The sequence below is a fragment of the Amphiura filiformis genome, chromosome 12, assembly GCF_039555335.1.
Source record: "Amphiura filiformis chromosome 12, Afil_fr2py, whole genome shotgun sequence".
NCBI classification, from domain to species: domain Eukaryota; kingdom Metazoa; phylum Echinodermata; class Ophiuroidea; order Amphilepidida; family Amphiuridae; genus Amphiura; species Amphiura filiformis.
In genome coordinates this window covers 11,342,977-11,415,065 of record NC_092639.1, presented here as the reverse complement: position 1 = coordinate 11,415,065, position 72,089 = coordinate 11,342,977, and the positions used below count along the sequence as shown (strand labels likewise).

Sequence of the window (72,089 nt, the reverse complement as noted above, 5' to 3'; positions counted from 1 at the left end):
ACTATTTATTTAGCAGCATACCGTATGCTAGAAGCATAGTTTTAGTTTTATAGGAAGGTGGCGTTTTTCACTGCCGGCCCCCACCTCGAGGGAGTCTTGAGGGCCGAAACTCCCCAAGACAGGTGGCAATCAACTGATGATCCCGCTGGTGAAAGCACAAGACAATTTCCATCTGTGGTGTTTGTGTATATTTTTAACTTGGAAACTTATTTCTTGATCTAGTGATAAAGTTACTTATTAATTTGTCTGATCTTATGTGAACTTGATAACTCTCTTCTTTATTCATATGATCTGATGCCAAGTTGTCTCAGCTTCCCGTACGCATGCTTTTAAATATTTTAATTTTTTGGAGAAATGTGTGTAGGGGGGAGGTGTTTGTGTGTCTGTGGGGATGTGTGGGGGTGTGTGTTGTGGAGGGGATGGAGGGGGTGGATGGGGATGAGGGGGTGAGTGTTTACAAGTATGGGGTGGGTGTGTGTGTGTGTGGGGGGGGGGTATGGGTTGGGTTGTTTAATTAAAAAACGTCGTCCATAAATGAAATCCCGCATCTGCATAGCCAATTTTGACTAAAAACAAACAAAAGAAAACGCATATTGCTTTGGTACTTTGCCAAAGGAAGCTGAGCTGAGATATTTGCTTTATAAACATTTTCAACATTGTCGCTGTCTTCATCTTCTTTCGACGATGAACAGGATGTGACTCGCAAATTAAACGTTATTATCGTTATGAAACAAGCTGCCCTTTAACGTTTAACATTATCATTTTAAAAAGCGTTTTGATATAATGTTGCGCCCCCCCCAATTACCCGTCCAATCCAAGTGGAGCAGATAATATATAATGTGTGACATGATGAGATTTATACCATTTTAATATTGAAATAGACCAAGGCTTACGATCAATACTGTAAGCATGGTAAGGGGTTGTAAGCCGTAAGCCTGGTCTAACCGGTTTTCGTATTGTATATATGAAGAGCTTATTTCCAAACCGTGTTAAGTCCACAAGATTCACTTTGAATAAAATCAGGAATTTTCTTTATGGCAATGAAAAAAGCTAGATTTCTACAAAATTACAGTGAAGTGAAGGTGACATATATAGGACCATAAAAACATGGTAAGTTAAAATCTGATTTTTTTAAATTAATTAATTTGTTTTAAAAATAGCACAGACTTAACACGTTTTGACACAAACGCAATTTCTGGCATGGACATTTTGACACAAAACACAGTATCTGTAACACAGAACTAACCACATTTTTTCTCAAACTAGTCTTAAATAAATAAATAAATGATAACAAATTTATCAAAAACATACAAAATGTAATTCTCTCTACTATAAAACATAATCTTGCCACAAAACACCTTTGCTTCTCGAACCCCCTCCTCCCGCCCATTTTTTACCAAAATTTGACGTTTAAAATAGTTCAAAATTCAAAACTTAGCGATTGTATTGCATTTCTCAGAATTGAATAAACATCATTTCACTGACAATAAGTGATGACCTGAAACATCCACTTGTTTTATCCCATTATCACAATTTCCCCCTCCCCCTGTGCTGCCACCCTAATCTCATATTGGCGCGGCAGTCGTAAGTTTTGAAGTCTTGAAGTCCTAAGTTTTAATCCTTTAAGTTATAAATAATACCTTGAATTTAGTAGCACATTTTGATAATAATCATACAAAATAATAATATCAAAAACTAACTGTACCACCATCCTCTAACATTAATTCTACCATCACAACCCCTCCCTCTCCCTCTTCCCACCCTGCTCATGTCTTTCTGGAGGTGCCTATCAAATATTTCAGAAATCCCATACAAACTACTAATAAAAAGCAAAGCAAGGCAGTGTTATCAATCACGATTAACTATTGGAAGCCCTACGCCGTGCTACTTGCCTACAAGCTATCGCATTCCTCCTGCTCTGATTGGACTATTGACCACGAGGGCAGTGTTCGTGAACTTTGCTACCAAACTGGGTTGGACTTAACACGTTTTGGAAAAAAATCTATACTTTGTGTGTCAATATTTCGGGACTTATTTTTGAAAAAAAAATACACACATTGCTGGATAACCCTAGCTCACTACCCATTTTCATCAAAATCTCAATTTTGAAGGTGGGTGGACTTAACACGGTTTGGAAATAAGCTCTTCATATACTAGGCTACAGAAGACGTGATTCCGAGAAATGCAAATTTTAGCTAATCCTGGTGCTAATCCTACAAGCCTGGTCATCATGCAGTTATTGTTGCCTACATGTATGCACACAAAACAGGGGCACTCACAATAAGCAATTGACCCCTACTGGTAGTGCTGTGTTGTAGGTATAGGAGATGAACTAGTTAGCGTCATATATCAAAAAGTATAAAAGCTATGATTTTAGTACTTGCTCTATGTTTCAATTACTTATTCTTTTCAAAATATCTGAATTTTCAATAACGGGGGACCATACATTTGTATGAGAAAGAAATGTACCATCTATATCCAAACTCCCGTGTTATTCCAACGCACATTTTGCTTCACCGGGCCGCCCTGGCTTGGTCGCATTTGGATGAGGGGTGTCACGAAACCGTATTCTCTACATGTCAATCTTTAAATCATTAGCATAGTCCGTATAATAACGGGGGACCGCCTTGATGAGTAAATGACAGCAAACCAGTGAAAAATACCCCAAAACTCAGTCAGTGGAGCTCCGCCGTACATGTCAATAGCGTCATTATCGATTGGATTAGTCGACCGCAGCGGACAATTCGATCGCTCATTGGATTAATATTATCACGTGGTAATAAATTTGCATTGGACAATCGATTACTATAATGGTTTAGTACTGCATATCTTGGTTTAATCTTCACTAAGCGGGTTTATGGCTGGAAAAGTCACGGTGAATTTGCCGTGGACATAACTGCACTATAATGTCTTACGACATCTTTAACCTTGAGGCTAGACTAGCCAAATGCTAATCCACCGGGAAAACAAGTATATCTATTGTTACATGCGTTTCATGTAACAATAATGTTTTATACGCTTCATCTGAAATACAAGTCACTTTTATTGAAACACTAATACTGATTATTGCTATGGTCCTATTGTATTTTCTTGTAATTTCAGGTTACGCCATTCGAAAAGTATTTTCTTATCAATTGAATGCTCTTTCATTTCTTTTTTTAATGATAATTTTCTTTAAACATTCTAAAAGAGACGTTTCTTTATTCATATAATGACATAAAAAGTACGCTTCATCTTACATGTAAGTCATTTTTAATGGAATACTGATGCTGATTATTGTTATGGTCCTATTGTATTTTCTTGTAATTTCCGGTTACGCGTTTCGAAAAGTGTTTTACTTATAAATTAAAGTTGTACATTAAATGTCCAATGCTCTCTCATTTCGTTTTTTAATGATAATTTCCTAAAAGCATTCTAAAACAGAAAGAGACGTTTCTTTATTCATATATTGACGTATTAAAGGTAAAGATTTCACTGCCTCTAAATGCATTAGGAAAAAATTCAGTTATTGTGCTTATACAGTAAGCCAAAGAATTAAGGTACCAGTTGTGTTTACCCCTGTATATCCTAAATAAAGACAAATATGTCAAAATTAATACAAGCAGCCGATGCCTGTACCCTTTAGACATTGTTTGTTGAAATTGGTTGAGTATCAAAGAGAGAGTATGATAAAACCTAATGAAGAAACGAAATCAAAAGTTGCACTTTTATGTCCTAATCAATGAACGCTTTGTGTACAAATCAATAGGGCATGCAATGGATCGATGTGTCTTTATTTCTTCAACAATTTCAACGAATGAGGTCTTAAATTCAAGCTAAAAGATGTAGCTATAAGCTGCTGGTTCCAATTATGACACATTTGTCTTTGTTTAGGATATACAGGGGATGAACTGGTACCTTAATTTTTTGGCTAACTGTAGTTTTTATTAAGGGGAAGCTGCACCAAGAGCAAGTGATTTTCTAAAATATTTCACCTGTGCACTTGCAACTTGGTGGCAATGTGTGTTAGATTAAACTTAGCGTAATAAAAATGACCCTTAGTATAACAGTTGCATTGGTAACGGTGGAAATGTAGGATATTTTCCCAGCAAACAAGTAACGTTTTCGACATTATTCACAAAAGCATAGAAAAGGTTGACAGAAAACGTCGGGTTATATAATGGGTACAATTATGAAGGTTATTTACTGCAAAATATTCTAAAATAACGTTATTTAAGCATTGACGAAATATTTGGCAAAATTATTTGCGACAAAATATTTTACAATAACATTTTGACAGCAATTTAAAAATAACGTTGTACTGTATTTTTATACAAAACATTTTAAAACGTTTTCATGACCTTTATATAACTGATGTCTTACCAAAACCAAAACCCACAATAGATTAACCGTTCAACAAGTTTTAAAAACGTTTTGTTTTTTGCTGGGATATCGCTCCATGACAGGTTTCTCGGTCATTTTATGTATTTTTTTTCCAGAAATTTCTTTTATTTGTTAAATCAAGCTCTATTTAAACAAATTATGGAGGGGATTTCACAAAAAAGGTTTTGCATGGGTACACTATGATGGGTCGGAAACCTTTTAGGGAAAAATACAAAAATTCGTCGTTTCCATGAATAAAAAACCAGGTTTATATTAATTATTAGAACTCTTTATGTGCAATAAACATATACTTGTTTCAGAAATCAATTTTTATCATGAAATTAAATTGTATTATAACATGCTGTATAGTATTTAGCATATTAGGCTCCTTGTAACTAGAAAAGGTCCTTCAGGGAGAACAGTACTAAGTGCTGATGAGGCTACCCTGAATAACAAAATGTAAATAAATTAAAACAAATAAAACATATTCCTTTAATATCGCCCCATGGAAACAATAAAAATACATAAGAATTATTGCATGTATAAGTATATGACAAAATTCAATTTGAATCACTTTGTTCCCTTTGATTTCTCGCATATGGAAAGGTTTGGCTACAAAACGATTCTCTTATAAACGCATCTATGAACAGTTTCCACCTCGATACACAGTCTGTGTTTACACTACACAGTTGAGTGCATAGTATCATAAGAGCTGTGTGATCTTCTAGCTGGTGACTAGTAGAAAATACGGCATCTGTGATTGGGTTTTGTCAAAACCCCGAATGTTCCCTTCCTCCAATCAGATTTTTTTTTCAATTTGGAACGAAAGCTAACACTTCCCGCTAAAAACTTTTTTTTTTTCATTACGTCAACAGATGACGCAATTCAATGTTTATAGCAAGGCGAATGTGGTAAATATGTTGAAAACGACTATTTTTTGACCAAAACGTAGGTTTTAAAAGTCAAAACCCCGAGTGATACTTACAATATTTTTCAAATTGTATGTCATTAAATGAAAGAGCACACTTATATTGTCCATATGCGACCGTACGCCACGAATGAGCCGTAAATTCCGCTCCGGTCAATTTTGTTTTATTTCGTGGATAGAAAATATATATCATAAGCTTAAATATGGTATATCATTTGACTTCAAACGATATCCAGAAGCTAAATAGAGTCAAAATCCAATTTACAGCCTTTACAGAAGCAGATTATGCACTAAAAATCTCAATCCCATAGAGTATGTCTGTACCACATCCCCCACCTCCGCATCCCCACCTCTGCCTCCCTGCTATGAAGCACAGTGTCAGTATTAAAAGGCTAATGACTTTCTTTTTACAGGGTTGAAAGTGCATTATATTTAGCAATAAAATGAGACCACAAGCATGACAATAACTTCTTGCTTGGCAGAGATATCATCATTTAATTTGAGTCGACTTTGGAAAAATGTAACATCGCCACCTTTTTTGGGTGGCGAGTTCAAGACACATGACCATTATTATAATCAATGATACGACATTAATAATTTAATACTCATTTTCAGTAATTAATTTAAATAAGACTATGGAAATTAATCATCCAAATCACTACCCTTTAGTAAATTAAATCAGGTTAATGGCATTAAACTTAAAAAGGATCATTAAAAATACCTCTCATGACATATAAATAGCGTAAATCCGCAATTACATTTTATCGTTTTATTCAATATTAACATTGTCCAAAGTAACTCAGATTGATATGAATACAATAAATGTCATGCAATATAATTTGTTTTCAAAAACAGCGAAGTGCTAATTTAGAGAAATCTGTAAGTGGGCATATTAGCTTTATGAACCTGATACAAAACCCACATAGCTCATTTGTTTTAAATGTAATAATTAATATTGTAAAATTAATTCCAAGCCAATTGGTACCTTACCCTCAGAACTACTGAGCCATATTTTGTAACACGAACTACGAAGGGGGACAACCCCCTAAAGTACAAACATTCACCGACTCTAAATCCATTATAAAAGTGGACATATTAGCTTTATGAACCTGATACAAAACCAATTGGCGTGATATGGCAATATTTTCTGGTGAAAGTAAGAATTCGAGCGGCAGTGTTTTGAATTTTCTGAAGGCGATAGAGTTGGTTTGCTGGTAATCCATAAAGAAGTCAGTAGCGTAGCCAGCGGGGGGGGGGCAGCCCCGGAAACCTAAAATGGGGACGGAGAAGCGGGAAAAAAGGGACGAGAAGAAGGGGAGAAGAGAGAAAAAGAAGGGGAAGGAGGGAAGAAAGAGAAGAGAAAGGGGGAGGAGAGGGAGAAAGAGAAGGGAAAGGGGAAGGAGAGGGGAAAGAAAAAGGGAAAGGGGAGGGAAAAGGGAAAGGGAGGAACAGGGCCATCGCCATGGGGTGAGGTGCAGCTGCGACCCCCCCCCCTCCGACGACCCCTAATAACGCGGGAAAAGAGAGAGAAAGGAAGAGAGAAAGGGTATAGAAAAGGGGAACAGAGAGTGAGAGAGGGGGAAAATGGAGGGAGGGGAGAGGTGGAAGAGGGGTGAGAGTATCAGATGTGTCTCTCACATCACATGAAGGAGAGGGGATAAAAACTACAGTAATTTCGTAATATAGGCCCTATTGGGCCGGTATATTGGGCCTACAATGATGTTGCAAGATCGACAAAATGCATGTACACCGCGCCCTTCATCAGCACCAATGGAGATTATAGCTATGGGGCAAAGTGGCAAGTCAGTCCCTCTCTTACTCAGTTGACAGAAATGGTGTGAAAAAATTTACAATTTTCACCATCATTTTGGTCTATTTTAGACCCAAATCAACCCCATTTTGACCCATTTAGTATAAAATTGCCAAATTGCCGCGCGTTTATCTCGGTAAAGTAGGCCCAATTCTGTGAGAAGATCTGCGAGACATCCCCTTGGAAAGTTGTAAAAGGTCTAGCCTATGCGTCTTCCTTTGGTACGATTTTAGGACATTAGTAGTTGTCCTCAATTTGGTTAATTTTAGCATTGAAATTGCAATTTTACCGTGCTCTTCGCGCGTATTTGTCCCGATAATGTTCTTTTAGTAGGGAATGAGTGGGACGATTTGGAAAATTTTGCCCCCTAGCTCGGTGACTCCGGTACACCCCCCCTTGAATTTTAGCATTGAAATAGCAAATCTTCGCCCGCTACTCGCGCACTTGATCAAATTTAAATTTCCTGCGCTTTTCCCGGTAAAGAAATTATTGGGACAGCTTGGCAAATACTTGGATGTTTACCAGCAAAATCTTTTTCTCGACACCACCCCGGCAACCCCCCCCCCCCTCGAGAAAATGGTCTAGCGACGGCCCTGGCGAGGAGAGGGAGAGAGAGAAGAAAATGGTGAAGGAGTGAGAGAAATAGGGACGATACTGACGTTTGCCACCCCGGACTGACAATGCTGGCTACGCGCCTGAAAGAAGTGCATTGTTGTTATCCAAACGAGAAGAGATGAATGAGTGAATAATTTGTTCAGTAGCATCGCAATTGCAGAATTAGCACTATGTTGAGAAGAATCAAATGATAAATAAAGTTGTGTGTCGTCCGCATAAACATGATAATTCAATTGATAGCGAAGAATGATATCCCTCATATTGCTAATAGTATCATATAATAATGATCATTTTAAATCGAATTGAAATTGCGTGATTTAAAAAAATTCATACTGGTGACATTAATTGACCATTCATTAACATAATTCATATTGCTAATAGTATCATAATAGATTTGAATTTTATTTTTTGTAAATAGCACGGTCTGTTAGAGAATTTATACTTATTTTCCCGTTTTAACTGACTCGCCACTGAATGATCTGACAGGAACATGCGTGAAATTAACATTTTAATTAAATAACTAAGGTCGTGAGGTATTTATTTCATACAATATGACAGCCCTCGTATTACCTTTTAAGCATATTGTTTCGGAGTGAACAAATATGATGACCACAAAGTAGAAACAACCCTGTAAAACATCTCGCAAGCAGTGAACGAAATTATACATTGAGTCTAATTCGCGTTGTCAGCTTTTTTGATTCTCATGGCAATATCGCCAAAATGCAAATATATAATATTTCAACAAAATTAGCTGATCAAGTATTTCTGATATACCATTGTAATTGTGTGTAATTGTTTAATTTGTGGAAATTATATTTCGTAAGAACTGTAGAAGTAAATCTTAAGGGGGTACTACACCCCTGCCCAATTTTGAGCCTAATTTTGCATTTTTCTCAAACATTATAGCACATTGGTGACAAGTAAGATATGTATATTATAGGGCCAAGGACTACAACTACTGCACTGGAAATTTTATTTCAGCACAGATAACAGTTGTGGAGTTACAGTCAAAAATGAGGGAAAACCAGTATTTGATTGAGTTGCTGAATTTTCGGTGTAGTAGTTGTAGTCTTTGCCCCCATAATATACATATCTTACTTGTATCAAATGCGCTATCATGTTTGAGAAAAATGCAAAAATAGGCACCAAATTGACCAGGGGTGTAATACCCCCTTAATCTAGTGCAAATGCGAATAGTAGTTGTTTCAGTGTCCAGGGACAGATTTGATCCCTTTTTTTAAGCGTGCGATTGCCCAAATAATGTTGATAAGCTAGTCAGAATGAAAGTGTCGTATGTCGCCACCGTCTTCTCAATATGCCAGTCAGAGGGGCACTTTTGTCTTTCATTTGTTGTCAGGGGGGCACTCTGCCCCCCCCTGCCCCCTCAATATGCCAGTATATGCCAGTATTTGTTACCCAACGTTTTAACAAACTATTGAAACGAATTTTTTTAGGGCTCTTAACATAATTTTTATGCCCAAATTTTTTATGGGGCCTAATCATAATTGCATAATATGTCCTAAAATCAAAATCTCACAGAGCTCCTAAAATAGGATCTTAATTTATTCGGTTATGCCACAGGTTGACGTCGTTATTACATATTGGATAAAAATGTTTAACTTCATTCCATTCTGTTGAAATCCTATCAGAATCGATTCAGCGGTATTAGTGTGTTGAAGGAAACCAATATTCACCATCAACTGTTTGTAACTCAGATTGGTATGAAAAATTCTCCAATAAATGAAGTGAAGTGAATCATACCAATACACTACCAATTTTAGGGAAACGTATCAGCTGACCTGATTCAAAACCCAAATATTTCATTTGTTGACATAAATTGACATAAAAATCAATGTGGAAAACATTAATATTGATGCTATGAAATTTGGTAGCGCAAGGCTCTGTGGTTCTGCTATTTTTGTACCCCTCGAATTTGTGTCTTATTAATTATGAAACTAAATTAAACAAATTCAATTATTCATGGAAGAAGCTAGCAGCACTTAATAGAACTCGTATTATAGAACATGAAACAAATGGCATAAAATGCTTCTCATTTTAAGGAAATTATATAGTACGAGCTACGATTATAACGCATTGGACTTACCTTCATTTTGAGCGGAAACAATCGTAGTCCAAACAACAATACCAATATACCACGTCAGCCGTTTCATTATCCTGACTCACTGAGTCATACCTTTACTCGGGAATTAATAGTGAACTTATTCGAAGAAGCAGATTTACATGTAAAATAAGTCAGTGTCCTTAATAGTTGAAGTGCAGATATCAATATACGAACCGCCTTGAAAGCAAATGATCCACGAGTGAATACAAGATGGAATCATACAAAAGTCAGTGATAGTGAACTTCACTTCTGAATTTTGGAGAGAGGATGTTCTCAAGTAATCAGAGAACGCCTTTTATAACTACAAGGGCAAACGTGTATCAAGCTTTTTGAAAAGCGGAAATTAGATTGAGCTGAAACTACAATGCATTGGAGTTTAAATCCACCATCACAACGGAGTAGACTACAAAGTAGTAAAAAGGGCAAATCTGATTAAATTTGAACAGCGCCCTCGTACAGTGTGTCCCAGAATGATCTATACCATGTTTGAAAGCGATATTAAGGGTAGACTAGGTATTGTTGGTCGAAGCTGTAAAAAAAAAAAATCGATTTTCATTATCTAAATCAATATATTATGGAAAAATAACACTTTGATGTTTTACAAAAGTTATATGCTTTGAAAACTTGCTTGATTTATTGTTGTTAATGAATTATGCACGTTTTACAAAAGTGTTGTTGTTTCAGCCCTCTTTACAACATAACTCAAGAACCACAGGACCTACAAAAGTATATCTGCGATATTTGCATTCTTCTACGCACTCGCTATGAATTGATCAATGCAATTTGTGCCAAAGCTCACTACCATTTACAAGATTTGGTGAACTACCAAATCGCAACAGTTTAAAATAATTGCTAACCTTAAAAAGATCAAATCAAACAGTGCATAGAAAATTAATACTGGCAATACATTGGTGTTTTTGCGTGACATTATGAGTAAGATGTGAAGAATGAATAATTCTGGATATGGGACCAAGTGAACATTCTCAATATGAGTTCAGATATTTCGGTTGAAAAGTGCAGTTTGTATGTGATATTTGCCTCTAAAATTAAGATATTATGACTATAACTTGGTCAAGGAATCTTTGCTGCAAATTCGTCTTCACTTTCACGTTACTGCTGGTTTGCGTAATCCATTGGACATAATAAGACGAGCCCGCTTCAAATGATGAACCTCATACGTTATTAAAAACTGCCACCAAATCATAGTATAAGGTCACTCAAGCGGAACATGTCCTTTACTTCATTGATTCCTAAACATCACAAATAATCGACTTTTGAGGGGAAGTAAGGTCATGACATACTTGCACAACTTTTCAAAATAACTTTGTGCTGAACATGGTCACTAATTTTACAGATTTTCAAATCTAAAATTCTTACATTAAGAAAATTAAATGTATGTAGAAGTTAGAACTACAATCAGCGGCGGCGCTAAGGGGGTGGCAACATAGGGTACTTTCGCCCAAAGTAGTGTTTTTTTCTGTAATTTTTTTGTCCTGACTTGGGGATGCAAACAGGGCATAAACAAATTGAGGAGATTCCCCTTTATCCCGCCCTCACCCCGTGTAAACAATATGACCAATAGCAACGATATTCATAGCTATTAAAAATTTCAGCTTGCCCAGTGCAGATCATTCTGGGACACCTTGTATCTGCTCTTCAATAAATTGCCAAATGAATATAAATTCTTGTTCTCTGTTGATTTACCGAGTATTGATTTAACGAGCATTGATTGAGCGTAACATGGTTTAATACAACAACACACCGAATTGAAAACTTATTTTCTACATCTACAATACGTTAATTTGGAAGCCCTCCATTAATTTGTTAACCCTATCAAAAGTTGATTGCATAAATCTAAAAAATGCGTATCAGCATTGTCTTCTTTTTATTTTCGTTGCTTTTGATCAATAAATTAAAATTTGACCATATAGGACTCTTTGTACTCACCGACGTTTTTACAGTATTAGTTAATCAATAATTGCCGTCGATGCATTTTGTTCTGTTCTCAACCATTAATCTATATTTTCTTTTACTCTATGAATTGCAAATACAACCGGGTCAAATGAATGCACAATGCAATTTTAATCAAAATTATCTGAACAAAAATTGACATAAAAGTTATTTTACTTAGTTCTCTGGGTTGATGAACAAATTGTAATCTTTCCCCAGAGCAGCCAGGCACTCTGGAGAAGAGCGGAGATATAAATCTATAGGTATTAGGTTCGAATGATGTTCGTCGCATTCCTAGCGGAAGGCATTAGATCTGCATTATTCATAACAAATGCACAAACCCAGATAGATGTGAAAGTTATAATACTTTAGTTGGCTGGGTTAATACGATGAACAAATCTCAATCTTTCCCCAGAGTAATCAGCGCACAAAAATGTTGAAAAAACCCCAGTATATCTGGCCGGATTCGAACTAGCGACCTTCGTAATACTAGCACGACGCTCTAACCAACTGAGCCACAGAGGCACGATGGAGAAGAGCGGAATGATGTTTGTCGAAGTCCTAGCGGAAGGCATCAGAACTGCATATTCATAACAAAATATACAACGTCATAGAGGTATCGAAGTTATTATACTTAGTTCTCTGGGTTGATAGGATGAACAAATTTTAATCTTTCCCCAGAGCATTATGGGGTTGTGCAGTTTTAGATATGATGAAATGGTAGATTTTTAGAAATGTTTAGGTTACATTAAAGGGAAACAGCAAACGTAATTATATACATTACATGATTAGCTAAAGCAATTTATTAAAACAATTTTGCTTTTACATAATATATTAGAATACCATTTTTTTAAATTGTATACCGGTACATAACTATCACGACTTAACTAATTAATTTTATCTGGTCATTAGCAAATGAGAATTTAGGCTTCAAATAATTTGAATTGGTCCAATCTCAGCCACGAAATCAATTTACAGAAATAGATTCTCGACAGTGTCTCAGAAAACACTGGTTGAGGACAAAGTTGGTAGATACATGGAGTATACCATGTTGCCTTTTCTTTGAATGAAATACCTCTCGATCGCATCGCATTTAAAGAAACATTGATAAAGAGTTGTTTGATGATTTAAAAGAGAAGCGAGAAACTTGAGTCAACATAATAACCTAAAGATAGCTTAGAAAAAATGCTCTGGAGAATCATTCTCATTAATAATACATTAAGTTTCACTCCCTGAACAAATTGATCATGTCTCACCTCCTTTGTCAACCAAATCGGCGGTAATAACTCTTAGAGTGAGGGATCAACATTTAACCACAAATTGCTTTAGGAAAAACTGACTTACTGAGAACTAAATACCAAACAATGTCATTTTTATGTAACATTGACACAATGTGTGTGATTTACTGCCTCTAGCTATAATGACAGCCTGGTGATGTAGTCAATTCATTGACAGATACTAAGCTCAGGAGGGAATACAATTTTTGATCAATTCTCTTCAGGTAGTGAAACGTAATGATATGCAGTTTACATAATACTTCAGAGCAATGGACGAGAATCCAGACAATGTGTATTATTGAGTTACGTGAACGGTTCTCTATTTAAGATCGTAAATAGGTAACAGATTTGATAATTTTCCCCACTACATAGCATTATTTACATTTTTGGAGATAATAAAACAAACAAAATATCAAATTGTCGCATGATTCAGAGGGGCTCGTCCGTTTTAACGTACACGGCCAATTAGCCTGTCGCTTTTTATTTTTTTCACGGACGAATCATGAATATTTATACTTTCAGGTTTCCGTAGATATAAAACTTCTTATAATTGGATAAGAGAAAAGGCCCGCGTTTTTTGCATTTAAAATTTGAGCTTTATTTAAAAAATGGGCTAACGGACGCCATTAGAAAACGTTGGAGGACATCTCCCATTCATACATACAATTTTTTAATGCATTCTTTGCTTTTTTCCTCTTTCATTTGATACCACCCGGGGGATCATACCTTCTTGGCAGTAGGAGATATGAAAAAGACCCAAAATTTAAATATTGACCCAGGTCATATGAGGAGTGTCACCCCCGGTGGGGAAATTATTTTTATTATTATTCTTTACTTTGTTCTCTTTCATTTGACATCACTCGGGGGTTCATACCTTCGTGGCATTTAAAGATAGGCCCATTTCAGACCAACAGGTTGGTAAGTAAGTAAGTAAGTTAGTAAGTAAGTTAGTAAGTAACATACTCTAATATATGCTTCAGCAAAAAATACTTATTTACTTTTCACTCATACTGTAAGTGACATTATATACAATTGACAATAACTTAAAATATGCACAGGCGTTTTATGAGTCTACCGCTTTCAAAGAATTGGTGGCAGAGTACATTGAGGCCTGTCATTAACAGAACCTGTTTCCAAATTTTGAGTTGTATCGTTCCAGCAGTTTGATATGAAAAGCAAAAACATGTATAACAATGGCCCATAGGATAGTACATATGAATTCATTTGGGGTCACCACTATCACATTTTTGATTCTAAAGTCTCAGTGTTGATGAGGGAAAAAGGGGATGAGGCTGTCGAACTGGTCATCACACTTTTAAGAATATAATTTTTGATCATTTTAAAGGCCTCATATTATGAGTAATTTAGCACAAAATGAGCAAATTCGAGCCCTTTATTTTAAAGAAAGTGTAACTGTATGACCTTCACTCGTTAATTTAAGTACTAGTATCAGATTATATTACTGTAACGTTATAAGATACCAATATTTACACACGCATACAAAACCAATGCGTAGTTATTGATAAATTCTGTTTAATATAATAGCAACTTGTTATCTTAACAAAACACAGATATACTGTGATATATTGCTCTACCGAATATAAGTTTTTAGTAAAATAACAAAATAATATCAGACTTGTTATTTATAATCAAGTGACAAATTCTCAAAATATATCTTTGATTCACTAATGCGCTTTTACGCTGCTTTACATAGACATATTATAATATTTACAAATAGGTTCATCTTATCTATTCCAGCTCCAGTTTCACCTCATTAATTTCTCTGGACCAGATATTAGCATTTGGAAATCAATATAACAGGGCTGCAGTGCTACCTTCATGTCCCGCTACTGAGCATTTCCCCATTAGGTGTCATTGGTATATATTTGAATAGATAATAATAAACTAAAGCGCGTATACTGGTCTACCAAATATATGTGTTCAAAAAAAGTTACTACAGTAGTATTCTAATTAATTATCTATTACGTAACTTTAGACGCAGTTTCCTTATACCGTTTTATTATCTTTATTATCAAGGAAACTTTTATATACACCAACATTGAAAACATCTCTTCTTGGTTGAATGTAGGCAATACAAATCTCAACGTTTGGATTACCAGTAGGCCTATAGTATTTCATTCTACATCTGGTTAGAAATTTGTCATTGATTTCAATGAGCTTGTCGTTGACATGTTCAGACCTTCTATAGTGACGTCATTGTCCTTTGTTTTCTTCCTATAAGTATTAATATAAAGGAGAAAGTTAATGTGTCATTGATTATATATTGTTTCCCAAAACCTTTTGTAAAAAAAAATTATTTTACTTGATATTAACTTTTTGTGACTTTCAAATTTATGAACTTTTATATTATTTAAAGCCAAAAATCTTTTCAATTGACGAAATACTTTTTAAAATATAGACACAAATCCAAATGGTTAGTTATTTTGATTTACTCTTTATATTTATAGCACTGTTTTGTAAATGATAAATTTATCTACAATTGTGTGTTCCCTGAAAATGTGTTGACCAGTTTAACATGTTTAAATTGATATATCTCCTGATAAATAACACTTAGTTTAAATTTATACAAATCTTTTATGGAAGGTTAATTCTTATTATCTCCAGGGGCGGGTCCAGGTTTTTGAAAACAAATAAAATAATAAAATAACCTCCCAGGATACTTACCGAATATATAAGAATACCAATACCACGCCGATGATAATAATCAAGATTAATAGCGACATTACCAAGGCTGCGTAAGACACTCCTGACCCTGCACTTGGACTCCTTGAAGAGTCGAGTTGACTCCCTTTCTTTCCAACTTCTGTTGCATTATCTATAAGAAAGCAAAACATGTAATTTAAAGTTTATTTTATAGATGAGTTAACCCCAATGTTTATCAACAAAGGCAAGGGACTGGTATATCATTATACTTGAGTGAACCCCATGCATGCAGCCACTACTCTGTTCAATAGTTTTATTGTGATGTGGCGGAAGTTTTAAGAACACGAGCCCTGAACAAACTATGATGCGCGCGCATACTGCCAGGCAAAAAGCAATGGAAATTGTGGTGATGTGTGCGCATACTGCCAGCCGTTGACGTCAGAAGTCAACTCATCTATAAGATAACGTAAGGTTCTTATTATAATTTAGTGAATAAAGTGACGCTAGTGATAGTTTTAAGCTGCAATAGAAACACAAATTCTTACCATGTTTAATCACAGTTATTGTGAAGTTGCAATATTCTTTATAACCATCTGGTTGTTCGAATGTGTATACAACTTGAGTTGAGCCAATTGGAAATGATTCATTTGCTTCATGAGTACTCGATATCTTTGTAGCTGCTGACAGGTTAATGGCAAATGGTTCACTCCAAGTCACCATGGTGGCATCTTTTCCTGGTTCAACTCTCGCGACAATATTTGAAGGGCAGTTGAAAATCTTCGAAGATGTTTTATCGACTACAGGCAACAAGAGAACACATATAACAGAACAGTGTTAAATAGTCAATACAGAAGTCATTCAGGACCTTTAGTTGCAAAATGTAACCTACTAACTGTAAAAGATATGTACTCACTCGAACTGGGCATATTTATGTATAGATATTCTATGAATGATTTGCCTGATTTATTTAATGGTCATTTTACAAAGCGCTCTGACATACACGGCTACCAGACAAGACATGTAAATGATCTCAACTTGACAAATAATAAAAAAACATTCTCTGATCATTCCATCCGAGCTACTGGACCCACTTTTTGGAACAGTATAAATAAAAAAGCAAAGACTTGCAAATCCGTTAAACATTTTCGTAATCAGCTTAAACGAAATATGATTTCAGTTTACGAATAACTTTTTTTCTTTTCTTTTTTCTGGGCACTGTCAGTCTTGTCTTATTGGCCTTGCATGTTAGGTCTCATGTGATTTTGTTCTTGTTATTTTTGCAACGAATTTTGTTTAGGGGTTGGCTTATTCAGGCCTCATTGGCCTTCCGGTCAACTCCTCCATATTGTCTTTTTTGTTTGCTGTTTGTTTTGATGTACAATTTTTTTTAGATTATGTATAATGTATATGGAAATAAATAAATTTGATTTGTTGTTGTTGATTTTTTTTGATATATTGTCATTTCCCGGATTTATGAATTAAATAATTAAGAAAGGCACCCGATACAAGTATTACAACGGTAATGAAATTGTGTGTTTGTTTTCCTTAAAAATCGTATATAATTCAGAAACAAAGACCATTGTGGGTAAATATACAGGATATTGAAGTGGGAAGAACAATATAATCGCCCACATTGGCGGTCATGAATTTTGACTTCACTCGTCGGTTATTCCCGGCAGTTTACTTTTCAGTTACATTGGCTGCTTCAACCAAGCTCAACCAATACTTCACCTGCTATGTAAATTATTGATATTACACAACATGCACTTTATTCTGAATGATTGAAATCGCATATTGGATTTTGCGAATAATAATAATGATTAATTCGTTTTGAAAACCCTCCTACCTCCGGACACCGTCACTGAAAACGAACATTTCTCCATGTTGTTGGCATTGTCACGAAATATATACGAGACTATTGTTGTTCCAATAGCGAAAAAGGTTCCAGACGAGTGAGTCTGAATCAGTAGCATCACATCACCAGAGACGTCTTCAGCAATTGGTTCTTTCCAATTCACGATTGCCCCCAAGGAGCCTTCATCTATCTCCGCTGTGACGTTACTGGGACAGAATAGGATGGTTGGTGCACGAGTATCCGCTGAAAATAAAATGTAAATATATATATATTTAGCAACTACAATATTTAAGTAGAAAAGTCTATGTCATACTGTCACTAAATTACAATTTTGTACTGGCCAGTAATATCAGATCATACAGTGGACTAAAGAAAAATAAAAAGATTCTAAACTAGAAAGGAAAGGAAGAACAAAGACAAGAAACAAACTCTGACGTTACAGAGATATGTTTATTTTGCCCATTTTATACTCACATTCTGAGATATGTATACGAAATCCGCATGTTGCGCTGTTATTCGATCCGTCAGTGTATGTGTAAGACACAGGAGTTGTACCAACATCAAATTCTTCACCCGGTTTGTGTGTAGCTGTAAGTAACTCAGCATTTCCTGAAATGTCGCTAGCAATCGGTTCGTTCCAAGAAACGTGGGTAGCTAATGTTCCGATTTCAACGGTTTTGTAAATGTCCGATGGACAGCCAGCTATTACAGGTGGATTCGTATCTTCTGTAATGGGAAATATGATAAAATCCATTAAATCTATAGGATTTTTCAATTTCGTTATAAACATCTTCCAAAAAGTAATTACCCCACCCCCTTTATGATGAGATAATGACTCAAAATCTATGCATCAAATTTTAAAACTGAAAAGGGAACACAGTTTTCTTTTGCAAATTTTGATGTCTCGTTTGTCTTAATAGCCTAAAATTTGTTTCCATGGCAATCCTTTGAATGAGAAAGATGCTTATTCAAAAGTTGCACCGAAACCCATTGAGAATGTTGCTTTTGTTGCTAGAGTACCTGGTCGTCACTGGTCACCGCAGGTCATTTTGACAAGTCATGTAGCGAATGTAATGGTACACTGACTAGGGTACCTTTTTAGTGCAATATTAGAAAATGCATATTTTGCATTGAAGGAGTCACCGTGGCTACATATGTTGAGCTATTGCAAAATTAACCTGTGTTTGTTTTTGCTATTTCTGATTTTAAATTTGATGCATTTGAGTTTTGTCTCGGAATAATGGGGGACAGTTACTTTTTGGTAGATGTTTACTTAATAATAGAATGATAGACTGACTTACTCTGGTTAACGGTCACCGAAAAGTTGCAAAAGGCACGGTTACCTTCCTCATCCGAAAATACATACGACACCTGCGTCATATCCATTGGAAAGAGCTGCCCAGGTACATGGGTTCTGTGAATAACGTCAGTCCGGCCGGATTTGTCAATGCCAATAGGTTCAATCCAAAATACTTGAACGCGGTCAATGCCGATTTCAGTTGATGTGCTTATATCAGAGGGGCACTGAAGCACTTCTGGAGGCAATGTGTCAACTGTAAAAATACAAATTTGTTAAATGTATTTTTTGTCGGAACCGAAGGGATAACACTGTTGTAGAGCCATTGACGTGAAGCAGTTTCTATCATCGGATGATGTCAGACTGAGTTGACTTTCCTAATTATGTAGATTGATGTTTGTTGAAACTATGTGTACCAAATATTGCATTTGCCTGAATCAGGCATTATTTTGCTTTTCATTATGTGTTTACATATAAATGGGGAATGGAACATTGACTTACCAAGATTAACACTGACAGAAAAGGTACAGTATGCCATATTGTTAGAATTGTCTGCAAAGATATACATAATAGTAGAGGTACCACTCCCGAATCTCTCTCCTGATTGGTGCGTCTTCACTACCAATGTTGCATTGCCAGATGCATCCATAGCAGAAGGTTCTTTCCATGATACAGGTGTCGATACTGATCCATCGATAATTTCGGCAACGATATCAGATGGACAATTTCTGATTGAAGGTGATGTTGTATCCTCTGTTGAGCATAAACGAGAATCAAAAAGGAAATTTGAAATAAATATTGGAAGTGTCTCTGTACCTCTAACAAAATATTAGCCACTGAATAATGATCATTCCGCTTATATTTTGTTCATTACTGGATTAATTAGTGGTATGCAAATTGTTTAATGGAAACACAATTTACATGGACCATGTTCTTACACCGCGATTCTAACAAAGTGAGCAATAAAAACATTCAACTTTTTGGGAAGAGATATGACTTCAGTAATTTCTTGAAGACTGGCAATGAGTTAGCAGTACGGATGGTGATGGGTAAATTGTTCCACAGTCCAGGAGCAGCCAGGACTATCAATACGGGTTCTCATATATATTTATCATGCCCGAGTGATAAATGTAATAGTTTTTGTTTTCTCAGAAATCCTTCAATTACATCTACAATTACAGACATTGCCTGCGTGGGAGATATTGTCAAATTAAATTAAGGTATCATTATATGAATGGCCCGGAGAATTAATTCAGTATGTAGTTTCTACATTGTTAATTCAGTATGTAGGTTCTACATTGTAGGACAAACCCAACTTCCTTTTTGCTTAAAAATTGTGTAAATAAAAACAGTTAAATCAGATTTTGATACGTAAAATAAGGAGGTTACACATGTTCTCACCCGTGTTAATTACTACGCTAAAGTTGCACCAGACGCCATTGTTAGATTCATCGATGTACTCGTAACTAATGTCCGTCATGCCTAGTGGGAACTCATCTCCAGAATGATGGCTCTGTCTGGACAACGCCACGTTGCCCGAAATGTCCGAGGTTATCGGTTCTCTCCAATACACAGGCTTCCCCATGTTGCCTAGCTCAGTGACAGTGATCACGTCTTTGGGACAAAATTCAACGTCAGGAGGTACTGTATCAACTGTAAAATAATGCAATTGTTTGTAGACCAATAATTTGAACATCGAGAAAACATGTGTTTTAGATTATTAAAAAAACCCATTTTAATCTTATCTTTCTACTTACCAGTAGCAATAGCTACGGTAAAATTGCATTCAGCAATGTTTGTCGACGAATCTGTAAATGTATATAATACAAACGTTGAGCCGACAGGAAGGATTTGCCCAGGTTCGTGGGAAGATTCTGATATGACTGTTCCGGAAGGGTCAATTGCAGCTGGTATATCCCAAAACACCGGTATTCCGGGGCTTCCAACTTCAGCAAAGGTATTAATGTTTGATGGACAGCCGACTATTACTGGTGGAGTTGTATCAACTGCAGCAAAGTTATAAATTATAATGAATCGGATTTTTAAAATGATCTCAAATCTCCCGCTAAACTGAATAAGCAATGGATTCATAGGAATGTAGGAATGTGAACATTTACTTACACTCTTGGAAAGGATATTAAAAGGTGCACATAAAAATAACAGATGTGGAAATATGAGTATAAACTGAAGAGTAGATACCAGTTGCAGTCCTACTAATTCATGGCATATTGGATGGCCTAGGGGAAAGTTAGCCCATATTAACAAGACTATCCTTGCTTTCTATGTAAAAAGAAACCTCCTGCTCATGTTACCCTCTGGCCATGGTCTGGCCTGCTGTCAGATCTTTCCCAGGGAAAGATGACATTCCACTATCCCCCTTTAAAATATCTGCCAAAGACACGCTATGAATATAAATTATATTCTCTCATCAGTGAGAGATATCCCGATTGTAGACAAGATATCAACACAGCATCACCATCTGCTGAAGACGCTAGTCGGACTAGTGAAAACGTTCCAGGTGAGCGAAAAATAGTGTAGTGTTGAAGTTAAAACTTTAATTCATTCAAGCAAACGTTTGTGTAATGCTTATGATGACAATTTATAGAAGAAATTGCAATAAATTTTGTTGCAAATTTAAATATTAATTTTGATTGTTTTATGCAAATGGTTGTTTTGTATATCCACACATTTAGTCTGAATAATATACTTACCACTCCTAGCAACTATTTGAAAAATGCAAGAGGCGATATTGTTCGAGGGGTCAGCATATAAATAAGTAACAGATGTTGTACCGACTCCAAAATACTCTTCGGAAGAATGGGACTTTGCAAGCAATGTTACGGTTCCTGACTCATCTGTAGCAGAGGGTTCTGTCCACGATACAGAGGCTCCCATTGATCCAACTTCAACGTCAGTAAGAATATCAGGTGGACATGATTGTATATTTGGTTTCCTAGTATCAACTAAAAGGTGCGATACAACACAATTTTTATATTCAATGTAAACGTCTGAAAGTATTGTATGATGATGACGATTGTCTTACGTCTGTTTAAAAAGTCATCGAGTAACATTTATTTTGACGCGGAATTTAAACTACTTACCATTCAAAATAAATAGGGTCGTGATTTTTTCATAGGGGGTATAGGGGTAAAAGGGGGAACTTACAAGGGGGAAATTTTTACAAAAAAATTCAGAATGCACTTACATCATGTTGTTATAGTAACGTCATATGGACAATGTTGATGGCTATTTTCACATCAAATTGTTGAATAACCTTCTTAACATTCAAAATGAATAGGGTCATGATTTTTTCATAGGGGGCATAGGGGTAAAAAGGGGGAACTTACAAGGGGGACATTTTTACACAAAAAAAATCAGAATGCATTTACATCATGTTGTTATAGTAACGTCATATGGACAATGTTGATGGGTATTTTGACATCAAATTGTTGAATAAACTTCTTACCATTCAAAATGAATAGGGTCGTGATTTTTTTTCATAGGGGGCATAGGGGTAAAAAGGGGGAACTTACAAGGGGAAAAATTTTACAAAATATTCAAAATGCACTTACATCATATTGTTATAGTAAAGTCATATGGACAATGTTGATGGTTATTTTCACATCAAATTGTTGAATAAACTCGAATATATCAATTTAGAAGTCCAGATGTTATATCAAATCCCCTTACTACAGCGTTAACAAAAAATAAAGCTAGGGTTAAAATTTCAAGACATTCTCACATTCCTACACAGAAAACCTAAACAATTAAAGAGAAATGCATTTCTGTACCCGTTGTAACAATAACAGAGAAGTTGCAGGTTGCAAGATTTCCCGAGTCATCTTCAAATACGTAAGAAACATTTGTAGATGATTCCACTGGAAACACATCTCCAGGTCTGTGTGTAGCATTTTGTAATGTAGCAATTCCTCTAAGATCCACAGCTGAAGGCTCCAACCAAGATACTGCCAACTGTAAGGTGCCCAACTCAGTGGATTTATGAACATCTGAAGGACAATTGACGATGACAGGAGTATCCATGTATATGGTTGTATTATTGCCTACAAAGACCGATACAAAATGTACAAAAAGTAAATACCTCTCTTTCATTTGTGAAGTACGTTCCTATCATACAACGAATGTTCAATGCTGAAATTTGGATGACAGAGAAACACAATTATAGTATTTCCATATTGTTTAGTTTATATAAAAAAGAGCCATATACTTTATTCGCGTTTATGCGATATGTAATAAGTGTACCGTTGGCAATGATTGTCTCAGATATTGTGTATACATTTATTCACTGAAACCCAATGGGGACCAATTATCTTGTTATTGACAAGAAGGTCTAATCACTGATCCCAGTGTAAGAGAAATAAAATAATGCATTTGTGCTCAAAGGTAAATGATAAGTTATTAAAATTGTCAAAAGGTATTTTCAAAATAAAAATTTGGCAAAAACAAGGAAAAAGCAGTATTAGCTAATTTTTCTACTTCAGTAGAGATAAATAACGTTTCACGTAAAATGTACTATTTTGTCTTTCGGCTTGACAACTATCAGGCTATATTAGTACATCGGTCAAAGAAATTTACATGTAGCACTATTTTGTCGATTCGCATTCACGGATATCACTATTTTTAAACCTACCTGTTTCAACCGTGACAGTGAAGTTGCATTTAGCGATATTATGCGATTGATCTTCAAATGTGTATTCAACAACAGTCTCACCAATGGAGAAGAGCTGGCCTGGGGAATGAGTTGAACGGATTTCAACGAAGGTGGAAAGATCTATGACCGATGGATTGTCCCAAAACACTGACACTCCTGTTGTACCAACTTCTGTTGATGCCTGAATATCATGTGGACAGCTTAAAATTCTAGGCGGAGTACGGTCGACTTTACAAATTAAAAAACAAAAAGTGCACGTATAAATGTATCTGACAATGTCTGTTCACAGAATTCTTTTACTATGACTATCATGTACAAATGCCAACACATTTAACGATCTTGTTCACATTATAATTATAACAACAGCTGTTTCCTTTGTTTGTACAAATCAACCCAGGAACTCACCACTAGTCCCTATAACATGAAATGCACAAGCTGCAACGTTGTTTGATGAATCCACGAAAAGGTACGTTACAGTAGTTGATCCAGCGCCAAACAATTCCCCAGGAGAATGTGTCTTGGCAAGCAAGGTGATGTTTCCAGATTCATCTGTAGCTGACGGTTCTGTCCAGTTCACAAACTGTCCACTTGCTCCAACTTCAACATCAGTGACTATGTCAGATGGGCAGTACACCATTTTGGGCCTCACGGAATCCACTGTTTACATAAAGGTGAATAATCTATTTTATAGTTTTATAATTACAAACTAACAAAATGCTCTTATTTTTTCTAACCTCTAACAAGTTATAAAATCTAGAATGTCACTTTTGTTTTAGGATGATGACGTAGTACTCTGTGTGTGGATATGCAAGTATTTATATCCAGAATTGCAAGATAAAAGCATCGTAAAGTAACCAATGTTATTATGATAATAGGATAAAAAATACTGACTTGATGGAATCAAAAAAGGAGATCGCATGTGATTTATTCGATATTTATCATCACCAAATAATGTACGGTATCATGATTTATCTTCATACCACTATATCAGCGCACCTACTGTAAGAATAACGTCAAAGTCACATGCTGCTGAATTTCCATCACCATCTGTGAATATGTATTTGTTTCGAGTCTTTCCCGGTCTGAAATAATCTCCGGAGATATATGTCTGGCTTCTCAATGTCACATTGCCTGAGATGTCAGATGCCCTTGGTTCAATCCATGAAATACGTCTATTTTCTTCGCCAATCTCAATTGTTTCACTTATTCCATCGGGACAAAAGGTTATTTCGGGCGGTGTTGAGTCAACTGAGATGAAGATAAAGAAAAACGACATGTTTATTTTGCTGTGCCATTCATATAAAATCGGGAGTGAAAGTTCGCTTACATGTTTTGAAAGAATTAAGATATACTACCTTGACGTCAAATCGTTCAGAAGTTAAATAACATAACACAGGATGTAGCATATATGAGAGTAAACTAGTACTGTGGCTCAATGTTACTGCTTCGTCTTTTACGAATCATAATATGTTTTAACATGTGCATTCTCCCTTTTTATATACAGATAATGTTATCGAAATAAAAGACCATACTTCATGGATACATGTGTTTCGAGTTGTCTATTATATTTCCACCTTTATTACAATGAAAACCATAGCCATTTTTTAGCAAACAAAATGTATGTACCTGTGGAAACAATAACAGAAAAATTACAGGTTGCAATATTTTCCGAGTCATCTACAAATACATAAGAAACTTCTGTAGATGATTTCACTGGAAACAAATCCATTGGTCTGTGTGATGCACCTTGCAATGTAGCAATTCCACTCAAATCTATAGCCGAGGGCTCCAACCAAGATACTGCTAACTGTAAGGTGCCCAACTCAGTGGATTCATGGATATCCGAAGGACAGTTGACGATAACAGGGGGAGCCGTATCCATGTATATGGATATATTATTGCCTGCAAAGAAAATTATATATGCCCAATGCAACTTAAATGTAATAACTCCAGTGTATAGGTTTTTTTGTCACCTATGACAAAAACAGCAACACAGTTCTAGTTTATCATACGTTTAATTGATATTATGTTATGTGGTATGCGTTTAAAACAGTATTGTAATACTTCATGTTATTTATACTCGTAACATTTTAAACAAGTTAGACTGTAAAAAGAAACGGTCCATGACTTGTAGCTACACCTAGATCGTCTCTCTAATTTCACGTATAAGATCTGCACTGAAATCGAGAGAAGCTTACCTCTTTCAACTCTGACAGTGAATTTGCATTTGGCAAAGTTAAGGGATTGATCTTCAAATGTGTATTCCACAACAGTTTCGCCAATGGAAAAGAGCTGGCCTGGGTAATGAGTTGAACGGATTCCTACAAAGTTGGAAAGATCCATCACCACTGGATTGTCCCAAAACACGGGCACTCCTGTTGTACCTGTTTCCACTGACGTCTGAATGTCATGTGGACAGCTAAGAATTCTAGGTGGTAAACTATCCGCTTTAAAATGTAAACGACAAACGGTGAAAATATTGACGTATCATTTATGTTTGATTTTTATATAGACAACGAGCTTACGGTAGCCAAGATTAGAAACTCACCAGTCTGACCTATAACCTGAAACGTACAAGCTGCAATGTTATTTGACGGATCCACGAAAAGGTAGGTTACAGTGTTTTTTCCAACACCAAACAATTCACCAGAAGAATGTGTCTTTGCAAGCAAGGTGACATTTCCGGATTTATCAAAAGCAGCCGGTTCTGTCCAGTTAACAAATGTCCCAATTGATCCAATTTCAACATCCGTCACAATATCAGAAGGGCAGTATACCATAGTGGGCTTCGTGGTATCCACTATAAAAGTAATTAGATGATTATCATGTTTATCTGTGATTTGTGCATTGGCCATTGTATGAGAATTACGTGAATCGTCACCATTATAATTCAAGTGTAAGTCCGCAAAATTGTTTTAATTTGATTATCTTTAAGTCAGTCAACGATGTTTAAATGGCACTTTTGTTTTTGGAGCGACATTGCCATTTTTCTTCTCAAAGGTTCAAACCTGCTCACCTAAGGTTATAATAATGTCAAAGTCACATGACGCTGAATTCCCATTACCATCTACGAATACGTAGACAATTGGAGTATTTCCAGGCTTAAAATGATCTCCGATATTGTGAGTCTGACTTATTAATATCACATCGTCTGAGATGTCAGATGCCCTCGGCTGAATCCAAGAAATACTTCTATTTTCGTCACCAACCTCCATTACTTCATTTATGTCAGCAGGGCAAAATGTTATTTCAGGTGGCGTTGAGTCAACTGTGACAGAGAAGAAAGATATGTTTGCATCTAAAATTGTGAGTAAGAAAGTCACTTACTCGTGGAAATAAGCTACATCGAAGAGAAAGTCAATATGTATAGTGAAAGCAGAGTGGCGTAGCTTGGGGTTGTGGCGCCCAGGGCTATGTCCCCAATTCTATTCTTGAAACAAATTTTGTGCTGAAATACGCCAAATTTTAGCTTTCATCGCTTGGAGGGGCGCCGAATCTCACTAAAGCTCACTATGAAAAGCACTGTATATGCATGGATTCTACGTGATGCGATGTGATACTTATGACTTATACTGAACTGAACTGAACTGAACTGATATGCATACTCAGGGAATCCAGCGAAATCACCGTGGGTACAGACCAGTGATCTTGTGCGTGGCATGCGAAGGGGTCGGAGGATCTAATCTCGGGGGTGCCAGGTGACTTCTTTGTTCATTTCTTTTCATTTCCGTTTGTTCTTTAACTTCCGATAGCATGTGTACAGTTTATAGGGTAAAGATCGCATTTCAATAATCATGCACAAAATTCTTAGAATATCGATACCTGTTGAAACAAGAACAGAAAAGTCACATGTTGCGATATTTCCCGAGTCATCTACAAATAAATAAGAAACTCCTGTTGGTGATTCCACTGGAAACAAATCTCCAGGTGTGTGGGTAGCATTTTGGAATATTACAATTCTCCTCAAATCCACAGCTGTAGGCTCCAACCTAGCACTACTTTCGGGCTCTGTTGCTATTAGTATACTATCCAGAGAGGCCTCGCTCTGACGCGCTCGTTTGATCGTCTAGCGCTACGCGCTCGGTTCACTGCGCGACGCGCTCACTAAGTCTGTGAGGGCCACAGACTGCGGCTACTCCAACCAATATACTGCTAACTGTGAATTACCCAATTCTGTGGATTCATGAATCTCCGAAGGACAGTTGACGATGACAGGAGGAGCCGTATCCATGTTTGAGAATGTATTATTGGCTACAAAGAAGGGTACAAATATACATACAGCTTGAATTAAATAAGTCGTTTTGCATAGGTTGTTTATGTCAACTATGACGTAATTTGCTCAATCTACCTCATCTCTAAATAATGCCGCTTTTAGTCTAGGAGCAAAGAGTTTTGAAAAATGGTCGAGATCAACACCCATGTCAACCAATCTTTGAGGTGATAGTATAGACCCTATAGATCACTGCTAGAGGGGTAGTGGACTCCAGTTGTAGGAACTTGTATGAACGTTAATTGTACATTCTTTGCTACAGGTCACGAAAGGTCACACGAGGGTAAACAACTAAAAATGCTTCGAATTGCAACTTGCATGTTTCGTGAGAGATTGATCTTCAAATGTGTATTCAACAACTGCTTCTCCAATAGAAAAAAACTGTCCTGGAAAATGAGTTGCACGGATTTCGACAAAGTTGGAAAGATCCGTGACAAATGGATTGGCCCAATACACTGACACTCCAGTTGTACCAGCTTCCACCGAGGTCTGAATATTATGCGGACAACTTAGAATTCTAGGTGGAGAACTATCCACTTTAAAAGCAGAATAAACAAAGAGTGTTTATTATATTAATAAATGCTCTATGATATTGTGTTTACAATTTTTTTTTCTGTCTTGTTTATGTTGTTTTAATTTTCATAGAAGCTGTAGGGATAAGTTATTTTTACAAGTTAACCCTTAAACTCACCAATGTCCCCTATAATCTGAAATGTGCAGGGTGCAATGTTATTTGATGGATCCACAAACAGATAGGTTACAGTGTTTTTTCCAGCACCAAATAATTCTCCGGATGAATGTGTCTTGGCAAGCAAGGTGACATTTCCGGAATTATCAATTGCAGACGGCTCTGTCCAGTTCACAAACGTTCCAATTGATCCAAGTTCAACATCAGTCACAATGTTAGACGGGCAGTACAACATTTGAGGACTCCTGGTATCCACTGCAAACATACAATATTAATCGGTTTTATAATTCGAGTTTAATTATCACCCTTTATAGTAAAGGCGCACAGAATAGTTTCATTGAACTTACTTTAGTACCTTTAATACGTTAACCGTACGTAAAGGCTACTTTTGTTTTTGAGAAGACAGCGTTTTTTAATACCAATTTAAAACCTCACCTAGGGTTAGAATAATGTCAAATTCACATGATGCTGAATTTCCATCACCATCCGCAAATACGTAGGTGATCCGGGTCTTTCCGGGCTTAAAATGGTCACCGGAGGTGTGAGTCTGAGTTATCAATGTCACATTGCCTGAGATGTCAGATGCCCTTGGCTCAATCCAAGAAATACTTCTATTTCCGTCACCAATCTCCATTGTCTCACTTATATCATCGGGACAAAAAGTTATTTCGGGTGGTGACGAGTCAACTGAGATGAAGAACACAGAAACATTCGATTTACAGCACCGTTTGCTCTAGCATTCCATATATAATTCACTCAAGATATATAAAATTGTATCACGAAATGATATGTAAAATTATTATTACACTGCCCAAATATAAGTTAGGGGCTCATTCATAGAATTGAGGGCATGATGGATTGTTTATGCCCGTTCAATGTATCACTTTTGAAATTGTAACTTCTATGGTGTGATATTTTTTAACTAAAAAATAAGAGAGTGGTAAATGCATATTATTTCATATGTCCTTCAAAGGATAAACCCAACTGGGGTCAGATACCTTTACAAAAATAGTTTGTAAATGTTTCAATTATTATGCTGCTTTGCATTCCATGAATCATAACATTGTTTTAAAATATCCACATTATTCCTAAATAGATACAATTATTTACATAAAATAATGTATGCACCTGTTGAAACAATAACAGAAAAGTTACAGGTTGCAATATTTTCCGAGTCATCTACAAATACATAAGAAACTTGAGTAGTTGATTCCACTGGAAACAAATCCATTGGTCTGTGTGTAGCACGTTGTAATGTAGCAATTCCTCTCAGATCAACAGCTGATGGCTCCAACCAATGTACAGTCAACTGCAAGGTGCCCAACTCAGTGGTTTCATGAATATCCGAAGGACAGTTGACGATGGCAGGAGGAAGTATATCCATGTATATGAATGTGTTATTGCCTACAAAGACTGATGAAATGAAACATAATAACCTTAATGTAAATACCTCTTTAAAAAGGTTGCTTAAATTTTTGAATGTAGCAGTATTGTTGCAGACAAATTATATCGTTAAAGATTCAAAATTTAATAGCGTGTGTTACTCCACCACAAATACATTGTCGTAATTGTTATGACGGCCAAATTCAAGTGTGATGATAACATGTCCTTAGAACAACAATTTTGTATGTACTTTAAGGTGGTACTACACCCCTTGATAAATTTGTGACATATATAATGAACCACTTGTCTTGAATCAGTTAAATTTCAATGAAGTAATTGGATTCCTTGCCCCTATAACATACATAAACATTGGTTACCAGTGTGTAGTTATTTTAGATGGGGTGTAGTACCACATTAATAGGGTTATAAATTAAGAATATACTCATTTCATTTATTGCGTGCTCTTATTTGAGATATTAAACTAAGCAGTATACCAAAATTAAAGTATACATGTATGTCTACGTTAGATCACGACAGGTTTACCTTCTCTCAAGTTTACTTGGAATGCACAGCGTGCTTCATTGTTGCTTCCATCCTTGAACAAATACACGACATCGGTTCTTCCAAATGTGAATGCATCTCCAGGATGATGACTTTGAGACACGAGTGAGACGTTCCCTGATACATCCGTAACTGATGGAGCCATCCAATAAACAGGTGTTCTAGATGTACCAGGTTCAATGTCTAAACTCATATCCGATGGACAGGAGTGTACGGTAGGTGGCGTTGTATCAACTTAAAGGGAAAAATAATATAAAAGTTATTTTCCAATTACTTTCAACTATGTTCAAATGAATAACAACTGTGACCATCCGACAGGTGGATTCTTGTTATCCCCACCCCGGCCAAACAAACCGGGATTAATTCCAGGCTTAATAAACTGGGATAAATAAAGTATCCCCATTACCTACTTTACTAGGATACTTTGACCAAAATGAGCGATGTGCATTTTCCCTTTCAAACCCGTTTCAAATTAAAATAAACCTCATAATAAGTACACCTCACAACACATTACAAATGCCAATTTTCTGGTACGGCGCAGAATGCTCTTAAAACGGATAACCCGCTTTTGTCGTGTTGTAGCTTTTGTTACCTTCATTTACCACCACTGAGAAGTTGCAATATGCTACATTGTAAGAATCATCTGCAAACAAGTACATCACTGAGGTCGTTCCGATTGGAAACCTTTCACCAGGAGTATGTGTGGCATGAAGTAACATTACACGCCCGTAGTCATCAGTAGTTGAAGGCCGAGTCCAGTATACTGGTTCGTCTAACACACCTAATTCAGCATATGCCTCAATGTTATCGCATTCACTTATAACAGGCGGAATGGTGTCATCTTAAAATTTAAAACAAATGACGAAATGGTTGAATAATTATCAAAAAAGCCTTATTATTGAATATACAAAATGAAATCATTGCGTTTTTTCCTATAGCGACGAATGCACAATTATTACGATCTTACCGCTATGTAGTTGATTGTGGTATACATTGGTTCGCCTCGTAGTGACGTAGGTGCGTATTTCACTGGTCGCAGTATATATTCGCGCATGTAAAGTTAATCGTGCAAGCGTAATCGTTTTCCTGCACGCTTGCATCGCAGCAGCGAAAAAAACACCATTGACATGACTACCGAATTTGAGGTAAACCAAAGTCAACTTCACATGTACTATAGGTCAGTTTAATAGACACTGGTTGCCATCCGTAAAATGGAAAAACATCAACGAGTTGGAACTATACAGGTAAACTTTTCTGTTATGGTTTTTGATACACAATGACTAAAAAGTTGTCTGCTTTGCATAAAACCAAACATTTTAGTAAAAGGTTTTGTCAAAAACAAGTTGTTAAACAATTGTGTCTGCTGGGTAGTCAAAGACATTTCTTTTTTTTATATTTTAAACAATTAGGAACATTGTGGTACATACAAGACATGTAAATTGTAAATCTGCAGAAGCCAGTATTCCCAAACAAGTCTGTAAAACTGTACTCTACTGCGGTTTCCTCGGCAACAAATAAACCTGGCAAATGCGATTTCACTATGGTGATATTCTCAGACAAATCAAATACATCAGGTTCTCTCCACGTGACGTGTCTACCAGCCACGCTATCAAAATCAGATGGACATAGAGTGACCGTTGGTGGCGTCGTGTCAACTGTAACAACAATGAAAGTATTGGTTAGTTCCGATATAATAAATACAAATTTACCTTTATTTTATTCAATTATTCAATTTCACTTAACAGGAAAAACGTCAATTAATAAAAGCCAATAGGACATACTTAATTTCAAAGTGATTAAAATATCCTTACTTTTTTCTCAGAAAATAATAAAAATATAAGAAATTAAAGGTGCGAAATGAAATTTTATTTTATCCTCAAAAATAGAAATACAACAAATGAAAAAGAGAGGAAATAAGTGAAAACTTTTTTCATCACTTTGCAAATATTTGATTTCGTATGTTTTTCATTATTTTGTAAGAAATATATTTTTTTTAATTTGCAAGGTTATAGAAAATAATATAAAAATAAATAAATCAAAATATTTCTAAGTGATGAAAAAATCCTTACTATTTTCTCACAAAATAATATAAAGATAAGATATTAAAATTAGGCAAAGTGATGAAAAAATTCTCACGTTTCTCCTCACAAAATAATAAGAACATAAGAAATCAAAATATTTCAAGGTGATGAAAAAATCCTCACTTTTTTCTCACAAAATAATAAAAAACATTACAAATGAAAATAATATAAAACATATCAAATAAAACACTCAGTGAAAAAATGACGATATTTTTTTTCTCATTTTTTATTTCACCTAAATCGTGCCTCAGCTGCAATTGTAGATATCAATTGTACGGGGATGTATTGGAAAGATATCAATTTCCAACAAATTTCGGTGCAGTATGGTGCAGCGTTTAGCCAGAAATAAGGCTAAAATTAGTATGTTGCAAACTGCATTTCATGCGTGATCGGTAAAGCCAAGGAAAACGGGTAATCCTTAAAAGCTTCTGTATTCTTCGTGCCACCGAGATGTGCCGTTAATAAAGTTTGTTCGGTTTATATAAGGCGGAAAAAATAAAACTCATAACACCATGTATTGATATAAAATGGCATGCACGCAGTTGGGCGCAATGCTTACGCTAGTTGTGCGTTGCGTACTGTGTAACTGTCGCACGCTTATGTGAATTTACGCGAGCGTGAGTTGGGACTTAATTGACGCGCGCAGTAACAAAAGCCGAATAATTTCCGCCTTATATAAGCCGAACAAACTTTAGTCGTGGCATCATCATGAGTAGAGACAATACAACTTGACGATCTTCTAACAGAGTGAAAATCAATAATATATGGTAACTTTGTTTCTAAGCAGCGCAGCGGTCAACATCAGCTTGACACAGATCGTTGTTGCAACAATAACATCGAAAAGGACAACTGTTATGTACCCCCCAAAATTATTCCATAATAATCATTAAAAATTATGTACTTTGTCATCAAACATTAATTTTCATTTGTTTTGAGATTTATCTCCATTTGTTTGTACATGGAATATTCTAAAAGGCTAATGATTAAAGTGATCAAGAAATTCATATCTAGTAATATGGAGAAAATTCTGGAGACATTTGGATAGTACTCTATAATGGTCACGATTACTTGATTAACACAGTAGTAATGTGTTTGCACTGTGCCAAAAATCAGGGTACAGTGTCTGATTGGTTTATGTTGAGGTGTAATTAGGCTAAGTGAATATTTATTGGACTAGTTGTATAAATTTTGCAACTAGAACTTTGTCAGTTGATATTCCCGTTTCTCACTAGAACGAGTCTTTTATTTATACCGCAACTTAATTTCTGAACCTCATTCATTTGTGGTATAAAGATACACTGGCTATCCAGGCTTGTGCATTTTTATTGTATGAGCTTGGAACGGTCCATGGATTTCCCATGGATTAGCATGTGTCCCTCACGGACCAACCTGGGTAAACAAACAAACAAACAAACAAACAAACAAACAAACAAACAAACAAACAAACAAACAAACAAACAAACATACTTATTGTAACAGTTACTGAAAAACTGCAAATGGCTGTGTTATTTGATGTGTCGAAGAATGTGTATGTAACTATTGTTAGTCCAATAGGAAACTTCGTAGAGGGCGCATGTGATCCCATACGGCGTGGTGTACCAGATAGATCAGTAGCATTTGGCTCGTTCCAGAAAACGTTAGTTCCATCGGTTCCAAGCTCAGTTGTTGTAGTTACGTCATCCGTGCAGTTAGTAATTGATGGATGAGTTGTATCAACTGCAAAAATGTCAGCAGAAATGTAAAGCACACAGTAACTTTTATTAAAAATGAACATATAAAAATGAAATGGCAGAATCCTATCAGTTTTCTTTGACAAAATTGGCTTAAACATGAACGCCTGGCCGGAAATTATATACTTGAATCGTGCAAAAAAACCGCTTAAATGACTTGGGCTAAATAAGTTATCCTGTTGCACTTATTTTAGGATTTGTTTTTAACCTTACATGGGATAGAGTGATTGATTATATTCCGAGGGTATGGGATTGTTGAGTCCTTGAGTCCTAGCGATTATAGTTTTTGCTATTACAGAAAAATGATACCAAGTGATATTGGGTTCAAACTTTTACATTAAAAATAGTGATTTCCTTTCATAAAAAGTTTCCTATTTGAATAATGTTTTAGCCAAAAATCAGTTTTGACCTATTTCGACATAACCAGAATTGTCCAATTTTGCAATGGCTCGCTTACATTATGATGCACAGTTATATGTTTTCATAGTTCTTTAATCACCACTATGAAAACATATAGCTGTGCATCATAATAAGTGTCCATTTTGAAATATTTACGCGCACCCTCCCCCCGGACGTCCCCTATCATCTTTAAATGTGTTTTCGTTTATTGTAGGCATAAGAAGCTTGAAATCATCACATTTGAATCACCTAAATTGTCAGTTTTAGAGTGAAAATGAAAGTTAAAAATAGAAGTATTCTGTAAATCAAACATTTAATTAAATGGCATGGCTGGCATTTTATCATGACGTTGACCGTACTGTGTCCGTGTAGCCTGCTACAACCCGCGAAATTAATAGTTGGCACACTTGCACTAAACAATTGAAATGCGTGCCCTATCAAAATTGGAGAGGCGAGTGAAACATACATGCAGTATAATGTGAAGTACAGACTACCCCCTATATCTCACCCTTCCCAACATTGAATTGGGGGAGCGGGGGCAGAGATATACCAAAAGACAGGCAAAGTGTGCCAACCTTTTTTTCCTGGGTTGTAGCTATCGGCTGATTTGCATACTAAATGCACAGCCTCACTGCGCATAGTGTTCTATTGCATGTCAGAATTTTCAATTGCAAACATCAGGCTTCTGTTATCGGCTAAAGAATAGAATTCCCTTACAATTTTAACGATCAGAATTACACATTTTCTACAAGGTGTTCTATTGATTTTCCGAATCAAGAAATCAAGAAAATATAGACCTAATTGAAGCCATTTTGGTGGACCATTTTGGCACTATTATTGTGTGAAATTTTAGTTTGAAAAAGCCGAAAATATAAAATTTGCGAAATGACAGGCCAATTAAAGCCAATTTTTTTTCACTGTTATTGCATAAGTTATTGGTTTAAACATCAACTGCTGGGTGTGAAATCAGTAGCGATGGGGGTGACTGAGGAGGGATGTTTCCCTCTCCGAAGTTTTTGGGAAGGTACAATTGAAGCCAATTGGTGGACCATTTTTACACGATATAATATTGCTTTTAAATGTTACACCGACACTTTATAGGCCCATGACTTGAGACTCGCAATTAAAGCATGTATGGATGTTGAGTTCAGCATGGGGTCCGTCTTATTACTGACTTTGGTAACAAAATGTGACGGGCCCTGTATATCCGCGGGCCTGCATTAATTTTCACATGGTTTTGAGCGGAGGACCCGCCTTCAAGCAATGCCTAAAATAATCACAGTCCTATATATTATAGGGCCAACTTCTGATAGACCCGACTGTTTGATTTATTTAGGCATGGCCCTACTCAACTACTTTTCTCCCTTTCTCTTTTTGGAGGAGGGGGGGGGGGCAGATAGTTATCTTTTGGTATCACACTATTATTTTAATAGATTAAATGCGGTGCAAACAACCGCTAAACCAATTCCCTTTATCGCCTCGCCACGGTTCAAATAGAAGAGCCAATGATTATTATTTACACCACCACGGTACAAATAGGAGCCAACATGTCCACAATGCTCTTCCATGATAATAGAAAGGGTAATGTCTCTTTTTCCTACTCTGGATATTGATTAATATAAACAGAGATTGGAATGACATATTGAAATGTTCTTGGAATCTTTGTATCGGTAATTAAATTACCTAAATTGCACCATAAATATTCTTAAACATTATTTTGAAATATCAAGAGTAGATTATGGTTTTTAATTTTTCATGGTTGCACTCAGTCAGGTTACAAACATTCTTTACAATCATGTCAGGACAGAACAATTTTCTAAAGAATAATAAAATGTCAAAATCTAAACTTACCAGTTTCTACAGTAATTGTAAACGTACACGCAGCCTTAGTTCCACCTGCGTCTGTATATATGTATGCTACGTGAGTTATGCCAACATTAAATTCTTCTCCTGGGGAATGTGTTTGTACTGTTGATATTGATGACTGATCTGTTGCGGTAGGTTCTATCCAGCTTACTACTGTTTCAGTCGTACCAAGTTCAGTTGTTGCCTCAATATCGGGTGGACATCCTGATACAACAGGAGGATCAATTTCTACACAATAAAACAATGTAAAAAAGACACTAAAGGCTGTTATTTTTTTTCCTTCAAATTCGAGTTTTGTTTCGTGTAGTCAGATATGACGGAGATACTGCAATGACACCAGTACATACATGGTTTCTAGGTGAGTCTTTGAGCAAACACGGATATATATGCCTAAACTTCCACCGTAACACTTCTCTTAACCTACCAGTCCACTCTTATCCCACCTTAATACCTCTTAACCCACCATGACACCCTCAACCATATGACATTCTTAACCCACGATAACAGCACGTAACCCACCATGACATCCTCTTAAGGTGGCTGTGTACTCTCAGACATGCATGTAGTAAAAGTGCAATAACTTTGTAATTATTCGCGCAAAACATATAAAAGTATACATTTTTATGAAGGCAAGACATCAATAAATCTTAATATAAATACATATTTGGGGTAAAAACAACAATTTTGAAGAAAATCACAAAAAGTGAGTTTTTGGCAATATTTGTTAGGTACATCATAACAAAAAACACTCTTTCCAAAATATTTTATTTTGTTTTTAGCTCAATCTTGAGCCTCTATTCCAAAAACGGTTTTTTTATTTTTTTGATATTGGCCTTATCTTTTGAGATATTGACCATATAAGGCATCAAAATGAACTTTTTAAAATTCAAAAACCCCTATTTGCACAAAATGATGCCCAAAATCGGAAATAGACCAAAATATAAAAAAATGAGAAAACCGTTTCTTAAGTCGATCATGCTTTTTACGATGATCATATTTGCTTACCTATAGATGCTGTATTTATTGAGTTATCGTGTACCTAAATCGTCATTTTACCGAAAAAATGAACATTGAAATAATGGCCGTTGAAGTTTAAAGTGGTCACATTTTGAACTTTCATCGAATCTCACAGGAGAATGCGACAGCTTTCGTTTTTGAAACTTATATTACGTGAACATCGGGTAAATCCACAGCACCTTGAGAAGTTTGAGCGAAATCCATTCATAACTTGATATTTAAATCGGGGGAAAGATCTTGAAAAAACCCACATTTTATCAGCTAAAACGGAGCCATTTGAACACTAGGTTTTTGTGAAATCAGTGCTTCAGTGGTGTTCCCATAAGATGCGCCGCGCATGCAGATAAGCGTCGCGTATTTGTGCGTTAACAAATTGCGCGATACGCAACGCGATGAGTTGTTGCGCGCGTGTACCTTGCTGGTACAACAAAGATTTTCTTTCCTTTTCAATTTCAAACACGAGTGGAATAGTGAAATAAAATCCTTAAAATATTGCAGTTGGAGTTTACAAATCTGGATTTTCATTCCTTGTATTTATAAAAAACATAACAAGGTACAAACATATCATAAAAACTCAATTTTGAGAAAGAAACAATGGCTAGAGTACACAGCCGCGTTAACCCAGTATATAGTATACTTCTAGTACCGAATTGTATTCACCGTTATGTATTCTTCTCGAACTTCCCTTCATAGCCATCTTAAACCTGCCCGCTAAACCATGTATTATCGTACGTTAAGCAAGTAGATTTTTCACATCCTTTACACAACCATCCCCGAAGCACCTAAAACAAAAAGCACCCAATTGTTGTATTTAAGCTTTCATTTGAATAATGGAAGCCAACTCGAAATGCTTATTCTCAAACTCTTACGGGTCATTTGTTTTTGACGTTTGCTTTGTATAGCCATGACTATTGTCCTCTTGGGGTCTGGGGACAAATCATATATTACATTGATGGGCCATAGGTTATCATTTTACCAAGTACGTACCCTAATGGCAGTGGTGGCGTAACCAGTGGCGGGGGGGGCTGCCCCGGACCCAAAGAAACTGGGAGGAAGAGCAAAAAATAGGGGGAAATGGCAACAAATAGGCAAAAAATATGCTCTCACATAAATACAACAACAATTTAACAGTCCTCGGAATATGCTTTATAAATCTAATGATACCGGCTGTATACAAATGATTGCTAGCCAAATCTTTGAACAAGTTCATTAGGAATGTTGGATTCAACTGTAAATTTTGTTCATTTTGAACAATTCCTAAGCCAGACCATTCACACGTGCAAATCGTAAATCTTCTGTCACTGAGATTCACAAATCTGCGATCACCGACCATGTTGCCTCCACAAATCACTCAATCAATTGGGAGGAATCCAAGGTCATTGATCGTGAAGCTGATAAGACTACCAGGTGGCTCAAGGAAGCCATTTGGATCCGCAGAAAAGGACATGACACTCTAAACAAGGACGAGGGGGCCTACGCACTCAACAACATCTTTGACCAACTCATCACGCCCTCAACGGTGCCTACTGTTACCCATAAAAGGAAACAGTCACATGTGATGAGTTGCCAGTCTGATGAAGCCACTAGTGTGGTGAAACGTCACTAAAACGTGAGTTAAAAACTTCGTTTTTACTTAGGAATTGTTCAAAATGAACAAAATTTACAGTTGATTGCTAGCCATCAGATTTCAGTGATATGAACATCATTATCATCATCATCGGTCGGCTGCGGAGCCTGTATGTACTTAAAGTTTATGAAGCTGGGAAGAAAAGCCATCCATCATTTGAAAATTTTGACCTTTCGTATTGAAGATGATATATCTTCCAAGGAAGATGCAAATTCAAGAAGTTGCAGATTGCTCAATTTGGTGTCCTATTGATTTGTGCACTAAGAGTTCTCAAACAAGAGAACTAGCACTATGCTGTCCATGGATTAGAACATTAAACGATATTATTTACAGTACGCCAAAGAAAGTTTCAATCGTTGGATTCCAGACAAGCCCGCAATATACATCTGATATCTGCATTCAACGTTTGATTTCTTCAGGTCCTTTGGGTGTTCGATCCCGTTTCTTTAATTTTCAATCGAGATTTTAAATCAGAGCTACGTGGTATGGTTTTAATATTGACATATGTTGTCTTTGTTCAGGATATAAAGGGTTGAACATAGCTGGTATCTATTTTTATTAACTCTCTGTATAAGAGCACCACATAAATTATGATGTATTTACAGTTGTCGACAGCTGCTTGAAAATACAAATTACACGATATCTTAATGATGGTCAAAAATCCTAACTTTCTTTTGGAATAAGTTGGAGACATTAAGATGAGGATCACGAAGTACCCCTTTAAATGTAGACCGTTCTTGGGTGGCAATATATTATGAAAATTTTAATGAAAATACCGTCAATTTCTTGTTTAATACAGTGCCATCTTTAATAAAATAGTTTGGGGATTTAAATTTGATTGCACTACGCACCATATTTTTGTCAACTTTTAAGTTAGTTGTACCCTGTTTTGCTTATTCCGACCAAACATCGTATAGAGCTTCATAAATAGCCTGATCATAATCACCATTCGGTTTCGTAGCAGGCGACTACAAGCTTTCTCCAACTGTTGCGATCTTGGGCAAGCGAAAACAATTTCTCCCAGTATCTCCCAGGAGGTGCTTGACATACTGTAAGTACAGTGTGCGCGGCCGTCCCGGTTTCCTCTTCCCATGTGGTGGGATATAAAAGGCATATTCTTTCGCAGGTTCGTCGTTTAGACGCATTATATGGCCGAAAAACTTGAGTTGATGAATCTTGACTCTGGCAACCAGTGGAGTGGTGTCGGTCAGCAAGATGTTGCGAAAGCATTGATCTTTTTTCCATGTCCTTGGTGATTATCCATGACTCGCACCCGTACAGAAAGACAGTAACACAAGTTGTCTCAAACAGCTTGATTTTTATTTCGATTGGCAGGGACGGGCTTCTCCAAAGGCGTTCCAGTTTCCAAAAAGCTGCCCAGGCTATAAATGATTTTCTTCTTTTTAGGTTTCCCACACTAGAGCCCATCTTGGGACCCAAGTACTTGAAGTCTGTGACATAGCTGATACCATAGACTTCAAGTGCTGGCTAGGCGTTAAGTTTATGTGCGCTGATGACAAGGCCTAGATCTGCTGCTGCAGTTGCAATTCTAGAAAGCTGTGACTGGGCCCGGGCTAAGGAAAATTCCAACAGGGCAATATCATCAGCAAGGAAGGATAATTCCATCTACCATAACGGCACTATTGGAGTCCTTGTAGAGCAACTGGATGGCATTGACCACAACCTTTGATATTCCATAATGCCGCAGCACTGAAACATGACGGACCTGTTGATAGAGTCGGCGGCTTTTTTGAAGTCCACAAATGTGACTGTCAAGGGAAGTTGGTACACCTTGAACATGTGAAGCCTTCCATGATCCTCCTCAAAATGTGTATTTGCTGAGCGCAGCTGCCACCTGATCTAAAGCCAGCCTGATTGCTTCTCAGTAAAGGATCAATGTGAGGTCGGATCCTGTTCAGAATGATCTTGTTGTATACTTTTGCGACAATGGACAAAAGCGAAATACTATGGTAGTTTGTCATGAGAGAGAGAGATTGCCTTTCTTTGGTAGAGGAATGATTGAATTTGTGACGCATTGACGCACAGTGTTACGCCCCGATATCTTCATGGCAGAAATCGCCATGGTAGGTTGAATCCACCGCCCCGCATGGCCATTTTGTTCCGACCGGTTTAATAGTTTTGAGACGCATAATGGGCCGAAAGATATCTGACTAAAGCTACTGACAATAGCCCGGTGACTGACCTCGCTGTGTGTGAGTGAGCATGGTATACGCCATAGTTCATCTGCTTTTAGACTACCTCCACGATTGGCCTACACTGCACTATAGTTCGGCACATATAAAATAAGAATTTTTTGAGTTCAAGACGCAAGCTTCTTTCTCAAGACGCAAGCTAACGACTATTATATCCGTTTAACATATATATTCAAGTGCAAGGAACCACATCTGGCTTCTTTACTGTATATATTCATCATGTTCTACCCCGGGATCCAAGACTTTGTAGAAGGATGAACATCAAACGTATGTTTTAATATACCTTAATTTTTGCACCACTGGGGACACACTTTATAATGCATGTTTGGTTTTTTGAATTACTTTTTTCAGTCCACTCTATTGATAGCAGCAAACGTTATTTGATTTAAAATGACCACTCAGGAGCCTCAACTCAACATATTAGGTATAGTTTTTCAGAATGAGCTGTGCCTGATACTTGATGCACAAGGTTGGCCGTCAAGTCTACACTACATCAAAAGACAAGGCTGAAAAATTCCGCCAAACATTTGCCGCTAAATGTCAGCTTAACAGCGCAGAAGAACCTGCTCCTGAAGTTCAGCATTCAGCAACGTGCTTAATGGAAAAGATAGCCTTCAAGTTCAATGATGTTAGGAAGCTTCTCGGGAATCTGCAACTAGATAAAGCTACTGACGAAATCCCTGCGAGAGTCCTAAAAAGTAGTGCAGCGCAGTACTTGGAAAGACCACTCATCCTGCTGTTTCGGTTTTGCTTCTCCAAGGGAGTTTACCCAAGCCAATGGAAGACTGCATATGTCTTCCCTATTCATAATGGGGGAGATTCGAAGTCTAATCCATTTATGTACCGCCCCATATCTGCATCATCAGCAAGGTCATGGAGGCTGTTATACAGAACCAACTTCAGAAGTACCTCCGTGGAAACCTACTGATTTAAGATAGGCAGTTTGGATTTAAGCCACACCACAGCACAGCTGACATTCTCACCATTCTGCCTCAAGGGTTGTCTGGCAAGTCATCAAGTACTTCCTCCATTAATGCATCAGTTCCCTAGAGGTCAATATTGGGCCCACTCTTATTCTCTGTCTTCATTGATGACCTGGGTGATGAGTGAGAAAACCATCTACGCAGGTTATTTCACCGACCAAGCTACATCTTCTGTTTGGTACCACCATCCTGGCTAAGAAGGAGTAGCTGGAGATCCTGGGCAGGACAGAAGAGCTTGTCCATCCCTTGCCATGTTCTCACAGTACCAGTTTTTAGAACCATATCTACTGGCAGGACCTTCATCCACTCTGCAAATCACGTTTGGAATAGCCTACCTGATGGAGTAGTCTTTTGTTGTTCCTAAGTGACTGTGAACCACTGATTGGCCCATGTGGTTGTCTTTTATAGTGGCTAGGTACCTATATAAGTTACTCCTCATGGGTTATTGTTCACTCTAGCATTTTATAAAAAAAAACCCGATCTAGTCCTGCAAATGTGAGATGCACTAATGAAGGACTGTGCTCTCCCATTGTTTATTCATAGCTGTGGTCCACCCACTGCACTCCAACCCGTCACCTAAAACTGACCGCAACATCATATCCCCAAGCAAGACAAGGTACTTAACTTCAATAATGTCGGTATCTGAAAACTTTCACTGCAAACGCTTTGGAAGTGTGTATTGTAGCTGATCAGCTACGAAGACATGTGTATGTCCTGGATTGAGGTACTCAATACAGTAAAGCATGTTGTATTGGGACTGTTTGCTGATTCTGTCAGCAGTGGGAGCATAGGGCTTTGAAATGAATGAGGGAGGATCACAATGAACGATCTGCGTGGTAGGTAGCCCAAGAAATCCAGTTGTCACTAGTCAGCTGCGTTTCCAAGTGATAATCTACATAATTCAACCACTGATAGCCATCTTGGAGAACCTGCTGCAGTTATCTAGACCCAGGTATTGAATGGCTGGTAATGTCATGCAGTGATGGAACAGTTTCATCCTTAGGCAATTGCAAAGATACATCCACTGGAAGTGGTCGCACAGTATTTTGGCACATGCCGATGCCAGTCCAATGCAAAACAGACTGAGATGACGCAGTTGTTGATGAGGGATTATAATCAGTGTTGTCACTCCCGCCAGTCGTGAACACTCCTTTGGTGGCCTCAAGAACTACAACACCTTCACATTCCTAATGAGTAAATGAATTGGCAATATCAATGCTGTTTCGGTATGTACTCCTCTCAGCCCTTATTAGTCTACTGTAGTAGACCAGTTTAATTTATCATTCCCTAAATTAATCTCTCTGAATTGACCATGGAAAACTCATCATTCCTGTTCTGATTCAACAGCTCAGATATCCATGAGAAAACTAGTCTACTGTATTTCGAATATAAAATGAACTATGCACTCTATAGTGGGTATGATGTTACCTCATTAAAAATGCAGTCTTGGCTGTTTATTCACATATCCTGTGGTTTTTACAAATTAAGCCGTTTGAATAGCCGTCCACCGTGTATTATTTGCACAAGGTCCATGTATACGCTTGACGTCGCGCACGTATACGCGATGGTTAAGCTGTCAAAGGAAATCTGAATGACACAGATAGAGCTACCCCACGTGGGTTGGGTTCAGTGAACACAGTGGGTTGGGCTAATGCATAAACATGTATGCTTGCCTATCTGTTATTGGTTAAGATTTACCACCCACGTTGATTTTTACTTCATTAACATTCATCTCAGATTCGGGATGAAAGAGGTTGAGTCTATGTGTTAAGATATGGTGGGTCACACAGGTCATATCCAACTACCGCAGTCCTTTTTTCTCTGGGCAGGGCAGTCACTGGAGATGTGATGTGTTTCGTCATAGATTTTAAATGGTTTCATGCATGGAAACGTATGAATTGTTTATCAAAAAAAAAAGAAAAAAGGAATGCATCGCAGTCTAAGCCCTTATCAGAGTTGCCTCATCCACCTTCTGTTGATTGACAGTGCTTCTGCAATTAGCTCTATTACTGCACTGCTCGCACCACCGCCACAACCAGAGATACTATCTACTACTACAAGGCTGGGCAAATCACCATACTCACTGAGATCTGAGATATTTTTCAGCCGTTTTGTATAACAAGCTTCTATTTTGTTAGGTTGGCCACATAATTTTACCGATGCGGGATCAGTAATTGGTTCATCACTGACCAACAGGCAAATAAAACACAAATTTCAGTCATATTATTATGTGTTCATCCATACTGGTAATTTTAAATCAAATAATGCTTGTAATTGCTATCAATAGAATGACCTGAAAATAACATTAAAACTGTGTAAAAACAAGCTAAGGTATAAAGTGTTTCCTCAATGGTGCTTAAAATTAAGGTTTACATATTCATAAGTAAGTTTGATGTTCATCCTTCTACCATATAGCTAGCCAGTGACAGGTACCTCGGAATTCACATTAAAAAAAAGGTACCCTATTCAAATTACCTCATATCACATAAACGGTGCCAGAAATGAGTCTTCCAACCCCTAATTGATATGTCACACAAGTTTGTAGCTCAAAAGTTGTAAAAACGGCTATTTTAAAGATGGTGGCCAGCGGCCATCTTATATTTGAGAGTCAAAATGGGCACGAATTCCCCAAATAACCCAAAAAATTAATTCCTTGCCCTAAAGTAAACCAAATTCAACTATTTATAGTTTGTTTTAAAATACCATATTTTGGGAACTAATTAGCATAATTTATGCTAATTAGGGGCTTTTATGCATAGAGACAGAGTTCCCTTTGGATGAATTTTTTCTCTTGCCCCAAGGAACATCCATGCCAAGTGGGACCTTTGTACTAAAAATGCAGCGTTTCCCTTAGCAAGTCTACTTTTTTTTTATGTCAAGACATATCAAGGCATTAACAGCCGTTATCGTTACGATAAAGCTGACGGGTTGGCGCCTAGATAGCTATGAACCTCCTTTTTGAAGCTGTTCCGTTTCACAATTCCAGGTATGTGAGGCGGGAGTGCATTCCATATGCGGGCTGTAGATGGAATGAAAGACCGCTCATGACTAACAAGGTTAGATCTTGGAATTTGAACTGCAAGGTCGTGAGATCTAACTGAGCGGCGAAGGCGAGGGTCTGTCTGGAGCTGGTCCGGAAGTAGTTGGCATAGTAATTCAGGAGCATTCCCGTAGAAAATTCGATGGAACATAGTGGTGGCACCTACTGTTCTGCGGTGAGCCAAAGGCTGAATTTGAAGAGAGAAAAGTTCTTCTCCAGGGAGATCGATGATGCGAGCAGCACGCCTCTGGACTGCATCTAGTTTTGACAGTGATGTAGGAGTTGCTCCATGCCATGCTGTGCTAGCATACTCCATCTTAGATCTGATCATACTCTTATAAATTATGGCTCTCTGAGCTGGCACCCAGTAGGGTGCAGCACGACGGAGGAGACCAGTGCGCTGGGCCGCTGTCTTTGCCATCTTGGTTATAACAGGATTCCAAGATAAATCCTTGCTGAGGGTGAGACCAAGGAGTTCAACACTATCTGCCTCTGGGAGCTTTATACCAAAGAATTGGATGCTAGGATTATTGCCAGCAGAATCTCTGCGGTTGGAAACCGTGATGGATTGGCATTTAGCTGCTCCGAAAAGTACATTCCATGTAGAGGCCCATGTTTTGATCTCTAGTAGGTCTTTGTTGAGAGATGCAGCAGCAGCTTGTCTGTCCTATCTAGACTCGATAAAGGTCACCAGGGTAACATCGTCAGCATACAAGATGGAAATATTTGTCATCAATGAATATTATAAACAGGAGAGGACCAAGGTTGGATCCTTGTGGGACACAAGCATTAATCCACTTCAGACAGGACGATTTGCCATTCAGAATTACCTTCATGGAGCGGTTCGAGAGGTAGTCAGCTAACCATGCTAACAGTTTTCCAGAGAAGCCAAGAGCAGAGAGTTTCTCCAGGCGTCCAGGGTGCCAAACTCGGTCGAATGCTTTGCTGATGTCCAAGCAGACAACACGAGCTTCTTCTCTGTTCTTCAAGGTGTTGGTGAGACGCTGGGAAACATAAGTGAGGGCATCTGATGTTGAGTGGCCAGCTCTGAAACCAAACTGCTGTTTGGATATCAGCTTCTGATCGTTGAGATGTTTCCACATAGCCTTGTTGACCAACTTCTCCATGATCTTAGATAGAACAGGGAGGAGAGGGATCATGGGCCGGTAGTTGCTTGGAGAGTGTTTGTCCCCTTTCTTGAAACAAGGGACCACATCGGCAACTTTCCATTGGGTTGGCATGTGTCCTCTGTTGAAACAGAGCTGGAAGAGCCGTGCAAGAGGAGTGGCCAGTTCAGCAGCTGCAGTTCTCAGAACTAGAGCGGGAATCCCATCAGGTCCAGACGCTTTGTTGATATCCAGTTTGGTTAGCTGTTTTCTTACTTTCTTAGGCCAGAAAGTCACACTGGAGCATTTGGTGGTCGTCCTCGGAGGAAGGTGAGGGAATTGCTTGCTTTTTTCAGTTTCAGTTATGGTTGACTTGTCACTGAAGAAGGAGGCGAAGCACTCTACCTTTTCCTTGGCAGTGATAAAAGTCTGGCCGTCCGATTTCAGGACTGGGATTTCAGATTTCCCCCCCTTATCCATCAACCGGCGTGCTGTCCACCACCAAGATTTCGAACCAGTTTGGAGCTCCTCTGTCATCTTTCCTCTGACCCTAGCTTTATGAAGAGAGCATGCCTTCCTGGATATTGTGGTATACTCATTCCTTGCTTTGTTATAATCAAGGCGACCTTCAGGAGACTGCATGGCTTTCCATCTTCTCCATGTTTTGTTCTTTCTCTCTAGAGCCTTTTCACAGCACTTATTCCACCACGCAGGATGGTCGACAAATGAGGGTGCAGATTTCTGTGGTATGAATCGGTGCATGGCATCAGTGATTGTATTGGTGACATTACTGCAAGCCCCTTCAGGGTCATCTTTTGTGAGAAGACGGTCCCAGGGTGCACCAGCTAGCTCATTACTCAAGGCATCCCAGTTCTTTCTTGTAGAGCCAAACACGTCATGCAGGAGGATGTTCAGAGAGTGGAGAAGCTTTCAACATGGTCTGGACAAGGTAATGGTCTGAAGAGCCAATGTCGTGGTCGATGGTAATGGGAGAGAACATGTTTGGAGCATCAGTGATTATGAGATCCAGCCGGTTTCCAAGTTTGTGGGTTGGCTTGTCAACAATTTGGGTAAGGTAGTGTGCACATCATAGGTTGAAGGCTGCTTTCCCTTCTGCATCAGTGGGAGACCTACCGGCCAGCCATTCGCGATGATGACAGTTAAAGTCTCCAGCTAGAACACAGATGTTAGCTTTGGTCTTGGAGATGAGGCTATCCAAATGTTTGTCATACCAGTCTATGGGTCCGATAGCCTTCTTTGGAGGACAGTAGACAAGTGAAAGAAGCAGGGTGCCGCTCTTGGTAAGGATAGTAAAGACCATCAGCTCATGCTTCTTGGGCTCTAGGTGGGTTTCCTTGACTATAGGGAGACCATTTCTATGGTATATTAGGCAACCACCCCAACCACTGTCATCAGTTCTGTCTCTTCGCATACAGGAGTAGCCATTTGTGACTATCATCAGGCACTGAAGAATCCAGCTTGGATTCATCAATGAGAATAATGTCCGGTTTAGAGTCTGATGGAGTATTCCGGATCCTCGCTTTCAGTTGTCTTTTGTTAGTTCTCAAGCCTCTAATATTTGTTAGCCAGATGTTCATATTCGTATTCGGTAGTCGTGTACGGGGAGCACATTTGGTCGTTCTCCTTTGGTCAGTCCGTTTATTCGCATTATAACTTTTCGCGACATGTATGCAGAACGGGGGAGTCAGCCCCATTTCGGAGGTTGAGGAAGCACCCAACGGGAAATCCAAAAAGCATCCATACAGCACGAGGATATAAACCTCACTGCATGGAGGACATACTTGGTGTCCAGAATTTGGCAAAGGTTATTCTCTGCTTCCCGGCAACTGCTCTGCAACAGTGCCTGCCTTTCTTGAACTACTAATACAGAATTCGATAATCATATCAATCATGCTACCCCCCTCCTGAAGTGTTTCAGCAGTTATCAGCGAAATAATACGGTAGTTTGTCACGAGAGAGAGAGAGCCTTTCTTTGGTAGAGTAATGATTACATTTGTGACGCATTTACGTGGCGGTGTCAGCGTTGAGAATACTTCCATACAGAAATTGAGAATCATATCAATCATGATATCCCCCCTGAAGTGCTTCAGCAGTTATAGCACAGTACAATAACGCTATTTTACACGAATCTGTCTTCTGTTTTTCTACTTACAGTAGAGAAATTAGAGACCTATCCTTTACTTTTAAGCAATTTATATCCAATTAGAATTTGTAATTTGTTTAAACTTTCGCTGCGATCATTAAACAGGTTTTAAATACCACTCAAACTCAAACACTAAGGTCCGTATGCGCAAAAGAGTTAGACAGGGTCTAAAGTTAGACCTGGTCTAAGTGGAACCCCAGCAAACACAAAACGTTTTCGACATGATTCGCAAAAGGTTATAAAAGGTTGTCAGAAAACGTTTAAATATCGGGTTATATAAAGAGTATATTAAGAGTATAAAACGTTTTCATAACCTTAAAAAACATTTTTTGATAATCTACTGCTAAGGAAACAAAAATTATTTACAAAAACGTTTAAATGTCGGGTTATATAAAGGGTATAAAAACGTTTTAAAAACATTCCAAAAACATTCTTGAAAACTTGATACAAAACATTCTAAACAGAATGTTATTTTGGGAGTTGAAAAAATATTTTGCGAAAAATGTTTGCCCAAAATATTTTCAATAACGTTTTAAAAACGTTTTCATGACCTTTATATAACCCGACATTTAAATGTTATTAAAATGTTTTGAAAAAACATTTTAAGAACATTTCTGTATTTGCTGGGTTCAAATATTTTAACATAATGTTATTTTAGTATTGACACAATATTTGGCAAAATGTTTGCAAAAATAGTTTACAATAACATTTTTGAAAACATTTAAAAATATTGTTGTAGTGTGTTTTCATACAAAACGTTTTAAAACGTTATCATGACCTTTATATAACCCGACATTTTAATGTTATTAAAACGTTTTTACCTAAACCAAAAGCCAAAATATAGCTTATTTAAAACGTTTTTAAAACGTTTTTGTGTTTGCTGGGACATCAGCCTGCAGGAATGGTGCTTTGCACTTATTTCCTTCCTAGAGTAGCTAGCAAATTCTGAAGATTTAAATGCAAAGTTCAAAAATAATACAAATTAACTTCAGAAAATGTAAAGGAAAACGTCCTTTCTCCTGGTACTAAATTCCACTTAGACCAGGTCTAACTTTAGACCCGGTCTAACTCGTGTGTGCATACGGACCTAAAGAGTTGAACTGATGTTGTATTTAGGCAGATGTGATTTATTAAAATTCACACAGGCCCCCACACACCCCTACCCCCATCCACACAAAAACGTTATGGCTCATTTAATATGTTATACAAATATTGGCCTCCCCATTTCTCTTCTTACCGTGAACCGTAACTGAAATGGAATATTGCCGATAAGCAGATCCGCCGTTAATATCTCGAATTTGATCCACTTGCAATGTTGAGTGAAGGTATCCACCCACATAATATACGATATCATCATCATAACCAACACTGCTGGGGGAATATCTTATAGTATCAGACTGAAATGACCAACCAATGACGTCCCCAGGTTCAACTTCAATGCGTTGAGCTTCTGGTACTGTGTGCGATCTGGTCCCATAGGACGTTGAAGGTATCTCATTGATACCAACGATTTTAAATCGAGAAGAATAGCCAGGTACTGGTCTCCATACTATCGCACGGAACGGTCTGTAACGGTGCGTGACATACCAATACCATGTAGTAATTTTTCCCGGGCAAGATATCTCTTTGCTTGAAACAATGGTATATCCATCAGGGTCCTCATAACTTCGCTGAGAGCTATACGACCATCCTTGAAAGCAAGCTTGAGCTTGAGTACCTGCATGAATTTGTTATTAATAAAAACACTTAAAAGGTTTTGTGGGGTTTTCAGGTGCTTTCAAAGAAGTGTTGTTATAAACAGAAACAACATGCACAAAAGTATGAACTCAAATCGTATATCAAGCCACTAAACCACGAACCAAATTATTGAGAGAGATACTATACCACTGCGCATTGATTATGGGACTGACGTATTCTGGGCAAAAGTAGCTCTCTCATCAACATTTTGACCGTGCAGGTCATTGTGGTTATAATGCATGTTACACATTGGAACTTTGGTGAAATTATTTAATGTTTCGTGGTTTAATCGAAATAAATTGTTAAAAATCGGTTTGAAAAGGTCTATTGCACTCTTTTATAAATTCAAAAACTGATCATTTCTTCAAGGATGTGAAGAGGGCGGACATTGGTGTTTGGATTCTAGAAAGAGTGTGTCTGTAAGAGACATAACCACTAGAAAAACTCATATCGCGCGCCAAATAAATTAGCAGTTCAGAAACTGCAGTCCATTTCCCAGTCTTGAATAATAGTAAAAGTTGGGATTCGAAACTAGTGATACTAGTGATATATGGTAGACCACTAAAAAGAAAGAAAGAATGAAAGAATGAAAGAATGAAAGAAAGAAAGAAAGAAAGAAAGAAAAGAAAGAAAGAAAGAAAGAGAGAAAGAAAGAAAGAAAGAATTATTTATTTTCATTTTTCCTGACTCCCATTATTAACGGTCATTTACTATACTTTGCACGAGTTGGACCTATATTTTTTCAAAAGCACCCCGATATTATCACAAACAAAGTTTTTATCACATGATTGGTTCTGTACATATCATTATAGGTGTATTTGATTTCATTTATCACTAAAGCACTAACATAATTATACGAATTTTAAATTGAGCGCGTCTATTTTTGACATGGCTCAGTTTAATGGTTCCTAAATAAGGACATAATCACTTCCATAACACGTTCAAATCATAAAGCTGGTAGTATTCTTGAGTATCAGGATGTTCATAAAGCCCATATTATCATAACTTAACTTTCTGGAAAAAAAATTGGAATATGCCCTACAAGAGATCATTTGTTCATTCTATTGTTGGTGTAATTAATGTTAGCATTTCACTCTTTGTATCGTGAAATGACATTAAATATCTTTTTACATATAATTTTATACTACAACTAACAAGATTCTCCACACGTTCGTATCAATGTTATTGTGTTAAAGGTTAGTGCTAAATAAATTTTATTTTTTTCCTATGGGAAGTATCATCAATGGTGCAACATCTAACTTTGCGTGAATCAAAATTGATTCTCACAAACTTATCTAGCAAGAATCAAGAAATTAAGTTTAGGAGAACCGTTGTGCGAATAGATTCTCTGTCTAGCCGAATGTACATGTGCATAGCCATGTGTCATCACTAGCGTTGTTGCGGCTCCCGTATGCTTATGCACCGTAGATTTTGATGAATAGACTGACGGTTAAAAGTCAATCCAAAGTCTATACACATAACAATGAGAGGGTTTGTGCATCGATGCATAATAGTAGGTCTAATATTTCAAAGCCTCTTCAATGAGGGCGGTGACTTGCGATTAACAAGCTCCATGGTCATCGCGGAGCAGAAGGCCTGGGAAGATTTTGAATATAGGGAGAGGTGGGGGAGGGGGGGCAATTGTTTTGAGCCTGTTCCGAGACGCGACATGCGGAAGGGGGTGGGTGCGGGAGGGCGGGTTTTGAAATGTATACATGTTAACCTAAAATCAATTACATTACAAATTATACTAAAATTATGAATTTGACCTTAAAATACAATACAATACACCAAAAAATTGAATACCTTCAAATTATGAATTTTACCTTTAAATTGTGAATTTGGTCTTAAAATTATGAACTTTACCCTTCAATTATGAATTTTACCCTAGATTAATGGGAAGGGGCCCAGGGTACTTGGCCCCACCAAAATTATTGCCTCCACCCCCCGATTCCGGGGCCACTGCGGAGTTGATTTGATTATATATGTAGGTTCTTGTCCTGGCCTTGGAAAGCAAAATAAATTCTATACCTCTCTCCTCAAATATTTCCGGCAAAGGGTGGCTTTATCCTTATCTCACCCTCTCTCAGGCTCCTCTCAAGTAGAGAGGGAGGTAGCGGCGGCGCCATAAATTTCTCTTTCGGGGATAGGGGCAAAGTGAATTTAAACAATGGCGGGCGAGTATTTTTTTCGGGGCATGGGGAGGGGGCTAAATCAACAAATTTTCTCCCATGTCACCCCCACCCCCGCGGCGCCACCTGTATGTGTTTGTTTAAATGAGGTATTTTTTAATCTCAATTTCTATTGTACTAAATAAAAACCGAAGGGGTGATATAGGGCTGATTATACTGGCCTTTGAAGTGGTCAGGCGCCCTCTCTATTTCTCTCATCATAATGCTCTCTCTCCCTTTCTTCTCTCTCCCACATACCTCCCCAATCAACCCACCCCATCTCTCTCATTCCCTCTCACCTCAACTCTCTCCTCTCCTGGGAGCGAACTTACAAGTAGGCCTACGTCTCGTGTGGACACACTCGCAAGTTACTTTCGAAATTAAACGAACATGTAAACACACCCACTTCTATGGGATTAGGTGAATGACCGCTAAGGTCCCTCCTTTGTTGGTATGCTAATTCTCCTTTGTTAGTTACCGTACGTTTGACTGTTCTGGATAAAGGATATGACCGGAACCATGACTACTTGGTACCTTCATTGTTATGTAGCACGGGTACCATGGCTACTATGTACCTTCTTTGTTAATATGCTAATTCTCCTTTGTTAGTTACCGTACATTTGATTGTTCTGGATAAAGGATGACCGGAACCATGGCTACTCCGTGCCTTCATTGTTATGTATCACGGGTACCATGGCTACTAGGTACGTCCTTTGTTAATATGCTAATTCTCCTTTGTTAGATACCGTACATTTGATTGTTCTGGATAAAGGATGACCGGAACCATGACTACTCCGTGCCTTCATTGTTAGTTTCCGTAAAGGATTAGAGAGCGCAAGCCGCTTGTTATGCTAATTCTCTTCATTGTTTGTTACGGAACAGGTTACTCACCTTGGGTAAAGGTTTAAAATCAAATTTTAAATAGTATAAAAAACTTGGGAAAAATGGTACTATACATTTGTTTTAGGGCGCTAAAAGCTAACGCTTTTTCTTTTTTCTTTTTTTTTTGCTCTTCACTTTTTTTCAGACCTCCTTTTCGGGCTGTTTGAGGAAGGACGCCAAAATTTAATTTTCTTCAGCCCCGGGGTAGGGGCGGCCACGGTACGCCACTGATCTCTCTCTCTCTCTCTCTCTCTCTCTCTCTCTCTCTCTCTCTCTCTCTCTCTCTCTCTCTCTCTCTCTCTCTCTCTCTCTCTCTCTCTCTCTCTCTCTGATGATAATAATTATTATTACCGGGGTATCACTATTTGAACCAATTCGATATTATGAGTTCTGTTAACAAAACTTCAAAGGTATTTTAGTGAAAGTGGTGCCGCAATTGGGAACTTAATCCAATTTTCCCTTCCCCTCTTCGTCTGTCACTCATCTCCCGGTCCCTTTCTCACCCCACCCTCCCTTTCTTCTCAGTCTCTCCACACACAACTCCATGAAATACACACACACACCCTCTTTCACTCTAGGCGGGGGGCGGGGGGGGCTGACCGCCTTTGATTGAAGTTACCAACTACAATGAGAGACCGCTTCCCTCCTGTAACATTAATTCTTCCTCCTCTCCCAGTCCATCCCCTTTCCTTATCTGCTCTCTCTCCTTTCTTCTCTCTCCCACATATGGCCCCAATCCACCCACCCCGTCTCTCTCATTCCCTCTCACCTCCACTCGCTCCTCTCCCGGGAGTGAACTTACAAGTAGGCCTACGTAAACACACCCACTTCTCTGGGATTAGGTGAATGACCGCTAAGGTGCCTCCTTTGTTGGTATGCTAATTCTCCTACCGTACGTTTGATTGTTCTGGATAAAGGATATGACCGGAACCATGACTACTCCGTGCCTTCATTGTTATGTATCACGGGTACCATGGCTACTATGTGCCTCCTTTGTTAGTATGCTAATTCTCCTTTGTTAGTTACCGTACGTTTGATTGTTCTGGATAAAGGATGTGACCGGAACCATGACTACTCGGTACCTTCATTGTTATGCATCACGGGTACCATGGCTACTAGGTACATCCTTTGTTAATATGCTAATTCTCCTTTGTTAGATACCGTACATTTGATTGTTCTGGATAGAGGATATGACCGGAACCATGACTACTCCGTTCCTTCATTGTTAAGGGATTAGAGAGCGCAAAGCCGCTTGTTATGCTAATTATCTTCATTGTTTGTTACGGAAGAGGTTACTCACCTTAGGTAAAGGTTTAAACTCAGTCGCTACGTTATCGCGACGATTGATTGACTTTTATTGAATAAAACCGCTGTTCCAAAGGCGACTGGGTGTAAACCTTTACCTAAAGTGTCTAACTTGCGGGTAAAACAATGAAGAGAATTAGCATAACACTGAACGGGCTTGCGCAGTTGAGCAGTCTCTCTAATCCCTTACGCAAACTAACCATGGTGTGGTGGGGAGGTGGTGGATGAGAGGGGGGGGGGGCAGTGGCGGCGGCAGGCATTTTTCGGGGGTACAAGGGTGGGGAGGGGGCGAAGTGAATTTCAGGGTGGTGAATCAACCCATTTTGCGCAAAATTGGAGCAAACGGTCTTTTTTATCTCAATTTCTGGTTCTTTATTGTGGGTTTATGTGAGTTGATTTATAACTTGGCTTCTTTAAACAAGATTTGTACATCAATTTATCTTTTTAAATACAATTAAGCATGCTGCCAAATACCGATAGATATACTATGTAGGGTTAGTTATCTTTTAAGTGGTCAAACGCTCATCATAATACATGTAATATTATAATCACTATTTTAACTCAATTTCTGTTTGTGTATTGTACCAAACGAAAACCGAAGAGATTATGTGAGTTGATTTATAACTTGGCTTCTTTAACAAAGATTTGCTCATTAATTTATCTTTTTAAATAGAATTCAGCAGAGGGCTTATTATACTGTCATTGGAAGTGGTCAGGCGCCCCTCTCTCATAATAATAATAATTACTATCACTATTTGAACCAACTCGATATTATTAGTTCAGTTAATAAAACTTCAAGGGTCTTTTGGTGAAAGTGGTGCCGCTATCCAATTTTTCCTTCCTTCCCTCTTCGCCTGTCCCTCATCTCCCGGTCCTTTCTCACCCCACCCTCCCTTTCTCTCTCTCCACACACAACTCCATGAAACACACACATACACCCTCTTTTCCTCTAGGCTGAGGGGGAGGCTGACCGCCTTTGACTGAAGTTACCAACTACAATGGCAGAGTCCGCAGAGGGGCAAAGTGAATTTCAGGAGGGGGATCAACCCATTTGGCGGGGGGGCTGACCAAACCACCGTCAGTCCGAATTTTTATGGTCCGGGTTAGAGTTAGGTTTAGGGTTAGGTTTAGCGTTAGTGTTAGGGTTAGGGTTAGAAACCCTAAAAATTCGGACTGACAGTGGTTTGGACTGACGGTGTGTAGGCCTACCCAAAAACTTAAGCTTTGAGGAACATTTGAGAAAAATGCGGACATCTGTGGAGATGAGAGGAGAGGAGAGGAAAGGCGAAGAAAAGAAATCGAGGACAGGATAGGAGCGGGGCGATTATTTTTTCGTACATCATAATTAGGCCTATATATTTGTAACGCATGTGGTAAAATCAGTTGATTTGTCAGAGTTTTGCTTTATTCCGTGTTTGATTATCAAAAACGGAAATAATTTTCAAATATGTGACCGTACAGCACGAATGAGCCGTAAATGTCCTCAATTGTATTCTGAGTTACAGTGTAAAATGGGCATGAAGGTCATATTCATAGGTATTTCAATTTGGTGCTACGTGTATCTCATTAAATGAGGTACACGTAGCACCAAATTGAGGTACCTATAATACGACCTTCATGCCCATTTTACACTGTAACTCAGAATACAATTGAGGACATTTACGGCTCATTCGTGTTGTACGGTCACATATGATGTACGAAAAAAATAATCGCGAGCGGGGGAGGGAAAGCCCCGGCCGGAGATGAGAGAAGGGGGAAAAGGGTGGAATTAGATTTAGATGACCAATTTCATCAAAAGACCCTATTTTATATTTTAACAAAAACTTGCCCCGATTCCATCAATAAAATAATTATTATGAGCAATGAGGACGCTTGACCAATTCAAACACCATGAGTGTCTATCAAACCTTGAAACCTGACAGATATAGTGGACAGCACCCACCCAGCTCTATAATAGAGGCCTAGCATGTGACGTATCATCCCGTAAATATGGCGGACTACTCAAATGCATTCAACAAAAGCATGATTGCAATCTACCGTGACAGTTCACTCACACACATAACCCTGCACTACCATGACTACGATCAAATAGGTTGATGACAACATTTGATTGAATGGACTGCACTCCGCCATAACTACGGTGAAGGACACCGGCTCAAATCCTTTGTTTGGAGCCAATCGATAATTTCATGCAGGGCCTCTATTGATGTATGAGGCACAACTTTCAGGGTCACATTTATAAAGACTTAACGGTGGGATTTATTGATTGATATCAGCCTGTATTCGTGGTGCGTCACGCACGTGAATCTACTTCAAATTTTACAGCTGATTGACTTTTAACCGTAAGTCTATTCATCAATATCTACGGTACATATGCATACGGGGGCCGCAACAACGCTATTAGCGTTGTTGCGGCTCCCGTATGCATATGCACCGTAGATTTTGATGAATGGACTGACGGTTAAAAGTCAATCAGCTGTATAATTTGAAGTACTCAACCTGCGTGACACACCACGAAGAGCGTGCTGATATAAATCAATAAATCCCAATCGAATCCAAAGTCTATACACATAACAATGAGAGGGTTTGTGCATCGATGCATATATAATAGTAGGTTTAATATTTCAAAGCCTCTTCAATGAGGGCGGTGACTTGCGATTAACAAGCTCCATGGTCATCGCGGAGCAGAAGGAAGGCCTGGGAAGATTTTGAATATAGGGAGAGGTGGGCGGGGGGGTTGTTTTGAGCCTGTTCCGAGACGCGACATGCTGAAGGGGGTGGGTGCGAGAGGGCGGGGTTTGAAATGCATACATGTTAACCTAAAATCAATTACATTATAAATTATACTAAAATTATGAATTTGACCTTAAAATACAATACAATACAAAAAAAATTGAATACCTTCAAATTATGAATTTTACCTTGAAATTGTGAATTTGGTCTTAAAATTATGAACTTTACCCTTAAATTATGAATTTTACCCTAGATTAATGGGAAGGGGCCTAGGGTACTTGGCCCCACCAAAATTATTGCCTCCACCCCCCGATTCCCGGGCCCCTGCGGAGTTGATTTGATTATATATATATGTAGGTTCTTGTCCTGGCCTTGGAAAGCAAAATAAATTCTATACCTCTCTCCTCAAATATTTCCGGCAAAGGGTGGCTTTATCCTTATCTCACCCTCTCTCAGGCTCCTCTCAAGGAGAGGGGGAGCGGCGGCGCCATACATTTCTCTTTCGGGGATAGGGGCAAAGTGAATTTAAACAATGGCGGGCGAGTATTTTTTTCGGGGCATGGGGAGGGGGCTAAATCAACAAATTTTCTCCCATGTCACCCCCACCCCCGCGGCGCCACCTGTATGTGTTTGTTTAAATGAGGTATTTTTTAATCTCAATTTCTATTGTACTAAATAAAAACCGAAGGGGTGATATAGGGCTGATTATACTGGCCTTTGAAGTGGTCAGGCGCCCTCTCTATTTCTCTCATCATAATGCTCTCTCTCCCTTTCTTCTCTCTCCCACATACGACCCCAATCAACCCTCCCTGTCTCTCTCATCCACTCTCACCTCCACTCTCTCCTCTCCTGGGAGCGAACTTACAAGTAGGCCTACGTCTCGTGTGGACACACTCGCAAGTTACTTTCGAAATTAAACGAATATGTAAACACACCCACTTCTCTGGGATTAGGTGAATGACCGCTAAGGTACCTCTTTTGTTAGTATATGCTAATTCTCCTTTGTTAGTTACCGTACGTTTGATTGTTCTGGATAAAGGATATGACCGGAACCATGACTACTCGGTACCTCATTGTTATGTATCACGGGTACCATGGCTACTAGGTACCTCCTTTGTTAACATGCTAATTCTCCTTTGTTAGATACCGTACATTTGATTGTTCTGGATAAAGGATGACCGGAACCATGGCTACTCCGTGCCTTCATTGTTATGTATCACGGGTACCATGGCTACTAGGTACGTCCTTTGTTAATATGCCAATTCTCCTTTGTTAGATACCGTACATTTGATTGTTCTGGATAAAGGATATGACCGGAACCATGACTACTCCGTGCCTTCATTGTTAGATTCCGTAAAGGATTAGAGAGCGCAAGCCGCTTGTTATGCTAATTCTCTTCATTGTTTGTTACGGAACAGGTTACTCACCTTAGGTAAAGGTTTAAACTCAGTCGCTACGCTATCGCGACGATTGATTGACTTTTATTGAATAAAATCGCTGTTCCAAAGGCGACTGGGTGTAAACCTTTACCTAAGGTGTCTAACCTGTACGGTAAAACAATGAAGAGAATTAGCATAACACTGAGCGGGCTTGCGCAGCTGAGCAGTCTCTAATCTCTTACGCAAATTAACCATATCAGTGGTGGGGTGGGGGAGGTGGGGAATGTTGGGGGGGGGGGAGGCAGTGGCGGCGACAGCCATTTTTCGGGGGTACAAGGGTGGGGAGGGGGCAAAGTGAATTTCAGGGGGGTGGGTAGAATCAACCCATTTTGCGCAAAAATGGAGCAAAAAGTCTTTTTATCTCACTTTCTGGTTGTTTATTGTACCAAACGAAAACAAACGGGGTTATGTGAGTTGATTTATAATTTGCCTTCTTTAAACAAGATTTGCACATCAATTTATCTTTTTAAATAGAATTCAGCATGCTGCCAAATACTGATATATATAGGGCTTATTATACTGCCATTGGAAGTGGTCAGGCGCCCCTCTCTCTCTCTCCTCTCTCCATGCGAGTATTTGGGGGGGCTTTGAGGGCGCCAGCCCCCGGGGTCAAGGTAGGGGCGGCCAAAAGAAGGGCGGCGGAAGAAGAAGGGCGGCAAAAGGAAGAAGGGGCGGCAAAAAGAATTAGTAAAGAAAAAAGGGCGAAAAATTGGAAATAACATAAAAAACTTGGAAAAAATGGTACTATACATTTGTTTTTAATACTAATAGGGCGCTAACGCTAAAACCTTTTTTTTTTCTTTTTTTGCTCTTCACTTTTTCAAACCACCTTTTCGGGCTGTTGAGGAAGGGGCGCCAAAATTTAATTTTCTTCATCTCCCCGGGGTAGGGGCGGCCACGGTACGCTCTCTCTCTCATGATAATAAAAATTATTATTATCACTATTTGAACCAACTCGATATTATGAGTTCAGTTAACAAAATTTGAAAGGTATTTTAGTGAAAGTGGTGCCGCAATTGGGAACTTGATCCAATTTTCCCCTTCCCCTCTTCACCTGTCCCTCATCTCCCGGTCCCTTTCTCACCCCACCCTCCCTTTCTTCTCTCTCCATACACACACAACTCCATGAAATACACACACACACCCTCTTTCCCTCTAGGCGGGGGCGGGGCTAACCGCCTTTGATTGAAGTTACCAACTACAATGGCAGAGTCCGCTTCCCTCCTGTAACATTAATTCTTCCTCCTCTCACAGTCCATCCCCTTTCCTTATCTGCTCTCTCTCCCTTTCTTCTCTCTCCCACATATGGCCCCAATCCACCCACCCCGTCTCTCTCATTCCCTCTCACCTCCACTCGCTCCTCTCCCGGGAGTGAACTTACAAGTAGGCCTACGTCTCGTGTGGACACACTCGCAAGTTACTTTCGAAATTAAACGAATATGTAAACACACCCACTTCTCTGGGATTAGGTGAATGACCGCTAAGGTACCTCTTTTGTTAGTATGCTAATTCTCCTTTGTTAGTTACCGTACGTTTGATTGTTCTGGATAAAGGATATGACCGGAACCATGACTACTCGGTACCTCATTGTTATGTATCACGGGTACCATGGCTACTAGGTACCTCCTTTGTTAACATGCTAATTCTCCTTTGTTAGATACCGTACATTTGATTGTTCTGGATAAAGGATGACCGGAACCATGGCTACTCCGTGCCTTCATTGTTATGTATCACGGGTACCATGGCTACTAGGTACGTCCTTTGTTAATATGCTAATTCTCCTTTGTTAGATACCGTACATTTGATTGTTCTGGATAAAGGATATGACCGGAACCATGACTACTCCGTGCCTTCATTGTTAGTTTCCGTAAAGGATTAGAGAGCGCAAGCCGCTTGTTATGCTAATTCTCTTCATTGTTTGTTACGGAACAGGTTACTCACCTTAGGTAAAGGTTTAAACTCAGTCGCTACGCTATCGCGACGATTGATTGACTTTTATTGAATAAAATCGCTGTTCCAAAGGCGACTGGGTGTAAACCTTTACCCAAGGTGTGTAACCTGTACGGTAAAACAATGAAGAGAATTAGCATAACACTGAGCGGGCTTGCGCAGCTGAGCAGTATCTCTAATCTCTTACGCAAATTAACCATATCAGTGGTGGGGTGTGGGAGGTGGGTAATGTTGGGGGGGGGCAGTGGCGGCGACAGCCATTTTTCGGGGGTACAAGGGTGGGGGAGGGGCAAAGGGAATTTCAGGGGTGGGTAGAATCAACCCATTTTGCGCAAAAATGGAGCAAAAAGTCTTTTTTTATCTCACTTTCTGGTTGTTTATTGTACCAAACGAAAACAAACGGGGTTATGTGAGTTGATTTATAATTTGGCTTCTTTGTATAAACAAGATTTGCACATCAATTTTTCTTTTTAAATAGAATTCAGCATGCTGCCAAATACTGATAGGGCTTATTATACTGCCATTGGTAGTGGTCAGGCGCCCTCTCTCTCTCCTCTCTCCGTGCGAGTATTTTTTTGGGGGGGGGGGGGCTTTGGGGGGTCAAGGGAGGGGCGGCCAAAAAGAAGGGGCGGCGGAAGAAGGGGCGGCAAAAGGAAGAAGGGGCGGCAAAAAGAATTAGTAAATTTTTGCTCTTCACTTTTTCAAACCACCTTTTCGGGCTGTTGAGGAAGGGGCGCCAAAATTTAATTTTCTTCAGCTCCCCGGGGTAGGGGCGGCCACGGTACGCCACTGATCTCTCTCTCTCTCTCTCTCATGATAATAATAACTATTTGGGCCCCGCCCCCTAGTGCAAGGAAAAATGAGGAAAAAGGAGGGAGAAAGAGGAAAAAAGAGAGGAGAGAGAGAGGAGGGGGGAGGGAGAGGAGGGACAGAGAGATGGGGAATCCATACGATATGCAATACCATACGATTATTATCAATAAGCCTGGCAAAAAGTGTCTATTTGGGCCCCCCCAAGTGCAGGGAAATTTGGTGGATTTGGGCCCCCGCAACATACAGGCTTGCCCCCCCCCCCCTGGAAAAAATCACAGCTACGCCGCTGTGTCTCCCCGTCAGTCCACTAAAAGACCGTCAGTCAGAACCACCGTCAGTCAGAACCACCGTCAGTCAGAACCACCGTCAGTCAGAACCACCGTCAGTCAGAACCACCGTCAGTCAGAATTGTTTAGGGTTCGGGTTAGATTTTTTTTTAAATTCGGATTGACAGTGGTTCGGACTGACGGTGTTTCGGTTTGACGGGGTGTAGGCCTATCCAACAAATTAAACTTTGAGGAACCTATGAGAATGATGCGGACATGTGTGGAGATGAGATGAGAGGAGAGGAAAGGCGAAGAAAAGAGATCGAGGACAGCTGAGGAGGACAGGATAGGAGCGGGGCGATTATATTTTCGTACATCATAATTAGGCCTATATATTTGTAACGCATGTGGTAAAATCAGTTGATTTTTCAGACAATTTAATTTAATTTTTTCAGGCTGAGTTTGCTTTAAATATTTCGTGTTTGATTATGAAAAACGGAACAAATTTTCAAATATGTAGGCCCTATGATGTATGAAAAAAAATCGCGAGCGGAGCAGGGAAAGGCCCGGCCGGGAGACGACAGGAGGCAGAAAGTGGAAGGAAAGAAAGTTATCAGATTGGGTGTTCCCAATTTCATCACTATATATCACCAAAATACCCTATTTTATAAAAACTCGCCCCGAATCCAACATTTAAAAAATTATTATGGGCAATGAAGACGCTAGACCAATTCAAACATCGGTGTCTATCAAACCTTGAAACCTAACAGATATAGTGGACAGCACCCACCCAGCTCTTTAATTGATGTATGAGGCACAACTTTCACGGTAGGATTTATTGATTGATATCAGCCTGCATTCGTGGTGCGTCACGCACGTGGAGCTACTTTAAATTTTACGGCTGATTGACTTTTAACCGTAAGTCTATTCATCAAAATCTACGGTGCATATGCGTACGGGAGCCGCAACAACGCTATTGAAAGAACCAAAACACTAGGCCTATTGTATAAGGATTTTGCATTAGTATAAGGATTTTAGAAAGCATACAAAATAGCGTTATAATATTAATTTAAAAGGTCATGTGTACATTAAACAAGTTACTTACAGTGATGCAACAAGTATAGGTCCTAGAGAAAGCAGCGTGATACAACAAGAGGAGGGGGGTCACTAAATGTAGCCAATGGACCTAAATATATGTGGATAAGCTTAATTTTGAGCCGTTTTTGATTTAAGAACTGATGCCACATTTGTAATTTGAATTCGTTTTCATTAATTTCTTCACCAAATAACCTTTAGCAAGAGGGTCTTTAAGAATTTGCATCAACAGTTTGAAACAAACTTTCCAATTCTGTGATATAAACTTTTGGAATTGGGTACAGTATTTTGTGGCCCACCCTGTAGTCTTTAACATTAAGGATACGTAAAACGGGCACTTCGTGCTACTTAGAATTATGATTTTATAAATCACGTTTGAGTATAAACCGGGCAATCATTTTTTTAATTTGGGTAGCATAATTGAGATTAATTATACATAAATGTACATTAATATATTTCTGCATTCTTAGCGTTTTCATCATTCAAAATATGGTTTTAAATGATACAATTGATATGAGGTATTCTAAGACTTTGAAGAACTACCAAAATTTGCGGGTGTTACAAAATTAAGTAAAAAGAAATAACACCATAAAGAATAAAACTTAAGACTGGCATCGAAGATAAGCGCATAACGTCAAGAAGTTATAGGGAATATATTTGTACACAACTCGTCGCTAAGGGCATATAAGACATAGAGCAAAACAACAACAACAACAACAACAACAACAACCACAACAAAAACACAATTTTATAAATCTTCATACCTGTCGAAGTCAGACTTAAGATTATGCTTCGCGAACGCTACATTAGTTTCTCATTCTTAGTAAGAGACGTAATCGCCCTCATGTACTGTTTGCGGCTTACAGGTAAACGCAAGTACACATCCGGAAATGGACGACAGGTGTTGATGCAACAGCCTTTACTGAATTTTAACAGAATCACAACCAAAAGGCACCCTTTAAAATTAATAATGTCCCAGCTTACCTACAATAGTCACAGCGATAAACACAAAGAAGCACCAGATGATTCTGGTATTTGACATTGACAACACTTCCATCGTCATGACGTTAGTTATAACATGGCAGGTAGAAAAGTTGACAGATATACTGGTTTGTCACGGGTCAGTAATTGCGCAGCGAGATGTGACGAAAGTGTATTTAAAAGACCTATTATGTCGAATAACTTAAGGTCTCACCATGAGAATGTAAATGTTGTTTGTTATTGAGCCGTATGAATTGTATGTTCAAAGCAAAATGATTAATTTAATTCATTCCAGGTTGCTAGGCTAAGAGTTGCCATTGGAAAATCCAGAAAAAAATCAAAGATAAGAAAAGTAAAAAATATGTTAGCAAGAATGAAGTTTTATCAAGGATTGTAGGTCAAAAGCAACAACAATAAATAATAACAACGACAAACAAACAAATTGCAAAGAAAGCTGACAGTGAGAAATAATGGCGGGCGTTGAAATAAGACCAAACAGTCTCAGCAAGAAGGAATGACTGTCTACAAATAAGCACGTCTTCGTTCAACCGGATAACAAAGATATATGGCATTTGTTTCACTTGTTAATTTTCCATGTATTGGAAGATGGAGAGATAACGGAAGACGCAAGCGCGTCAAGTTATGAGCTCGCAATTGCTCCCCTTATAATGTCTTTCTTTAATCAAAAATAACTGTTTAAAACTACTGCATAATTAATCCGCAGATAGAATAAAATATTACCAGCTCTTAACACTCATTAAAACAATATTCGATTTCAAGTTAAATGTTAAATAAAAGGAGTACTGTTTAGTCGTCTCTAATTGACAACAGTGAGCAAAACTAAAAAACACAGAACAAAACAAATAACAAACATACAAACAAACAAATGGTAAAATAGAATTAGACAGCTTCGAAAATTAATGAGATGTGGTAATAAACCATCATGCAAAATTGCCCAGAATGTTCAAGGGCCATTTGGTGTTTATTTAGGGCGCTCAAACTTTTATCCTGAAGCCCGCAGGATTGCGTACCTTCATTTTCTGGAGCCTTATTGTGACGTATGCTTTGTTTAGATAATTTTACTAAGGCGGCGGAGGGGGGTATATAATATGCCAACCCTCCTATACTGTTCCATATAATGGATATCTATATGTCCTCTATCCAGAACAGTGCGACACATACATGCGCTTAAATACGTCGTATAGATGCGCGCGCGAAATAGCTGTCTCATCGTGTTGACGTCACTGCCACATCTGGGTGGAAAATGGTAAAGGAAATTGGGAAAGCCTTCAATGGCAACATAGACTTGCCATTTTGATTGGGAAAGTAAATGGAGTTGTCACCTCATGATGCTCAATGGATAATATATCTACCTATTAAAAACAAAAAACACTTCTATTCTGATCCGTTAACACTAATTGCATGTTTCGTTAGTGAGAATGCTCATGCAACTTTAGCTGAATAACATATTATATTTCAGTTCATTATTAACATGTCAGTGATTATGAACGAGTTTAAAGTCAAAGGTCATGAATTCTTTACATCGGTATTGTGTCAAATTATTTTGTTTGTTAAACACCATAACGATTTTATCAATAGAAAAGAAATAAGTCTTGATAACTGTCACGTCGCAGAATGAAAGTAATACCTAGGTCATGCATGAATTGGATTTGGTGACAGTAATAGTTTTGGACCAATTTGAGCAACAAAAAGGTTAAATTTAGACTGCCCTACATTTACTGAGCAACTTTTAATAATTATTATATGTAGAGTAAGAAAGATGAAACGTTTCACAATATTCTTGAATATAATTCACTTTGTTAAGCCAAAATGGTGGGAATGCGGTCTTTCAACGTAGCAAAACATAGATATGAATGTTCTTAATCAAATGAAATCAAGAAGACTTAAATAATTTGATTACCTTTTTTAATGTGAAAATTGTCAAAATTGACAGTTTTTTCTTACAAAATAACAAAATTGACAATTTTCTCACAAAATAACATCATACTGTATGTTATACAATTAGTAAGTTTTCACGGGTTCGCCGTCGGACAAGTTTAGAACTGCCAAGCTTTCGTCAGGAGAAGCTCTGACTTCTTCAGGACAAAGTACCTAAGAATGATATATATAGGCCGCCCCTTGTCTATGGCTCTAAAAAGAGATATTCATTGAACAATTGCCCCTTCTAATGTAAAGGGTTTGGTGGCTCTATAAAGACTGCCCCTTGTCAACAGAGAACAAATCAATCAGACAAATTCAAAAAAGTTTAAGAGGTATTTAAATGTGGTTTGCTGTTTTAAATGTGATTTGGCATTGTCTTTCAGGTACACTTTTATCGTGTTAATTGATCTTTTAGTTTAGTTGTTTTATCAAAAATTTGGCAAACTGTTTGCTTCTAGCAAAGGGATATTAAATTCACTTGTGTCCGAGCAAAAAGAAAATACAGTGAAAACAAAAGAATGAAACCAAACTGGTTTTAAAGCTTCAACATATAGTATCTTACATTTGGCAATAAATAAACTTCCTCAGGATGCGCAACACCATATTAAAAAATTATCGGAACTATACAAACTGTATTTAATACAATTAGTAAGTTTTAGCGGGTTCGCCGTCGGTCAAGTTTAGAACAGTCAAGCTTTCGTCAGGAGAAGCTCTGACTTCTTCAGGACAAAGTACCTAAGAATGACATATGTATTAGGCCGCCCCTTGCCTATATGACTCTGGAAAGAGATATTCACTGAACAATTGTTCCTTGTCGACAGAGAACGAGCAGATTGTGCCTATCTTCTAATGTAAAGGGTGTGGTGGCTCTGAAAAGAGCCGCTCACTAAAAAATGCCCCTTGTCAACAGAGAACAAATCAATCAGACAAATTGTTACATAGAATTAAGCATGGCCAGATATCAGCGTTAATTACACGGTTAGGTTAAAACGCCATTGAAAACTGCAAAAAACAATGTCGCTTTCTTAAAAAATACCAAAAATACATGATGCAGTCATGTCTACAGTAGAATTCATCTCGACCTTTGCAGGACTTAAACCCCATTAAAAGCTATTAAACCAAGATAACACTCATTGAAGCAGCTCAACTGATTAAATCAGATCTTCTCTGGTTGTGTACAAGTGTCTGTTTTCAATGTGCGACATCGCAATAAAGCTGGTATTATAGCTTCAGTTGGGTAACCGATTATAAAGGAAACGAAAGGAAACAATGGTATGTGTACTTTTGTTCACGAAATGAGACAAAGACCTGCTTTTTGTTAACCAGCATTCTTCAAAATGAGCAACATAATGATTGTTGACTTAACACGGTTTGGAAATAATTTCTTCATATTTTTTTTTTTTTCTGTCGCTTACATATCCTTCCTAAAACACAAAAGTGCGACCCTCTCCAAACATCTAAATTAGCTAAAATGTAGGACATGTTACAAAACTTTATTTTCTAGAACCTATTTAGAATAATTTAAATGTAGCTTTTACCGTTTTTTTGTGGCATCCTTCAGAAGTGAGCGGTCCGATACCAATATTTTCGGTCAAATCTCCATTCAATTAACACGAGGAGTTGGCTAGCTATGCCTTGCCCTCACTCATATTTTACAAAAGTGCGACCATTTCTGAACATCTAACCTAGCTGTAATTTTAGGTCATGTTAGAGAAATATATTTGCTAGAAGTTTTGGAGAATAAATAAAATATTGGCTGGTTATTTTTCACACAGTGATGTTAACTAGGCAAGTGTCCATTCTCCCAACATACATCATTTGTAGAGGTCACGCGTCAATTGTGAGAGCACTGTGTATTGTGTATAGGAAAACGGACAGTAACTGCAGTATGATCAATTGAAAAATGCCCCAAATATAAAACAAACATGAGCCTTCCAAAATAAATATACATTCGCACTCGGCGGCCTAATCGCCTGGAGTTGTGACTGGGGTAGGTCGTGACTTCCCCTCTCCATGTGCCAGTGCTTCTTAGCTTGGTCCTTGCACAACCGTTAAGGTAGCACACCGCTAAATCAACGCACCATTTGTGCAACCCTACTGAGTTCCGGTAAAATACAGACATTTTTTGAGGTATTATGGGCTGCTCTTTGGACTAATAATCAGAAAGAGTAGCGAATTGTAGCTTAAATGAAAGTGTAAAGCCTGTGCATGAATTTGAATCACCAAAGAAGTCGCATTTTTATAATTATCGAGAAAATAGGTCCGCGTATTAAAAAATGAGCAGAAACAGTTTTGCATGTCAAAAACAGTGAGGGCGCTGTTTAGTGGCTCCTACCGGGAAAACGACACGGAAGACAACACATACATTGAAACATATGTTAAACTTTCATCGATTTGCAATCGACAGGTTATCATTAAATTTCTCAAAAAGCTCCGAAAAGGCCTCAAAACGAGCAAAGAAAACTGGTGTTTCTACGCGTATTTCAATGGGGCGATTACTTAGTGATGTGCGCCCTTAAGACCTGAAAATCACACCCCTACCTAATGATTGTATTCCCGTTTTTGGTCTAACACTATAATGTTATGTCTCTTTTAAAAGTAACCGTTTAAAGATAAATAGATTAATCATGTTTTATAAGTTATGTACCTCAGCAAACACTAGATTTACATTTAGGTAACTGGCAACCTACCAAATTCTTAACTTAGGTCTATTTATATCTCCATTATCTGTATTTTACGTCTGATTCGGTGTGACTTAACTGTGAAGCGTTTAAAGTAAACTCATATGTTTCCCTGGTACATATCTTTGTTTGCACCTCATGCCGAAATGAAAGCATCGTGTTCAGCTTATCTCATCAGAAATGTCCTTTTCTGGGTCATCGTGAAGTTATCCGAAATTCAAGGTAGATATGTTACATTAATATATACATCTTCAAGCTTCTATAGGTTGATACGCTACATTATTATTCATTGTATATTGCAGGTATATGTTGCTGAAATCTGTTCGGCCAAAACCTTAAGCCTCTGAAGGCACGATCACAATAAGAATATAGTATTTTAAAAATCATGCATTGACCTTTCAGAGTAAAATATCTTTATCTTGGTTTAGCTTGGTTTATTTATTTACTAGTATATTGTTGGAAATGCTGACACCATAAGAACGTAAAATTCAAACAAAAACGGCAACAGCATCAGCAAAAAGCAAAGTATTGCTATTAAAATAGCAACAGTTTTATATATCTATTTTTTTTATCTATGATAAACAATGTTTTTGCAAATGTAACTGTATCTTAGTAATGAACAAGATAGCATAAACATTCTGTAATATCATGCAAACTGGCGATATAGCACATTATTGCCTATTAATTTCAGAGGCCATGCTCATTGAACCTCAAAAATATTTGACAATTTATTTAACGATTGACAAGCAAACAACTAAACAACTCCGTGTTGCAGTCAATACAGACTGCTTGTGACAGAAGTTTGTTATTAATAATACAAGAACAAGGAACTGATTCCCATTTTATATATGATGCAATTAATATCAAACTCAAAATTTTTTACAACAAGTACTGTTACCTCTATGCTATCGACAATAAACTACCATGACCACTATAAATTTGTTCCTATTTAGGTTGGGAATTGGCAATTACCTGAAAACATTGATATAATGGTATAAACTCAGTACAGTGGATTTTCTACATCACGCAACCACACCGCTAATAACATGAGTAACACAACGAATGTTTGGACTTCAGTACAGACTTTTTCACGTAATTCTATAATTATTATGGTATTGAATCATGATATTGTAATGCACAGTCATTTGGAACACATTGTTACAAAATATTATGTGATCTCTGTTAAAACAAACCTAACACGTGACGTTCATGCGTGATGTTAGCACACTATACCTAGACAAATTATTGGTGTCGGTATACATAATTTTGTTGGAAAAGCTCTACTACACAAAGAGAATGGGGTGAAGGGGGTAGCATTACGTCCAGCCAAAATGATGAAGGTCAAAAGTGGTATTTTGTCTCTCTGTCCCATTAAGGTAAAGGTAAAGGAGACGATCCTGTATAAACAGTGATCGAAGTGCCCATCTCTATTTCACTGGCGATTGGGGCAGACTCCTCCATGTAATGTTGCTATAGGGCTATATTTCAGTCACTTTAAGGCAGCTGTGTACTCTAGACATTGTTTCTTTCGCAAAATTGAGTTTTTTTGATATGTTTGTACTTTGTTTTTTATAAATGCAAGGAATGAAAATCCAAATTTGTAAACTCCAACTGCAATATTTTAAGGATTTTATTTCACTAATTCCACTCGTGTTTGAAATTGAAAAGGAAAGAAAATCTTTGTTGTACCAGCAGGGTACACGCGCGCAACAACGCATCGCGTTGCGTATCGTGCAATTTGTTAACGCACAAATACGCTACGCATACGCGACGCTTATCTGCATGCGCGGCGCATCTTATGGAAACACCACGGAAGCACTCCTAGTGGTCAAATGGCTCCGTTTTAGCTGATAAAATGTGGGTCTTTTCAAGTTCTTTCCCACGATTTAAATATCAAGTTATGAATGGATTTCGCTCAAACTTCTCAAGGGGTCGTGGATTTACCCAATGTTTATGTAATGTAAGGTAGAAAAATAACTGCCGCATTCTCCTGCGAGATTCGATGAAAGTGCAAAATGTGACCACTTTAAACTTCAACGGCCATTATTTCAATGTTCATTTTCTCGGTAAAATGACGATTTAGGTACACGATAACTCAATAAATACAGCATCTATAGATAAGCAAATATGATCATCGTAAAAAGCATGATCGACTCAAGAAACGATTTTCTCATTTTTTTATATTTTGGTCTATTTCCGATTTTAGGCATCATTTTGTGCAAATAGGCGTTTGTGAATTTTAAAAATTTTTGGAATGGAGCTTCAAGATTGAGCTAAAAACAAAATAAAATATTTTGGAAAGAGTGTTTTTTTGTTATGATGTACCTAACAAATATTGCTAAAAACTCAGCCCTACTGTTGGTTGACTAATGTACGAGGGGCTGTCAATAAGTTCGTAGAAAAAAGTACTTGAAAGAGTACTAGCCAAATTCTTTCTATCTATCTATCAATTAATTGATCCCTCTGTCGTGAATGGCAGCTTGACAAACTAAGAATAGCGTACAGGATACAATCCGAGAACAGCCACATTCCGACCATCAACCTTCTTCACATGATGGCTTGCCTCAATTTTGCTATCAAAATTGTATGATATATGCCTATGATTGTACTTTCATTTGGCAAGTGATCAGTCATCAAGACTATCCCTGGATCTCAGAAACAGCGATGAAGACCTTGCACTACGGTGACCGAGTGATGATCTTCTTAGGGGTGTGAGATCCAGGTGCTTCCACTAAATGCACTCATAATTCCAGTGATTAATGTATGCTTATCACCTTTATCCACATATAGATTAAACTTGTCTTGGTCCTCATTCTAAGTGTATAGAATGTGTGGACCTGAATATGTCAACTGGTATCAATTTTGAACATGAAGATTCCGGGATTCTCATCTAGAAGACACCGTGGAATACCGAAATGTTAATGGATTAATATTTAAAACACATTCATCAGAGTTGTCATATTTTGTGGCTATCTCATCTTTCTTATTTGGCTCTTTATTCATTATCGATGCCACTGTACCAGCGCGTATATCATTAGTGGTGACGTCAGCAAGTCTTTTGGACCTTGGATGATCTTCAAGGATGCTCATGTCCATTTTTGAACTCTAAGAACCATTTCGTTGCTGTTGAATACCAAGGACTTCATTACCATTTACAACAACTCGACATTATTAAAGTTTATTTGACTTTTCACCACCGTCGGGAGAAATTTCTATGATGACCCTGTATTCACTTTTGGTAGTACCTGAAAACACATGGAGGTAAGCTTCCTCTGAAGATTGTCCTGCCCATATACAGTGATGCAAAAACATAATATCTTTGCAGTAATGTTTTGAAGGAACAAGCTTTCAAATGACACCAACTTCAATACCGTGCGACAAAGTAGCATACCGAGTTCTACGAACTTTTTGACCGGCC

At 38.0% G+C, this 72,089-nt stretch overlaps 1 protein-coding gene and 1 long non-coding RNA gene across 2 annotated transcripts; both read right to left on the bottom strand.

Moving 5' to 3' along the window:
• Positions 1-14,524: 14,524 nt before the first annotated feature.
• LOC140165492 (uncharacterized) lies at positions 14,525-47,275 on the bottom strand. Its single transcript, XM_072188782.1, has 28 exons — positions 46,238-47,275; positions 45,741-45,906; positions 36,513-36,755; positions 34,000-34,248; positions 31,879-32,106; positions 31,044-31,292; positions 30,434-30,685; positions 29,636-29,920; positions 28,943-29,194; positions 28,511-28,762; positions 26,566-26,817; positions 26,098-26,349; positions 25,748-25,996; positions 25,176-25,451; positions 24,546-24,797; positions 23,955-24,206; positions 23,529-23,777; positions 22,672-22,941; positions 21,592-21,843; positions 20,638-20,886; positions 20,282-20,533; positions 19,382-19,633; positions 18,885-19,136; positions 18,058-18,309; positions 17,575-17,826; positions 16,274-16,525; positions 15,750-15,900; positions 14,525-15,299 (listed from the first exon to the last, which is right to left on the bottom strand). The coding sequence occupies exons 1-28, from the start codon at positions 47,273-47,275 to the stop codon at positions 15,215-15,217; spliced, it is 7,515 nt and encodes a 2,504-aa protein (XP_072044883.1). The 3' UTR covers positions 14,525-15,214.
• LOC140165788 (uncharacterized) lies at positions 14,525-48,979 on the bottom strand. Its single transcript, XR_011860766.1, has 2 exons — positions 48,873-48,979; positions 14,525-14,899 (listed from the first exon to the last, which is right to left on the bottom strand). It is a non-coding gene; the product is annotated as an uncharacterized lncRNA (long non-coding RNA).
• Between the last annotated feature and the right edge of the window lie 23,110 nt (positions 48,980-72,089).

Bases quoted from the DNA above. Each gene is read 5' to 3' on its own strand.
- LOC140165492 (XM_072188782.1), bottom strand. From the start codon at position 47,275: ATGCACCGATTCATACCACAGAAATCTGCACCCTCATTTGTCGACCAT. The intron at 28,763-28,942 runs GTGAGGTTTTAA...GTATGTTTGCAG, and splicing joins TGACATTATTCTAACCCTAG to TGGATACCAGGAGTCCTCAA. The intron at 18,310-18,884 runs GTAAGTCAGTCT...TTCCCATTACAG, and splicing joins TTCGGTGACCGTTAACCAGA to AAGATACGAATCCACCTGTA.